At 38.9% G+C, this 72,089-nt stretch overlaps 1 long non-coding RNA gene across 1 annotated transcript; it reads left to right on the forward strand.

Annotated features, from left to right (window-relative positions):
- Positions 1-8,476: 8,476 nt before the first annotated feature.
- Positions 8,477-24,304, forward strand: LOC148160495 (uncharacterized). The gene is made up of 4 exons (XR_015765083.1): positions 8,477-8,544; positions 23,593-23,659; positions 23,932-23,999; positions 24,130-24,304. It is a non-coding gene; the product is annotated as an uncharacterized LOC148160495 (long non-coding RNA).
- The last annotated feature ends 47,785 nt before the right edge of the window (positions 24,305-72,089 follow it).

The raw sequence follows: 72,089 nt of genomic DNA on the forward strand, positions 1-72,089 counted from the left end.
GCTGAAACGACCTGTTTCTCTGCCACAGGTGGGGAGAGGACCAGAGATAAAAACTTCCAGTTGAAACTGTAGAACGGTGCCAAGTAGATGAATAAAATCCTGTTTCAAAATGTCAGACTGCTGCTTGGTTATGTCATTGGTGCTTTCATGGAGGATCAATCTTTTAGCCTGTGGACGTAATTTAATGAGTTGTGGGATTTTATCACAAAAGTCTTTTTCATTAGAAAGACAGGCCCGCTGATCGAAGTGAAGATGGACTCTTGTCATGTGACTGTGAGTCGAGACATTTTTTCAATGATCTTTGTCATATTTGATAACAAAGATAATAGCAGTGAGCTTGAAAGTAGGTTTCTGTTAATGACGCATTCAATGACACAAAGAGACTTTGGAATTCTAGTTCTCTTTTGTGTTGTTGTATCTGACATTTGTGTTTTGTTCCACAAGATGTTCAAAAACAGGAGTGGTCCGGGTCCTACAGGCTCTACCGGTTTTACGGTCTTTGGAGTGAAACAGCAAAACAATTCTAAAAATAGAGTGTGATTTCTTGTAAATCACATGGGTTGTCAAAGTTCAGACGACTCTAAAAGAATTTACTCTGATTCCCCAGACCACCCTCCACTTGTTCCTGAAGTCTGAGTTTGGGAGATAGACATTATCTTTACACCTGTCTTCTTCCATAATCCGTCTGGTCCCAGAGCACTACGACAGGACAGCACCTGTCCAGATCACGAAAAGAAAACTTACAATAAACAGAAATACAAAATGCAGCGTCCTGAAGTCAAAAGCCAGACCCATCTAATGCCTAAAGGAACGTTAGTATCAGGAACTATCTCCCACCAACTCAGTTAAACTGGCTTTTTTAAATATAAGATCGTTATAATCAAAAGGCTAAATGACTTCGTCACTGAGCACAATAATGATATTATATTGCTGACAGAAACATGGTTGGATGTCAATACTCAATCACCTGTTATTATTGAATCAGCACCTCCTGATTACAGTTTTTTAAGTGAGAATAGAAAACATAAAAAAGGAGGTGGTCTTTTAGTCGAGATTTAAAGGAAGTCAGAGCTTCAACTCTTTTGCAGTTTCCTGGAAGTTTGTTCCAGTTTTATGGTGCATAGAAGCTGAATGCTGCTTTGGTTCTGGTTCTGGGGATGCAGAGCAGAACCAGAACCAGAAGACCTGAGGGGTCTGGAAGGTTGGTACAACTACAGCAGATCTTTAATACATTGTGGTGCTAAACTGTTCAGTGATTTATAAACTAACAACAGTATTTTAAAGTCTATTCTCTGAGCTGCAGGGAGCCAGTGTAGGGACTTTATAGCTGGTTTGATGTGCTCCATCTTTCTGGTTTTAGTGAGAACGTGAGCAGCAGCATCTGGATCAGCTGCAGCTGGAGGACTGATTTGTTAGTCAGGCCTGTGAAGACCCTGTTGGAGTAATTAATTAATTGTGTTTGTTATGATGTGAAGCACTTTGAAATGCCTTGCTGCTGAAATGTGCTGTAGAAATCAAATTTGATTGATTGATTACATTTATTAAATGTATATTTAATAAATTAAATATACATTTAATTTATTTATTTATCTTTGACCCCTCCACCTTATCGCGGTGGAGGGGTTTGAGTGTCCCAGTGATCCTAGGAGCTCTGCTGTCTGGGGCTTTATGCCCCTGGTAGGGTTACCCAGGGCAGACAGGTTCTAGGTGAGGAACCAGACAACGTGCAGCCTGAAGACTCTTACGATGAAGACGACCATTGGACTCAGCGTTCCCTCACCCGGACGCAGGTCACCAGGGCCCCACTGCCTGGAGGTGTGGCACTTTGGAGAGCACCTGGTGGCCGGGCTTTAACCCATGGAGCCCAGCTGGGCTCAGCCCCAAGACTCCAGGATCCGTTATGGATGGTGGCTCATGGGATTCTCCCAGTCAGGGACGCCATGTCAGTGACGTCCATCTGTCCCTGACTTCATAAGGAGCCATCCTGGTCCTGCACAACTTTAAAACACAAAGTATCATTTTAAATGTCCTTTTCTTCTTTTAGTTTAACTTAACTGACAAATTGTGTATTTTATTTGAAGAAAATTGATTATCTGTAGGTTTTTAATGTAATGTTTTAAATGCTTGAATAAACTGCTTCCTCTTTTCTAAGAAAGAGAACTGTTACAATCAAGTAATTTTGTTTTTAGTTCAACGCTTAAAAAATGTTAGTTTTGGTTCTTGTCTAAGCAATGACCTCTCTAAAATTGTCCAAGTTTTTTTTTTTTTTTTGCGCTTTGAAAAGGATATTAAAATTTCCTAATTTCAACAAATTTTAACAGTGTTACACCAGTGGTTTCCCCACTGTGGCCTCTCAGTTTCAACTTCTCTTACTTCATTTAACCTTTTTCTAATAAAACTTTTACTTTTCAAATGTGCATGTTTTTTTTTTTTTTTTTTTTCATTATATTTATAGAATTTTTATGACATAGAAGAAAAACAAGTGATACCCTTAATACAGATTCACATTAAATAACTCAGTCCCCGAAACGCAAAGAAGAAAAAAATAAAAAAATAAAAAAAAAATAAAAATAAATAAATAAATAAAAAAAATAAAAAATAAAAAAAATAATAAATAAATAAAATAAAAAAAATATTAAAACTCAGCACTCTCTGCACAGTTCCCTTAATGTCCTTTGTAATGTTTCAGAAACTTGATCAATGGTGACCATGTTTCTTCAAATTCCGCTCCCTTTCCTCTGACAATATAAGTGAGTCGCTCCAGAGTTATACATGATGCCATATCCTTCACCCACATATGGTTTGATGGTATATCCATTTTTTTCCAGTGTAAAGATATTAGTGTCCTGGCCTGCAGGAGTCCAAAGTCAATCAATTTTAACTGTCTGGAATTAAAAACACAGTTCTCTGGATAAATACCTAAAACACACATTTTGGCCTCAGCAGGTACATTCACTCCAACGATCTTTGACAAAGTTTGCGTAACCAAGTTCCAATATTGTTGTAATTTTGGACACTCCCATACACAGTGAAAAAGAGTACCCTTTCCAACCAAACATTTACAGCAGATATCTGGGATGTTAGGTGCCCAGCGGTTCAGTTTGACAGGAGTTATATAAGTTCTCATCAACCACTTGTATTGAAGGAGTTTCATCCTTGTATTAATTGACTGCTTTTGGGCTTTTACGCATGCAGATTCCCAGTCCGCTACCTGTATCTTTTCTCAGATGTCAGATCTCCATGCATCCAATCTATCTGCAGTGGATTCCTTATCATGCACTAGTAAAGCTGCATAAAATAAGGAAATGTGACCTCTCCTCTCTAAATTTTCCAGTATAATGTTCTCTAGGTGTGACAGTGGTGGTTTAGATTCAATCTGTTTGTGATTTGACATAATAAAATGTTTAATTTGTAAGTACTTATAAAAGTGTTTCTTTGAAATGTTATATATTTGACATAACTGCTCGAATGTAAGAAGCCTGTCATCCTTATAAAGATCTGCCAGTTTCTGTACACCTTTATTTGACCAGATTTTGAAACCTCCATCAGCTCTTCCTGCCTTAAAATATCTGTTCCCCCAGATAGGTGAGAAAGAAGAAATGGGAGGGGTATCTCCAATATATTGATGGGTTTTATACCAAACATCAATTGTATTTTTTAAAAAGGGATTTTTTGTCATTTTTATCAATTGTTTTGGCCTTGCGGAATACAAATACAAATTTAATCTAAGGTTTGTTACTAATTGTTCAATTCTTATCCATGCTGGGGGCATTTCGGTTGAAAAGTAGAACATGGCTGAACGCAGCTGGGCGGACCAATAATACAATTTAAGATTAGGAAGTTGTAACCCCCCTCTCTCATATGGCAGGTATAACAAGCGAAGTCTTAATCTAGGTTTTTTATTATTCCAAATAAATCTACTAAAAATACTGTTTAATCCATTAAAAATTGGTTTGGAAGAGGCAAAGGTATTGACTGAAAAAGATACAAAAATGTTGGTAATATATTCATTTTGATCATGTTTATTCTGCCAATCATTGATATGGGCATTGTCATCCATTTATTTAGTGACTCGTTTACTTCACTGACCAGAGGATCATAGTTTGTTGATACAATTGTTTTAATGTCTGGGGTGATTTTAACACCAAGGTACACAAATCCTTCTCTTGCATTGATAAATGGGGTTTGTATGACCGGGTTTAATCTTTCATCCCTGTTCAAAAATAGAATAGAGGACTTTGAATCATTTATTTTGTAGCCAGAAAACTGACCAAACAACTCCACCTGTTGCATTAAGTTTGGGATGCTAGTGGACAAACTTGTCAAAAAAACTATCAGATCGTGAGCATACAATGCCAATCTATGCTCTTGGTCTTGTTAAGGAAGAATATCTAAAATAGTTAACTTTGGTAAAAGTTTGGCTCTCTCTCTCTTCCTTAGATCCCAGGTCCTCTCGGCGGGCCACGTGTAGCCACAAGGAAATCAACAATGCGTGTTGACGTCACAGAATTACAGAATTTAATCCAATAAGAAACAACTCATGAATCAACAACAAAACTGCAGAACAACAGAAACATACATTGATTACCTGAGACAAAAAGATAAAAGAAAAGGCAAAGACGCGTCTTTGGAGAGAGCTGGTGCAAAAAAGGCAAAATAGTGGCAGCAATCTGGCTTGTTACTCCCTGGGCACGAGCTTTTATAATGTAGGTGTGTCTTTCCTTTTTAATATATTCAATTAAGGCGTACCTCCGCTTGACCAACTGGAAGTTACCTTGGACACCCAGAAAAACTTAGAACTTCCCCTAATTTACTGCTGTGAACAAAGGCCATTTGCTCTTTTGTTTAACAAACGAAGAGGAGAGGCTCATCCTGAACTCCTGTGGTTTTAAAACCATCTAAATAAAAGATATACTGAGAAAAGGATTTCACAGATATGTGTGAAAGCCGGAGTCTCTCCCTACATAAATTCTCAGGAACAAACTTAAATTTTGTAATTAATTTAAGGAAAGTTTATGTTAACAAACTCAGTTTTGCTCTTCTGCACTCAGCATCCCAAAAGATTGAGTCCTGCCTTAAACCAAAAATAACACATAAAATCAACAGAACAAAATGAGGTACAATTCCTTTTTTCTAACCTAAAAAACATCCTAAGTATACAAGTTAACACAATCGTTTTCCAAAACCCCATTTAGCATAATCCTGAGTAATTTTCTAATACTAAACAAAACATTTTCATTTAATTCTAACATTCAAATCCATTTATCGTCTAAATTAATTCTATCTAATACTAAACATTTTCATTTAATTCTAACAGTCAGAAATAATACAGTTTTCAGTGAGAACATGCTATCTATAACTAAGAAAAATATCTTGTAAGGTAAATGTTAGTGGTTTAAAATGTTCACACAACCCAGATGTTCACAGAAGGGTTCTGGTCTCCCGTGAACTCTGCAAGTTCCTGTTTCCCAAGGTAATTTAAATGATAGTGGAAGTTACCTTCCTGCATATGTTAATCCATGGGCTCCTGTCCTATGTGTTACAACCACAGGGGTCCAGGGAGAAGCTCTGCAGATCACCCCATTTTCCTTGGTATTTTTGAATACTTACCCAGCCATAGTTTAATTTTAAATCACTAACAGAAACCTGTTCAAAGTTTAAAAATTTGTTCAAAAAGATTAATCTGTATTAAACACTAAAAATAATCATTTTTCTCAACAGTCTCCCAACTGAATGCCAAATAGATCAGTTCGCATTCTTATCATCATTGCCAAGGGTTCTATGGCTAAGACAAATAACATTGGGGATAACGGGCAACCCTGGCGAGTGGAACGTTCTAATGTGAAGGGTTTGGAGGCTAAGTTGTTTGTCCAAACACTAGCTTCGGGAATTGTATACAAAAGCTTAACCCATCTAAGGAAATTGCAGCCAAATCCATATCTCGGAAGAACGTTAAATAGATATGACCATTCAATTCTATCAAAGGCCTGACGAGCATCAAGTGATAATAAAGCCGTATCTTTAGCGTCAAATTTCTCATGAATTATATTTAGGACTCTTCTTATGTTGTGAAACCCTTGACGTTTTGGTACAAAGCCATTTTGATCGTTATGAATTAAATGTGGGATAAAGGGGTCTAGTCTTTTTGCTAAGGCTTTGCAAAGTATTTTAGTGTCCACCCCCATCAGACTGATTGGTCTAAATGAAGAGCACTCCTCGGGGGGCTTACCAGGCTTTAACATCAGTACGATCATTGCTTGTCTTAGAGTAGGTGGGAGAACTTCATTTCTAAATGCTTCTTCATACATATTGAAGAGTGGGACTATAAGTTTTTCTTTGAAAGTCTTGTAGAATTCAATGGGGAAGCCGTCTGGCCCAGGAGCTTTACCACTATTGATACTTTGCATGGCCTGTGAAATTTCTTCAATCGTTAAGTTTGTATCCAATTCCTTTTTTGTTTCTTCTGTGAGTGTCTGAAACTGAAGTTGATCTAAGAATATATCTTGTTCTTCCAAGGTGTGGCAGCACTCTGATTTATATAGTTTCACATAGAATTGCCTAAAGCTATCGTTAATCTCAGATGGATCTACTGTTACACTGCCAGAGGGGGTCTTTATACTATTAATTGCTCTTTCACTTTGTATTTTCTTAATTCTCCATGCCAATAGTTTCCCAGCTTTTTCTCCTTGGTCGTAATAAGATTGTTTTAACCACATTAAACTTTTTGCTGCTACCTCATAAGATAATTTATTATATTCAGTTCTCAAACGTAACAATTCACTCTGCTTTATTTGGTCATCATCGGCATTTAAGTCTAATTCCAAAAATTTGATTTGTTTATCCAAAATTTCCATTTGTTTCTTATGTTGTTTGTTTTAAAATTGTCCAAGTTAATGTTAATCAAACAATAAATTTAATGAAATCAAAAAGGATGTTTATTCAAGTTTGTGAATAAAACTGCAGTAGTAAGGTTTTACAGTAGCTATGTGTGCTATTGTCATTACAACTCAAAAGTATTGAGTTAGTCGAGTTGTTTAAACGTATAAATATTAACATTTTTAGGTTTTGAAAACGTAATTTGTTTGATTACATTTTACTTGTATAAATTTTGAGTAAAGTAAACTCATTTAGTTTTACAGTGCTCTGCAGCAGAGCGCTGCTTCACGTGTTTCTGTACACGTGACTGTGTGTCCTAGAACCGGCTCTGACTGGCCTCAGCTTGGGTGGCACAGCTAAACAATTCAGACTAATGCAAATGTTTTGTGTAAACAGGGATGTGGTCTAATTTTACTTCTTGTTTTCTGTTTCGACCTTCACCAGTCCTGGAACATTAAGTTCTAGATAAACAGTGTTTCTAAGCTCTAGTAAAATGAACAAACAATTATTTTATCCTTCTTTCCCTTTAGACGTTTAGCCCCATCTCTCTACATTCTTTGTCTTTGTCTCTATTGAATTTGAAATGAACACAAAGCAACCTTTAATACTGATATATTTTGTCACTCACATTTAAAGAGCACCTGTGGTAATTATTAAAGACTTCTACATGCTTTACAACTGGAAACACCTGCAAATGTGTCAGTGTATCAATATTTGTTCTCCCCACTGAAAAATATGGATATATTATATTTGTAACCTGCATATCTAAATACATAAACACATTTTGTAATCAGTCGTTTTTAACATTGAAATCAGTTGTACAAATGTTCAAAACTTTCTCTTTATTTGAAATGGAGAAATCGGTGTATCATGAATGTTAACCTTTTACAATCCAAAATCCTCATCATTTTCAAATACTTTATTTTTTGCCTGGACTCAAATGGATTAACTTATTAAGCATTTTTTTGTCCGAACACACAGACTGTGATGTTCAGTCCACTTGCTTAAGATGAGTACAAACAAGCTGATAAGAATAAAGTTATGTTTATTTGAAATCTAATATAAAACAGAATGTTTTTGTTTCATGCAGAAAGAACCAAGTGAAATCAACACTTGTCAACCAGTGGATTTTCTTATAGGTCTTACAATCTATTCAAACTAAAAGTGAAACAAAAATTTCTCCAAACATTTGCATTTATCATCACTGCTGCAGTCCTCCAGTTTTCATGAACACCCTACCTCAGGTGAAGCTTTTGTCACTGTTCTGTATTTTTCTGTCAAAGTTTGAAAAGAGAAACAAATTGCAAGCAGAAGCCAGGAACAGTTTTAATAAAGTATTTTATTTTTATATGAGTCATTTCTAGTTAAAAATGAAGCTTAGAAAGTTGTTTAAGTAATAACAACATACTCAGATTAACTCTCACTAAAATTACAGAACACAATGTAACTCAATCAGTATCTCAAAATTATCAAGTTAGTCGAATAAGATGTACAACTTACACATACTAAAATTTTTAAGCTTTGAAAGTTAAATTTTTTCAGAGGCAACAAGTTTTTACCATATTTTAAGTAGGTTTGTCCTAAAGTGAAAGTGAAAGCCTTCTCTGCTTAATCATTCTGCTGCGTCTTTCAGTCTCATTCTCAGCTGCAGAAGCACCGAAAGTAAAGGTAGGAGTCTTTTTTACTGTCTTTGTGGGCTGTGTTGACTTTCTGTGATTAAAAAGAGAAGAACTTTATGTAAGAAATGTAGCTGATCAAGGAAGCTTTGATTTATATCCCCTCCCCACAAACTGTCTTTGCACTGGTGGTTTCAGAACAATTCTCATCGTCTTCCCTAAACACAGACGTTGTTTGGCTGCAGAGACAACTTCTAACTTTGACTTTATCAGGCTGTCCTAGAGCTTTAGATATCAGGAGCTCTGCCTGCTTTCAGTTCGTTCTCGACTCCACATTTCTACCAGCGTGTTCTCACCGTGGCTCACAGGATCTGGGCTAGAGGTGATCGCCAGTGAGCAGAACAAAGTCACTGCCAGTAATGCCTGCAGCTGTAGTAAAAAAAGATAAAAAAAAATAAAAACTAAAAAAATATTGTTGAATTTTTTTTTTTACTATTTAATCTTCTTTACTATTAAAATTGTGGAGAAAAAAAAAGCTCTTTTGTGCCAAAACATCCAAAACCTAAATGTTATTGGTCAATTTACTTTTATTTACCGGCTTGGCGCTCTTCCTGTAAGCTAAATGTGACTAGTGCAACTAGCTAAACATGAAGAAGTGTATTTCTAAGAAGGGTTGAGTGGACCCCACTTGATCTTTCTACCGTGTGTGGTTCTGGCTATGAGCTTTTCATTTAGGCCTGAGTAGCGAAGGGCTGGCGAAGGCCTATTGTAATTATAGGATTTCTTATTATTATTTTCTGTCATTTTACATGGCCTTCTGGGGCCTTTAACATATTCAAAAACTCACCAAACTTGACCCAAAATGGTCCCCAAACCAAAATTTTTGGATTCCGGTGGAATCGCTAGTGGGCGTGGCCAAACTGCTCTATAGCACCACCTAACATGAGATAGGAGAAACTGTAAGTCGTAAAGAACTGAAACTCGGCATGTAGGTAGAACCCCCAACTCAAGAAAAAAAAGTCTCTTGGAGGTACCCCATACAATGGACAGGGAGGCTGTCATTTTGGGTCAAAGGTCAAAGTTTGGCCATTTATCACTTTTACTCACGTTGAACTTTAACAAACTCCTCCTAGGGATTTTGACCTATTGGCTTCACTCTTGGTCAGAATGCAGGTAAGACATGGGGCTTTAAAAGTTATCAAAAAAATTGACTTTTCGTATATGCTCAGGGGTTGTGGCAAAGCAGCGAACTTGGCATACTCGCCAAAGCAAACAAAGCGCTATAACTTTCACATAAAAAGCTCAATTGGCCCCAAATTTGGCATGAGTGATTGTTAGACGAGTGAAGCCCGCCCCCTCAGAACAGGAAGTGACTTTTTTTCTTGGAGAACTCCATCTCTGGCTCTCCTGACCTAATCAAGATAATCTTGTGTCAGATGACAGATAACAAGTTGGTCTCACTTGCTTTAAACAATAAAGAAAAGGCTTGGTTGTTGCAGCATGGCAGTACATCAACAACATAACATTTGGCCCTTAATTCCACATATTTCAGCCAAGCTGCCACACACAGACTGTGGATCAACCCTAATCGACCCCCCAAAGGGAACCCAGTCTAATATTTGGTGGGCGTGGCTTAATTACTCAACAACACTCCCTAGGCCAGTGTTTCTCAACCTTTTTTGGGCCAGTGCCCCCTATCCCTTATCCAGGTCCCTCACCGTCCCCCACTAAAGAATTTGCAGGCGACTTTGCACTGACTATTATTTTATTATGAATATTACTATCACTATTGTAGATGTTCTGATTTTTATGCTTGTTTCTGTATTTATTATCAAATATCATTTCCCAGAGAACAAAAAAGCAATGGGAATAGAAATTATTTTCACAGGTGTTTACAAAAAATGCAATTCAAGTTAAAATTTGTAGGCCTAACAGCAGCCAATCAGAGCAGCAGGGCCGAGCGCAAATCGTGACACCGCACCTACTAAAGGCACTTCCGGTGGCAGGTGTGACACCTGCCACAAGTGCCACTGGTTTCGGGTCTAGCTGCCAGTGCTGCCACTGCGTTCGGCTGACTTCGGCTGACCTCGGCACCTCGTACCGGCACTTCCTCTGACACCTGCCATTAGTGCCACTGTTTTTGGGTCTAGCCGTCAGTGTTGCCACTGACTTCGGCAAATGGACTACATATCCCATGATGCTTTATTACTAGCAGAAGAAGAACTTAAAGACAGACGAAGAAGACAGAATTTAATAAGAGTTTTTTCGCAGAAATACTTATGTTAGCTGAATTCCTACACGTTTTGTATATCATGTATGATTCGTTCATCCTATTTATTCACTAAAGTTCATCTGAATAATCCAACCGACTCCTTTCGTCTTTGAATTAATCAAATACACAGCAGGTATAAGGGATGCCATTGGTTTCGGCACCTTTGTAACAGCTGAGTCTGGCCTCCACTAGAGCTGCTGTTAGGTGTCCAGGATGTTTCAGAGCTGTCACAACTGGTGCCGATGTTTTGGGGGATGGCAATGACAGTTTTTGGAAAACGTGTTACTTATATTGCCTGTTTATAAATTTTTATTTCAATGGTAATTGTATTGGTTAATTATCCTTGAATATTTTTGACTTAATTTAATTGAAGGAAGATGGCCAAAGTAATTGAATCTACCACTAAGTATCACCATTACAGTGGAACCTGTTGAACCCCGTTGGGTTGCCAGATAGGGCTTTGGCCAAGATGGAAATACGTAGCAGTTGTGTAAAACGTATATTGTAGAAATTAATAAAGTTTGAAAAATAATTTTTAAGCGTAATGATTTTAATTTCTCATGGATGAATAATAAGTTATTTGATCCTGATGTAGTAAATTCACATGTTGACTAAACATGAATTTTACAGAAGACTTCAAATGATTTCAGAGAGGGATTTTATAATACACAAATATTTTACTTCTTGGCTATTGAAAACTTAAATCATATGTTATTGCTGTTTAAAGTATTTACATACAATGCCTAATAAATATTGACAAATCAATTACTATGCATATACTTTGTGACATAAACTTTAAAAAATGTTGAAACATATCTGCCAAATAAAATATGTAAGCAGCACAATTTTCTTTGAAAAAAGCATTTGCATCTTAAGTATAAACTAAAGTAATTTTTATTTCCAAAAATATGTAACAATCTTGTTCTTTATGCTGCTTAAGATTCACACACTGTCAAAGTTTTTGAGATGTACATACTTTGTGTTTTGACTTATCAATATTCAATATTAGTGTAAAAAATTTGAAGGTGGTTTAACTTGAAAGTGAAAGTCCTCCTGCTGCCTTGAAAATGCTATTGAAATGCATTTTGTAGCTCAGATTTTAGTCTTTTTCTCATCTTTGAATAAGAAACTTTGAAGACAATGAATAGAACCAGAAACAAACACAGAAAAGCAACCTTCATGTATGCCACACAAATCTGTAATGAACTTGACAAATAATGAAAAATAGCAGATTAAATTTATTAAATAATAACAAGCAATAACTCTTTAAAACTGGTTAACAGGCATTTTTGGAAAATTACGGCTTCCACTAGAGCTGCTGTTTCACTGTTTTGAAAAGTGTTTTCAAAACATTAAAAACACTTTTCAATGTTTTTTGAAAAATTGCATTATCTTAAATAAAACACTTAAAGTTATGACATCCTATGCACTGTCATGGAACCATGCTGAACATAATGTCACTCTGGAATTGTCAATATCTCATGTTGCCATTATCACTAATATTAACTAATAAGTCAATATTAGTGAACTTACCCGGTTTAATAATCAATAGCATTATATTAAGGTCATTGTATGAAAATAATTATAATACGGAATTGACAGGAGCTTGTCACCACTGACATACCATGGCAACCGAGTGTCAGTTGTAGTGGTAGGTACCTAGTGGTAGCTATTATCAGCTGTTGCAGAAGAGGTCCCATCTGACAGTGCAGGAGTTGTCTTTCTCTGTTTAAGTCTGAACACCGGCTGTATATTTAAATATGTATGAGAATTATGTTGGAATTAAGATATATTTTATTTCTATTTGTTTGAACTAAAGTTATTCATATGCTACATTCTATCTGAAACAGATAGAGAATGAGGTTAGCAGCCTGTGGCAACCATGGCCACCTTACTTGTGCCACCTTACCCATGGTAAGGTGGCACAAGTGGCACCTTACCCAGAAGCCCGTGGCACAAGTGACAGCTTATGGCAACTCTCAACATGTTTTCACTGAGGCAGTTTATTGGAAACTGAAATTTGAGACTGTATAAAAAATAGACCAGGGCATATTTGCTTTTCTAAGGGAACAGAATACTTAAGAGGAAATGCAATACTTTGTGCCAGATCCACCATTATTTTCATTAATTATAAATTCATTCATATTAAATCTGACACAGAAGCTGTCACCAAAGAATATTCTATTCCTATTCTATTGTTTTCCCCACTAAGCATATTTAAATATGCTGAAGTATGTATAATACAATTAAAAATACTTTAAAAATACAACTGTTTATAAATATGGCTGCATGTATAAGGTTTCCAGTAACAAAACAGCGTGTTATGAAAGATTAAATGTTCAAATACGTCATTGTGCCTGTTAAACACATAACGCTGAGTGGAGCGGTCGAACGCTATAAGATGGACGCCCTAAATCTCGTCAGCAAAAATAGGCGAGAGCGGTCCGTGAGGCGTGGGAGGTGCCAGTATGAGGTCGTGGAAACCCTTGGAAGGTGCCGAGGTCAGCCGAAGTCAGCCGAACGCAGTGGCAACACTGACAGCTAGACCCGAAAACAATGGCACTAATGGCAGGTGTCAGAGGAAGTGCCAGTACGAGGTGCCGAGGTCAGCCGAACGCAGTGGCAACACTGACAGCTAGACCCGAAAACAGTGGCACTAATGGCAGGTGTCAGATGAAGTGCCAGTACGAGGTGCTGAGGTCAGCCGAAGTCAGCCGAACGCAGTGGCAACTCTGGCAGCTAGTCCCGAAAGCAGTGGCACTTGTGGCAGGTGTCAGCGGAAGTGCTAGAACGAGGTGCCGAGGTCAGCCGAAGTCAGCCAAATGCAGTGGCAGCTCTGGCAGCTAGTCCCGAAAGCGTGGCACTTGTGGCAGGTGTCAGCGGAAGTGCCAGTACGAGGTGCCGAGGTCAGCCGAAGTCAGCCGAACGCAGTGGCAGCAGTGGCAGCTAGACCCGAAAACAATGGCACTAATGGCAGGTGTCAGATAAAGTGCCAGTACGAGGTGCCGAGGTCAGCCGAAGTCAGCCGAACGCAGTGGCAACACTGACAGCTAGACCCGAAAACAGTGGCACTAATGGCAGGTGTCAGATGAAGTGCCAGTACGAGGTGCCGAGGTCAGCCGAAGTCAGCCGAATGCAGTGGCAACTCTGGCAGCTAGACCCAAAAACAGTGGCACTTGTGGCAGGTGTCAGCGGAAGTGCCAGTACGAGGTGCCGAGGTCAGCCGAAGTCAGCCAAACGCAGTGGCAGCACTGGCAGCTAGTCCCGAAAGCAGTGGCACTTGTGGCAGGTTTCAGCGGAAGTGCCAGTACGAGGTGCCGAGGTCAGCCGAAGTCAGCCGAACGCAGTGGCAGCACTGGCAGCTAGTCCCGAAAGCAGTGGCACTTGTGGCAGGTGTGACACCTGCCACCGGAAGTACCATTAGTAGGTGCGGTGTCACGATTTGCGCCTGCTGTCTCTCAATCAGAGTGGAAAAAATATTCTAATTTTGTGCCATTTTCTAGTTGTTAAATTTTGCACAAAATGATCAGATAAAAGATGTTCAACATGCCAGTTTAAATTTTGATCCATTTGCCAAACGACTGAACTCTGCAGCATTAAAACATTGATAGAACTGTAACTACATTGATGATAGCTCTTCTTCTCTTCAGTGTTTCTGTCGGTTTCTGGGGGAGCAGCTCTGTGCTGCCTTCAGGAGAACGGGACATCAGAGTATCATCCATAAAATTTCACCCACATGGCATTTATTGTGCAAAACCAGAGCTTTCAGTGGAAAAACAAAAGTTCCAGGTCCTTTTAATGCCATACAAATATAAGACAGAAACATGGATTATATCTTTATACAGATCTGTCTACTGATTTATAGATTAATAGTTTTACTGGACAGAAATGACAAAGAACAAATCTGGTTCTTAATCAAATCCTAATGAGTCAAATTGAAAGTGTCATGGAGTCGTCAACCTCATCACATTAACACTGACATGAAAAATAATATTGAAAAAATAAATATATCAAATCTAATTAAAAACATAAATAAGTGATAAGTTCTTTACTGTTATGGTCTGTAAGATATATTTATTCTCAGTATTAGATGTGGTGTCAACATGGAAGCGGGCAACCTTCAAACGGAAATAAAACACTTTTTAATATAAGTTGCTGCTTTGACATGATCACAGAACTGCCAAAGTGAATCACAGCAACGTCATCAGCCGGTGTAACGCTGAACTGATGCGGTGAAGCTACCAGTAGCAGGAGAACGGAGCTGCGCCAGAAGCTACAAACACTGAAGAGAAGAAGAGCTGCCATCTATATGCTTGGTTTAATGTGGTTTAATGTGTAACATTAAACCAAGCATGGTTTAATGCACATTAAGCCATGTAATGTTTTATCAAGTTGCTCAAAGTCTAAACTGGTATTGTTGTGCATTTAAGGTGTAAAGTTTATCTTCGACCAAACACCCCCCAAAGGAATCCCAGTGCCCCTCTTTTGTAAAAAAGTTCCGTCAGCGCCCCCTGCCATCCTTTGAACGCCCCCTGGGGGGCGGTACTGCCCACGTTGAAAACCGCTACCCTAGACATATTTAATATGTCTTAAAAAATTAGCCCCAGGCTAATTTAGCCCCAGGCTAACGTTTCAGCAGGTACCTAGACAGAGGAAATGTAACTACGCTCCATTTAGTCTGTTGGCAGTCCCTGCATTTCTGCATGTCTCCCCCTAGTGGCTGGAGGTTTCCTCTGTGACATCTGCTTCCAATATTGACAACAGTCGTCAATTTCCTCCTATTTTAAAAGCACTAAGCAAGAAAAATGAACTGTCTTTATAAACAGATCTACATCAAGCCTCTAATCTGGCCATTCGCCATAAAACATAAAGTTGGAATAACTTCCCCACATAAGATCTCAGCTGCACCAAACTAATTGAGATCGATCCTTTTCCATCCACCAACAGGACTGCAGTCCAATATTTGGTGGGCATGGCCGAATTCCTCCACAGTGACCCCTAGAATATTTTTTAAAAATCAGCCTCAAGCCATGCTTTAACCTAGAATTATGAAACTTGGTACACATGTGTATCTTGTCAGGTCCAACAAAAAGTCTCTTGAAGCCATGGTCTAAACCCAATAGGAAGTCGGACATTTTGAATCAAAGCCGACATTTTATCTATTTTATATTGATGTTGTATTTGAGCGAACTCGTCCTACAGCTTTTGAGATCCAGGCTTCAAACTCAGTCAGCACAGTTTTGAGGCATTGAAGGTCAAAGGTTATCAAAGGAATTTTAGTGCATCAAAGCATGTGGGCTTGGCCAAGCCTCAAATCTGCCCATTCACCATGAAACATCAAGGTGGAATAACTTCTCCATAGAAGCTCCCAGCTGCATCAAACTTCATTGGTATCATAACAGACCAAAGATCATCACATTCAAATGGTCAATTGGTGACATCACTTTATCCAAGCCCCCTTCCAACAGGAATTTCACCGCCATAATTTCACCGCAGTTGCAAATTTTTTTTAAAATCTTCCACTCATAGAACTAAATCTTTTTGGTTAAGCCGTTTTAATTCTGGAATAGTCACATGTCCAACATTTTACTGCTAACTTTGTTTAAAAGTTAGCTAGTCTAGTCACAATGACTTAGAACACATGTGTCAAACTCAAGGCCCACGGGCCACATGTGGCCCGCCATGTCATTTTATGTGCCCCCCCCCCAGCGTTTTATAGACCCATGATTGACTTAAAATAGGTTTTGAGCACGAATTGACAACAAACTACATCTCCCACAATGCATTCTGATTATTGCCAACATTACGGCTTCTCGCCACTAGAGAGCAGCAGTCACCTCAAGCTGCTTATTGATTTTACCAGCGAATAAAACTGAGATGTTGACAAGCTAACATCATAATGTCCAAGAAAAAAAAATCGATCTACAAGTAAGACTAGGCCTGTCGCGATAAACGATAAATCAATTAATCGGACGATAAAATAACCTATCGAGATAATTTTAATTATCGTCTCTTCCTGCCTTTTTTTCTTTTTATTGATGACACTGAATGAAAAAAGGCTCAGCTCCGGTGCTCTCCACTGACCCTCCCTTCCTCATTTCCTTAGTCTAATTGTCCAGCGCACATTACACGAGTTGTCGGCCCATTTTCAAACCCTGAGAGATACATTAGCCGACAGAAATCCTAGGTATAACGGTTCGATCGTCGTGGTGTCTAGCCACATGGGCAAAAAATTACGGCTGCAAGTCCAGTTAACTAATTTTAAAATCAGGCATTAATCAATGCTTTACTAGAATCTACCTGTGATGCATGTGGCTATAGAGTCAGTGTAAAGACCTAGCTGAATGAAAATAATTATAACCTATTTATGTTACGTTAACGAAGAACAGCTGAAAACCTACCGGGTTCATCAACTGCGGTAGCAATTTGGCTCCAACTCCTCCCCTTTTCATTTCTATATTCTTTGCACGAAACGTTAAATAAATATTAATGTTGTTCCCACATATCATCTCCGATGTCCACTGGACTTCGGGTTGCACCGTTTCAGCTGTTTGGGATTCCCTCCGTAATTTCCCCTCAGAAAGCAGGAGGAGAATCCGCGCTTTCTGATTGGCTACCTGTCACATTCAGCGTTAAGCTCCCAGTCGGGGAAAACCCCTGATTTAGATCGGAACGGCCACCACGATCTACCGTAACCCATCATACACTGCAGGATGATCAGTTAGATCGGCAAACGATCTAAGCTTGTCATAAAGGGAAAATAGGGGCAAAAAATGGTGTGGTGTGAATTATTGCAATAGGAAGTTGATGTGCCCGTTTTCTCTATTTAAATCTAGTGATTACTGAAGGGCAATACAGACTTTATTTAGTTAATCAATTTCAGTGTTACGTGTTATTTTGAAAATAATATCAGGAAATCGCATGTAGTCATTTCCATTAAATCAGTGTCAAAAGGTCTTGAAACAATATTATCGTTTATTGCAATAATTTCTTTAGACAATTAATCGTCCAACAAAATTTGTTATCGTGACAGGCCTAAGTAAGACTGTGAATGAAGATTCAGTGAGTTGGTGTCATGGGTGGCAGGTCATTCTAGACTTTTTTTTGTTAACCGTTATTTTGACCGACAAGATTAAAAATATTGGTCATGTACTATTTTTATCCGTGAAATTATAATCATATTAACATCGGCTATTTAGCCGCATTTTTTGCGGTTTAGCTAATATTCACAGTGAATCCAGATCCCATCACAAATTAAGCAGATAAATGCATCTACATTTTTCACTGTAATGACAAAAATCACCCCAATAACTTTTAATAAATTGAATTAAGTGACTTGACTTAAATTAGCATCACTTCACCCGCTGAGGTCTGAACGCACTTCCTCCTGGTCCCCATCTGCAGAAAAATCTGCGCTAATTCATCAGTCAGTTGGATCTGTCTGATCCAAACAGACCAAATGAACTCTGAGTGTTTTACCCTGCGCGGGCCGGTGTGCGCTTTTACCAGGATTTTTTTGTTTTTGCTTGTTTTCGCTTCTCTAAAACGGACATATGTTACGTCTGCAGCTCCTCCAGAGCGCCGCTCTCCTGGGTAACGTGCACCCAGAAGGCTCCATTTGTTAAAACCGCTAGATGAGTTACTTCCAGCGGTTTCTAATTCTTCGCAGCGGCGGAGCCACGCCCGCAGTGGTTGAGCAGCGGACTGCACAAGTTACAGTCTAATTAACTTCTGCATCGTCATTTATTTCCTCAAGATAAACTGCCGGCTCCTCAAATGGATTAACACAGTGTTGTAATCTCTTTAGTTTTCTCTGGTCTGTAATGGAGACTAACCCTAACCCGTCATTTCAACCAAAGGTTTTGAATGAGCTTCCTAACCAGACGCTCCAAAGTGTTATTTAACAATATGAGGTGTATATATAAGGTATATTTTTAACATTGTATTTTCATACATTTATGCTAGGGCTGCCCAAGTCTAGTTTTCCAGAGCTACCATCTGCAACTTTAGATGTGTTTCTTCTCTAACACACCTGGATCATTGACTCATTATAAGCCTCTACAGAACTGAGTTGCTGCTAATGAGGGAAGTCAACCTTTTGTCTGGGGTGTGTTTTAGCAGGGATGCATCTACAAGTTGCAGTCTGGAGGACTGGACCTGGGCACTCCTGATTTGTACCGTCAATGTTGAGGGTGGCCAATATGCTGAAGTGGCCTTCAGTGAAATTGAGTTTGACACCCCTGATTTAGAATGAGACTGAAACAGCAGCGAAATGAGGCTTTTCGTTATTTAAAGTGAGCAACACCTGATCATACTCGACCACTTAACATGTAATTATATTATATTATATTATATTATATTATATTATATTATATTATATTATATTATATATTTAGGAGAACAGCAGTCCTGTTGATGATGTTGAAGAAAGGTGAAGAAGCTCTGGTGAGGTCTTCATTTAGTTTATTGAAATATGTATTAACTGTTTTTAATTTTTAAATAAGCTAAACTATTTTATTATGAGAGGAGCAGGTCAGGGAAGACATAGGAGAGCGAGTTGGCGTTTCAGGGTGTGAAGATATAAAAATTATATTAATTATAATAGAACAACAAAGGAGAACAGGTGGAGACTGATGTCAGGTTGATTTCTTTCAACGTTTCAGGATTTTATTCATTATTTCCACAGAATAAGGGTAATGGTTAGGAGACAATAAGTGCTTGAGGAGAGGTTAAAAATAAATTAGTGAAAATTTTTGCTATCAGAAACGGGTTACACAGTAAATAGAGTTGAGATGTTTAATAATGTACACATCTGAAAATTGTTAAGTTGTTTAAATTCTCATTCTGTATGATAAAAGCATACTTTTTTTTATCTTTATTTAGTTCACATTCTGACACTGTACATTACTGTAGTGTCTGTTGTAAATACATGAATCCATGTAGGAACATCAGGCTGCAGAGAGTCAGAGGGAGGCAGAGACAGAAACACATATCAGGAGATATTTTAGTTAAATGTTTGCGGCTGAAAATGACAGGAGAAAAAAAACATTTAGTCTTTTTGCCTCAGTGTTTTTATGGCTCATGTTTGATAAGTTACTAAATGTGCGGCTGGAAAGTGAGACTGAGTTAACAGTGAGGAGCTAAGGGTCTGTTAGATGTGAAAAGTATAAGTTTTATTTATTTTGTAGATCAAACTGTTACACTGATGTAGAGAGTTGTTCAAGAAGAACAAAACTTGTTTTTTTAGATTTTATTTTTGTTGGTCAAACTGATTTGAGTTTAAAACGGTGGTCCTATTTTATGATTTCGTTTTTACTTTGGTTTTAGAAAGAGGCAGAACCTGTTCAATTCTCAGTCAACTTTTATCAATGCATTTTGACCTATAATCAAATGCCTTTTCACCTATAAATATATCAGAATATTTGCCTCACAACTAACAAGCTAAATACTCTGTGCTACCAGAGTATTTAGCTTGTTAGTTGTGAGGCAAATGATAAAGTGAGTGTTCATCCTGGAATGACAGTCATTATGGTATGTGGATGCCTAACTTTAATCTGATTATTGGATTGTAAATAGTAACATGTTAGAATACTTGTTACTGAAACAAGGGGCCAGATTAGAGTAACACATTACTGACGTGTTGATGGCACAATAGCTTATGACATTTCTGCTCAAGCTATTTACTGATCTGTCAGGTTTCCGATATGCGTCCCCCCCAATGACAGACTCGTTCCTACGCCCTTGTTCAGTACATGCATCATCCTTTTTGCACTAAACGTGTTAGGATTGACTTCTGTTAACCTTTAAAGAGCCCAACAGCTTGAAATTGCAATTCAGTTTGACTGCGCTTGTGCGTCGTAAGAGAGTAATGCTGAAGACATCAGTGTGTGTCGCACATATATTTTTTGATCTCTCATCTCCACCCTAAAAATGGGTGCTAACTAGCATTGCCACCTTTCAGAAATGAAAATAAGGGACACCACCACAGTACGTCGTCCTACTCTCATGGGTTGGGATGGCCGCTGCAGTGATCGGCAATATTTTATGGCAATGTTTTTGTTTTTAAAAAGTAATCCATAGAGCAATTGTTCATACATAGAGTACTCCAAAATTGTACTTCAATCAGAGTAGCATACCTTAAACAAGTTTAATTAAGCAAGTGTAAAATGTATTTGGTAAACTGCTCAAGTACTGAGTAACTGATCATAACACCTGATTTAATAATCAAAGTGCATCCTCAGACAGGGCTCGAAAAGCACAAGTTATGTGAAAATTCTGGTATTGTAAAGCGTATTACCAAAATATTTACCAAATTTACCACCTGGGCCAGGGTAGTCAGTGTTTTTCCATTGGGACAGTTAAAGAGAATGAATTAAAACAAAACAGAGCATTTGATATAAGTGAGCCAAAGAGCCACTTTTGTCCCCAGAGATTCAGGTTGCAGATCCATGGCAGATGGAAAGTGTGATCCTATCTCAATACAGTAGCTAAAAGTGCAGCACTATAATTTTTAATTCATTATTAAAGTAAAATTGTGAAGGTTAAAAAAAATGCACCACTGAGCATTAACACAAGACATTTATTTAGCATAACTTCCACCCTTGTTAACCCCCATCTAGAACTGCCCCTGGGCAGCAGGTTTGTGTCTGACATTAATGACCACTGAACACTGAATTCATAGAAGATGTTAACATTTCTTAATGAAAACAAAGCCCTAACAAACCTTTTTAAAGTAGGAATTATTTATGTATTTATTGTTAATCTCTTAGTATGATTTGTTCTTTAAATGACCATTTGTATTATTTTGGCTGATACGACTATACATTAAATAAGCAAATAATTGATTATTTAATAATCAAACTGTGGCAACCTGGGGGTGGATTTTCTTATTATGAACCCAAATATAGTATACGAAGGGTTACATTGACCAACTCCTCCACCTGGAATAACTCGAGGAAAATGTAATGTAATAAGGACACAGGTAAGCACAATAGCACTACAATATTGCACTTTATCCCCTTAGTGCCATCAATGCTCCCGGCAGCAGGGAAAGTTCAAGTTGGTCTTTTAAAACAATAGGTAGGCAAAACAGCAGTGAGTGTCACTCCAGATGCAGTGCTGATTAGAGTCAGAAGGCTAAAAAGAATAGAGCAAATTATTAATACAACTGCTAACAAAAATATAACTTGCAGCAGCTGCTTACCTGTGACCTGATAAATGACTGCACTGCCAAATAGCCAGATCCCCAATTCCGCCTAGATGCAGTGGAGCTGTTAAGAAAACGCTAAGTGAAGTCTTTGTTTACATGGGGTAGACGTTACTTAGCCACGCTAGCCCTTACCTTCCTGTCATCAAACAAATGAACAGAGAGATCGGTCCAGATATTGGAGGTGCAGCAAAGGAGGCTAAGCAGATAAACCAATTAGCATTAATAACTATTATTAAAGCCAACAAACAATTAAACAGCTGAGCCACGCTTACCCAGAATGGTGCAAACAAAGGAAACAGATTCAGTTGACGTCACGACGCAAACAGCCTCATGACAGGTGAAGGCTTGCTTATATGCAGCAGCCGAAATTGGCCTTAAAGTGGCAGCGTACCATTTATGCTGCTACTCAAACCATAACAGTCTACTAAAACCACAATAAGAAACTTAATTAATCAATACAAACATTTTGTGTACCATATCCAGGGGCGCTGCCAGGAATCTTGGGCCCCCTGACAAAAAATTTATTTGGGCCCCCCTTCACAGCTGCTGTTACAATTGTTTGAGTCTATTTGACCCATAAAAAGCGTCACAATTTTAAAGGCTTGCATCTGCCTTGCTTTCTTTGGTCCAATACTGATAATTAGCACAATATTTACTGCTCAGGAATTTAACATCCAAAATTGCTTAAATTTTTTATATTAGTTTGATACTGAAATGTCTCTCCCCATGAGCAACAGTCAAAAGCAACATGCAAAATATACATGAAGCAATCCAGACTTCTCAAAAATGCTATGTAGTTGCATTTTATTCAAGCTGCAGTATGTAACTTTAATAAAAAATGTTTTCTCCATATTTGTTAAAGCTGTCACAATGTCGTAGCAGTTTGTTATGAGACAGCTAATATGTGAAACAATAAATCTCCTCCATCTCCTTTGTGAATTAATATTACTAGCTAAAGTAATGCACCGTTCTGACCCAAACAACCAATCAGAACCAGTAGGACGCTCTTAGCGCTGTCAATCAACCTCATTCACTCACTGCTAAATGTGCTAATGGTAGAGAAACAATTTATTACAAGAAACTGTTTATCTGCCGTCATTTGGTAGCTATGCAAACTAAACTGAGCATTCACAGTTTGAATCTGCACAGCTCTGTACTATGCTAGCTGCGGCATGGCACAAATTGAGGAGGAGGAAGAATGAGCAGCACCACATGAGATTGTGATTGACAGCACTAAAACTCTCCTGTCATTCACTGGTTGTTTCTAGCACTGGGAGAAAGCAGAGGAAATAGATTTTTCACACATTACCTCTCATACCATATTGTCACAACATAATGACAGTTTTAAAAAATATGTGAAAAAAATATTTATATAAAAGCCAAATATGGGACGATTCCATATATTAAGGGACAGGTGGCAACCCTAGTGCTAACATAAGAGTAAATTTAGCTTCTCTGAGCTATTGTTATATTTACAGCAGCTGAGTTGCTAAGGAGGTTGATCAATCAAATTGATCAGTCAGATTTTAGAGTTTATTCAGTGAAAAACAACAGCAATATAACTTATTTCATAATGTACTTCATTCACACTTGTTTAACCTGCAACCATCTCTATTAAGGTCTTTTTTAGATCAACACAGTCCTAACCTCCAGCATCAGCAGGAACAGCAACATTATACCCAACAGGTAACACAAACTTGTAGGTTATGTTTGTTTTTCATTGACCCAACTTAATGAAGATGATATATGATGATGAGAATCCATATTAGATTTTCAGATCATAAATTCAAGTATCATTAATGTAGTTTTCCTTTCCAAACATTTAAATTCAGTATTTTCTTTCCAAAGTTACATCTAACATGAAGTAGTGCATAGTGTAATTCAAAGAACCTGTGCTACTTCCAAAAACATTTGGATGGATGAATGGATAAATGTTATTGTGTATTTATTTGTGCCAGGAAGTCACAAGATGGGAACTATCCACAGTGTAAACCAAAGTGTGGAAGATAAGATGAAGAGGCATCAGGTAACAGGTGTAAACTAGCAGGGTTGGCCCACATGTGTGGGGAGATCAGTAACTTTTTTTTCATGGAAATCCAGTTGTTGACATCATTTTATATGTAAATTTTATTTTGGTTGTTTCACTGTGTATTTAGATAGAACACATGACTACAGGCAAAACGTTTGAGGCAGATGAAGTCTTGTTGGAACAAATTATGTTAAAGCTCAAGGAAAAGGGAATTAAGGAGAAGAAGCACCTCATTGTCTTCTGTCCCATCACATCTCGTGTTGGCTCAGATGTGGAAGCAGCCATGGAAAAAGTGAAAAGTATAAATATATCTTATTTTTATGTTGTTGTTTTTTACCAAAAATAATCATTAATTATTGTGTGTTTCTAACCTTTGTTATACATCTATGATAAGGTGAAGTATATGACTGGTTTTCATTTCTCTTTTGTAGGTAGGACGAACAATAAAGAACAACAGGCTGACGCAAGACAAGGATCAAGACAAGATGCAGGACAAAATGTAGGACCAGATCCAGGACTAGATGCTACATCAAACGCAGGACAAAATCCTGGACCAGGTGGAGGAGCAGATCCAGGACCAGATGCAGGACCAGATGCAGGACAAAATGTAGGACCAGATCCAGGAAAAAATACAGGACCAAGTGCAGGACAAAATGTAAGACCAGATGCAGGACAAAATCCAGGACCAGATGCAGGACAAAATCCTGGACCAGGTGCAGGACAAAATTCTAGACCAGGTGCAGGACAAAATCCTGGACCAGGTGCAGGACAAAATCCTGGACCAGATGCAGGACCAGATCCAGGACCAGATGCAGGACAAAATGTAGGACCAGATGCAGGACAAAATCCAGGACCAGATGCAGGACAAAATCCTGGACCAGGTGCAGGACAAAATTCTAGACCAGGTGCAGGACAAAATCCTGGACCAGGTGCAGGACAAAATCCTGTACCAGATGCAGGACCAGATCCAGGACCAGGTGCAGGACAAAATTCTGGACCAGATGCAGGACAAAATCCTGGACCAGATGCAGGACCAGATCCAGGACCAGATGCAGGACAAAATGTAGGACCAGATCCAGGACCAGATGCAGGACCAGATCAAGGACCAGATGCAGGACAAAATGTAGGACCAGATCCAGGAAAAAATACAGGACCAAGTGCAGGACAAAATGTAAGACCAGATGTAGGACAAAATCCAGGACCAGATGCAGGACAAAATGTAGGACCAGATCCAGGACCAGATGCAGGACAAAATGTAGGACCAGATCCAGGACCAGATGCAGGACCAGATCAAGGACCAGATGCAGGACAAAATGTAGGACCAGATCCAGGAAAAAATACAGGACCAAGTGCAGGACAAAATGTAAGACCAGATGTAGGACAAAATCCAGGACCAGATGCAGGACAAAATGTAGGACCAGATGCAGGACAAAATCCAGGACCAGGTGCAGGACAAAATTCTAGACCAGGTGCAGGACAAAATCCTGGACCAGGTGCAGGACAAAATTCTAGACCAGGTGCAGGACAAAATCCTGGACCAGGTGCAGGACAAAATCCTGGACCAGATGCAGGACCAGATCCAGGACCAGATGCAGGACAAAATGTAGGACCAGATCCAGGACCAGATGCAGGACCAGATCAAGGACCAGATGCAGGACAAAATGTAGGACCAGATCCAGGACCAGATGCAGGACAAAATCCTGGACCAGATGCAGGACAAAATCCTGGACCAGATGCAGGACCAGATCCAGGACCAGATGCAGGACAAAATGTAGGACTAGATGCAGGACAAAATCCTGTACCAGATGCAGGACCAGATCCAGGACCAGGTGCAGGACAAAATTCTGGACCAGATGCAGGACAAAATCCTGGACCAGATGCAGGACCAGATCCAGGACCAGATGCAGGACAAAATGTAGGACCAGGTGCAGGACAAAATCCTGGACCAGATGCAGGACCAGATCCAGGACCAGATGCAGGACAAAATGTAGGACTAGATGCAGGACAAAATCCTGTACCAGATGCAGGACCAGATCCAGGACCAGGTGCAGGACAAAATTCTGGACCAGATGCAGGACAAAATCCTGGACCAGATGCAGGACCAGATGCAGGACCAGATCAAGGACCAGATGCAGGACAAAATGTAGGACCAGATCCAGGACCAGATGCAGGACAAAATCCTGGACCAGATGCAGGACCAGATCCAGGACCAGATGCAGGACAAAATGTAGGACCAGGTGCAGGACAAAATCCTGGACCAGATGCAGGACCAGATCCAGGACCAGATGCAGGACAAAATGTAGGACTAGATGCAGGACAAAATCCTGTACCAGATGCAGGACCAGATCCAGGACCAGGTGCAGGACAAAATTCTGGACCAGATGCAGGACAAAATCCTGGACCAGATGCAGGACCAGATCCAGGACCAGATGCAGGACAAAATGTAGGACCAGATCCAGGACCAGATGCAGGACAAAATGTAGGATTAGATGCAGGACAAAATCCAGGTCCAGGTGCAGGATCAGATGCGGGACAAAATCCAGGACCAGATGCAGGACAAAATCCAGGTCCAGGTGCAGGATCAGATGCAGGACAAAATCCAGGACCAGGTGGGTGATTGTCACGAACATGTCACAACTTATAGCAAAAATAAAAAAGCATTGTATACACACAAAAACACACCTTAATAAAATAGAATCTAGTCTTATTGTTCAATGTAAAATTATAACCTCTATGCATATTTTTAAAGAATTTTTAGACATTTTAGTCTGACATTGAGTAAATAAATTCATTACCGTAACACAATTTTGATGAAGAAATATGAAACCACAAAAACATTTTTCCACTTTTTTTGGACACCATGGACTTCAGTGTCCACAAAGGAGAAGGTACCAACAAAGAATAGTTATTAATAACAAAATTTATTATTTTAATGTAAACAATTATTTCATTACCATAACATGAATAAAATTTTAAAAATCAATTTTGGTTCTAATTTTTTGTTAAATCATTAAATTGAAAAAACAACACAACCATAATATAAAGAGTCTGACCATTTCATTGAGGAATTAAAAAGTTCATGTAATTCTTTTATTTAATCTAAATAAATTATCATAAAATGAGCATAGCGGTAATGAAAAAACGTATGTCGGTAATGAATAAGAATGTTTCGGTAATGAACACTTTATAACTACACTAACATTTAACTACACATAAATAATAAAATGGCATGTAATCCTTAACCCTAACAAAACATACATCTGTAAATTATTTGACCAACATTGAGCCATGGAAACAAACCCACAACTGACTTTTTTTCATCTCTGCTTATTGCTTGGAATGTAAGGTTGGGCAATTGGACGGATTCATCAATCCTCGACAATAGTAGGGCTGTAGTGATACAATAATCTCACGATACAATACACGATATTCTGCTCACAATATGATATATATTGTGATAATCAGCAAACGATACAATTCAATACATTTTTGTGATTTTCTGAAAGATTTTAGAGTGAGAGTAATTTTGGTGAAATTTTGTGACTATTATAGAGTTGAAATGTCAAAAGAGAGAGAAATGTCAAAAGCGCCTCCATTCCCCGGCTTTTCCGATTATGTGAGAGGGAATGAGCTTCCAAACGTACAAATCGAAACAAAACATTAGATTCCTGTGTTTTTGGAAATGTAAAATTTTCAATAAATAACGATGGGCTGTATTTTGTTGCTGAGGAACGAAGTAAAGTTGCGCAAGTAACCGTGAAAGAGAAGCGGAACGGAGAAGCGGAAAGGAGTAGCGGCGCGAACGGAGCAGCTTCAAAAGCAGTGAGATCTTGAAATTAATGCAAATTTCGACTGGAAGCATTAACTTCATAATTAGTTTTTAGCTTAGTGGTTTCTGTTCTGTATATAAAGGATTGCCTGAAGAATGAACATGGGTTGATAACATCCGAAGCGGGCGCGCAGCGGCGCTGTGTTTTGAGCAGGAAGACGAAGAGGAAAAATCCCCAGCCGGAATCCGCGGCGCAGTGAGGATTTCCATGATAACAATCATTCTTGTTAGCAACAGACAAAGAGTACCAGAGACTGAGAGTACTATTAGATCCTGGCAGTCTGAGAGGCAGCTACTCAGAGATACAAGCAGGGGAATAACGGGGCTGCGTAGCTGCAGGGAGTCGATCACTACGGGGTGAGGCGGAGCGGCTACTTTAGCAGTTAGAAGAAAGCAGCTTACAGCCACGGCTAACTCCAGGAGCCAAGGTAGAAAAGCCTTTTTTCCCATAGTCTAAAACACATATGTCAGAGTCAAGGCCCGCGGGCCACATCCGGCCCGCGAGAAGGTTTTTTACGGCCCCTGGGATGATCTTGATTTATTATTAGAACCGGCCCGCAGACCGCAGCAAGCCGGCACCCCGTCTGAAAAAAAATATCTTCCTCATTTGAACTGTAAGTAGTTCTTTAAATGTTCTGTGAGATGATGTACTTACCCATGTATCCATAACAACCGGAACTTTCAATATCCACCAAGTTATTGCCGAAATATACCGTCTATTAAACGAGTGCCCCCCGGATTAATTACATTCTCTGCAGCTGCAGCTGCGAAGTTACCGTATTAACCCGATACTTGCTGGAAAGTGCAACGTCTCCTCTTTCAGAAACCGTTGGAATTTTTCCACTTAGCGCTACGTGTGGCGGAATTATGGTACTGCAAATTTAGATGTGTCGCCGGCGACACATCTAAATGCCTTGACTCTGACATATGTGTATTAATAGATTTTTGCACTTTATTTTATTGTATTTCAATCCAATTATATTTTAAAAATATTTCAGTTGTGCCTGTTGAAAATTAAAGATTACTGACAGAGCCATAAGAAAATATTGCTTTATTTATCTGATCATATTGGAATATATTTGTTAGGTTTTCAGTAGGTTCAATTAGGTTCACTAGACTATATGAGTCATTTAAAAAAATTTCAATGAACATTCGATCAGTCCGGCCCTCGGCTTGTAGCTAAATTTTTTATTTGGCCCTCCATCCATTTGACTTTGACACCCCTGGTCTAAAAGACTGCTTTTGTGGCTGCATTTTTACTCCAAAATGCAACCAAAGTGTCCAAAAGAAAAAACATAAGTGCAATCATTTGCATATTGAGAGTCTACAGAGGCTGATAATCTCCCCACTATGCTCCTGGATTACCGTTTAACTTTTGAGTTTTATGTCAAATCCACATGAATTAAATGACATAAACTAATTCTCTCACTGCATCGTTGATTCATTTTGTCCAGCTGTACACTGTTAGACTCTCCAATCAGAGTCAGGTATTGCGTAGTTGGTACTTTTAATCAGTTTTCAGTTAACTAAATTCAAGCCTATAGAACACAATAATGTGACTAAAATCACTCTGTCCTAAAATCTTTCAGAAAATCGCAAAAATGCACTGAATCGTATCGAATTGCATCGTCCAACAAATATTGTGATATATATCGTATCGTGACCAGAATATTGTATATCGTATTGTATCGTGAAATTATTGTATCACTACAACCCTATTCATGTTATCAAGGTTTTTATTCCTGTGCAAACAGTTCAAGCCATTTCAGGTTTAATACATCTTATTTTCCTGGATGCAGCTGAATCAATAAACTGTCATTACCTGCAATGAATCAGAAAGAGTCTTAGCCTGACAGACATGAAAACAGCCCTTTGAAAAGTACAAAAGCTCAATAACATTTTGATGGTAGTTTTTCATATACCGTATTTTTCGGACTCTAAGCCACTGCTTTTTTGCCACACTTTGAATTATTCATTTAGAACAAGCACATGCTAACAACAGGCACAACAGAGAAATGTTTTCAAACTCATACCCCCTCATCATTGAAACCACACGAAGAAGTTCATATGATGCAGCTTTTAAGTTGAGGACTATCGATCTGATGGTACAGAGGGATACTGTGTACGTGTAACAATCTTTTAATACATAGTGCCGCTACATGTAATCCATGGTTTGAGGTTGCAGACAGAGGGCTGCGTCCTTAATAAGTCCAACAAATTTTTGTGGAAAACCAAGAGAGTCAGAGACACCAGCGGCTTATAGCCCCATGCGGCTTATACAGTTGTGGTCAAAAGTTTACATACACTTGTAAAAAAACATAATGTTATGGCTGTCTTGAGTTTTCAATAAGTTCTACAACTCTTATTTTTCTGTGATAGAGTGATCGGAACACATACATGTTTGTCACAAAAAACAGTCATAAAATTTGGTTCTTTCATAAATTTATTATGGGTCTGCTGAAAATGTCACCAAATCTGCTGGGTCAAAAATATAGATACAGCAACAAAATTTGTCAATTTTGGTGATGTAGCGAGTTGTGTCAATCAAATTAGCTTCATGTCATGGCCTCTTCACTTCTTCTAAGTGATTCTGATTGACTACAGCTGTTGACTTCTCATGAGCCCATTTAAATAGGGCTCATTTGACCCAGTGATTAGACTCAGCTACAAAAGCTACAATGGGAAAGTCAAAGGAACTCAGTGTGGATCTGAAAAAGCGAATTATTGACTTGAACAAGTCAGGGAAGTCACTTGGAGCCATTTCAAAGCAGCTACAGGTCCCAAGAGCAACTGTGCAGACAATTATACGCAAGTATAAAGTGCATGGAACAGTTGTGTCACTGCCACGATCAGGAAGAAAACGCAAGCTATCACATGCTGCCGAGAGGAGATTGGTCAGGATGGTCAAGAGTCAACCAAGAATCACCAAGAAGCAGGTCTGCAAGGATTTGGAAGCTGATGGAACACAGGTGTCAGTCTCCACAGTCAAGCGTGTTTTACATCGCCATGGACTGAGAGGCTGCCGTGCAAGAAAGAAGCCCTTGCTCCAGAAAAGGCACCTTAAGACTCGGCTGAAGTTTGCTGCTGATCACATGGACAAAGATAAAACCTTCTGGAGGAAAGTTCTCTGGTCAGACGAAACAAAAATTGAGCTGTTTGGCCACAACACCCAGCAATATGTTTGGAGGAGAAAAGGTGAGGCCTTTAATCCCAGGAACACCATGCCTACTGTCAAGCATGGTGGTGGTAGTATTATGCTCTGGGGATGTTTTGCTGCCAGTGGAACTGGTTCTTTGCAGAAAGTAAATGGGATAATGAAGAAGGAGGATTACCTCCAAATTCTGCAGGAAAACTTAAAACCATCAGCCCGAAGGTTGGGTCTTGGGCGCAGTTGGGTGTTCCAACAAGACAATGACCCAAAACACACATCAAAAGTGGTAAAGGAATGGCTAAACCAGGCTAGAATTAAGGTTTTAGAATGGCCTTCCCAAAGTCCTGACTTAAACCCCATTGAGAACATGTGGACAGTGCTAAAGAAACAGGTTCATGCAAGAAAACCATCACATTTAGCTGAACTGCACCAATTCTGTCAAGAAGAGTGGTCAAACATTCGACCTGAAGCTTGCCAGGAGCTTGTGGATGGCTACCAAAAGCGCCTAGTTGCCGTGAAAATGGCCAAGGGACATGTAACCAAATACTAATGTTGCTGTATCTATATTTTTGACCCAGCAGATTTGGTGACATTTTCAGCAGACCCATAATAAATTTATGAAAGAACCAAATTTTATGACTGTTTTTTGTGACAAACATGTATGTGTTCCGATCACTCTATCACAGAAAAATAAGAGTTGTAGAACTTATTGAAAACTCAAGACAGCCATAACATTATGTTTTTTTACAAGTGTATGTAAACTTTTGACCACAACTGTATATGTACGTTCACAGTTTAAGAAAAAAAAAAACTGTGGTTGTGGCTTATAGTATGGTCCGCAAAATAGTCCGGAAAATATGGTATGTTATTTTAAAATAAAAATAATCATGGACATGCTCTAAAACAGGGGTGTCCAAACTTTTTGAAAAAGGGGGCCATATTTGGTGTGTTAAAAATGTAGGGGGGCCGACCTTGGCGGACGTTCTTTACATAGAACAGCAATATATTTAAACACATTTCAGCAAGCCATTCTGTGTTTTACATTTGCTTTATTTTAATTTCAGCGATCTTAAGTATGTCTTTTGGTTCATTTGAAACATGCATATCATATGCAATTTAATATTCACTTAACTTCACTTTTTTAACACTAACTTTTTTCTAATGATATTTACAGAATTCTTAAATAAAATAACAGAAAAATGAGCAAGTAATAGTCATATCAACAACTGCAGGGCTCACTTGACAGATGCATATTAGTAAATGTTGATCAGATTTTTAAAAGTTTATTATTCTGGAGTGAAAACTGAAAACTTTTCTGAATTTATGACTTATTTTGATCTTAAAAAACAAAAACAAAATTTATTCAGAGACTTATTGTAAATGACAAATGACTTGTCTGCATTAACGTTATTCTGAGATCTGGACTGTAGCACACAGGGCAGGTCTGGCTCAAAGGCAGCGGTATTGATGCGCAAAATGTCTGTTAAGTGTCAGTCCGTTATTTAAGTTCACAACCGAGAAAGTCTTCACACAAATACATCCCGTAAAATATGGAACCCAGGCACGTGCAGAGGGGGGCCTGGGGGTGCTTGAGCATCTGCCCTTTTTGCTCCTTGCCCCCAAAGTGCCCTTTTGGTAAATTTATTTTGGGTATTATTATTTCCTAAGCCCTCTACTGACACATAAAAACATGTACTAAAATTCTTTGATTTTATTTTTCTTTTTTTGTACAACATAATAAGCCGGTCACCTTGTTACCTTTGACCTTTTGCCCGTGTCGCATGACGTAGTTGCCTCTCACAGTGAGATAAGGCGGCTAACTGGAGCTCAACGTAGCGAACGTTCTAGATACTTGTCAGATGATGGAAAACGTTGAAATATCGTTTCTGCTTCAGCACGGAGTCGCGGTTTTTAGCAGAGAGGTAATGAAATACAACAGACACTGACAGGCCTCTGCGTCTGGCTTTCCTCTGAAGAACTACTGAGGGGAGGAGACAGGTGAGGAAAATCTGTTCTCATCTATTGATTCAGTATTTTTATCATACAGATATTAGGCTGTTGTTGTTGTGCTTTTAGCTAGCTGCTAGCTAACGACTTTGCTAGTAAAACAAGATAACTGAAAAGCTTCTTCCCTGTATACTTAATGATATCAGTCATTCTTCAGTATTGTTTATGCAATACCGGCACATCGCCCGTCCAAAACTGACCATCTCCATAATGGATAAATGTCCGATCTTCTAATTTCCTTTGCTGCATAATGTACATTGCATTTATTCTGCGTTAGGTAAATGTATTGTTAAGGAAGAAATTCCTAAAATAGGTTACTTTAGAAAACAGTTTGGCTCTCTCTCTTCCTTAGATCCCAGGTCCTCTCGGCAGGCCACGTGTAGGCACAAGGAAACAACAATGCGTGTTGACGTCACAGAATTACAGAGTTTAATCCAATATAAGACAATGCATAAACTTAAAAGTAAGACAATGCACAAACTTACACCAGAAACTGCAGAACGACGGAGACATACATTCATTTACCTCACATAAAGAAGGAAAGAAAGAAAACAAAGACGTGCAAAGACATCTTTGGAGAATTGCAAGAGCAAATCTGATTTGTTACTTCTGTGTAGAAAGTTTTATCCTCTTGTATTTAATTTATTCAAATAAGGCGTATCTTTGCTCCTCCAACCAGGAGCCATCTCTGACCCTCTATCTGAAGCCTAAACCCCTGCCGTGTTTACAGCCTTTCACAGATGAGTGTGAAAAGCTACAACTTCCACTGTATTGTTTTCCCACAGACAAAAGGCAGTTCAAACGATCCTAGCAAACCATCTGCTGGAACTACAGTTAAATTAAGGTCAATAGGCCAGAATAAGTCACTGATTTAAAACCACAATTTAGGCCATTTGAATCAAGACATGTTAAGTTTTAAAACTAGCTTATTTTAAATTTATTTTCTCAACAGTTCCCTCTTTTAATCTCTTAATAGAGATTACACTCTAAAATATAAATTCAAAATATGCTATGCGACAATATAAGCCTAACACCATATTATAGCTGATAAATTACGCCCCTCTTTTTGCATGCAACCTTCTACATAACATTTGTTGTTAAAATGTTGGTATATTCATAGCACATAAACTCACAGCAAAATCATATAAAGGATTCAAATCCTAAAATAAATGTTCAAAATTATCTAGCCCTTAGTCATATCTTACCAAAAGATGATGCATAAATTTATCAATACTTAACAGAAACTTTACCACAAATCTTACTGTAATACTTAAAATGATATTTTCAATCATATTCCTGATGTCAATAGGATGTTACACATATATTTGTCCAAAATTATCCATGCAATAAATGAGCAAGTTTGATACAATATACTGCATATAAAAACTTACAAGCTATTAATAAACTTCCAGTTGAATAGTTTTTGTACAATTTTTTCTTTTTTTTTTTTTTTTTTTTACATATCTTCATTTTGTGTCCGTGTTTCTTGATGCTCCTTGAAGTAAGATGAGTTTGTTGGCACGTCGTAGATGAAAGATGAAAACTTGTTAATAGGAAAAACAAAGATGATCTTCTCGTCTCCAGCAGCTCATTTTCCTTATAGTTTTGAACTCAGGGTCGTCAGCTGAGTAACCGATGCTCACCTATTTAGGGATTATTATGCCCAGAATTTGGTGAGTTTCACAAAGAGGCCGTTCCCTCTTTTCCAATTTGATGACATCAAAAGCAGAGAAGAATGAAAGAAATCCTGATGAACATCTAGGTGTGAGGTCGTCCTCCGGCCAGGGAAGATCCTCAGTCACACCAGGTTGTGGTTCTTTGTTATCCAATGAGGTCATCAGCTGGTCACCATACTGGAACAGAGTCTGTCACCTATCTAGAGCTCCTTAATGTATTTTAAAATAAAATAAGTAATTCCTTCCAATTTGAATTAATATTTTATTTGCACTGATTTATTAATTGATACTCTAATTATTCTTTATTGTTTCAAGTCATATATTGTTCTTGTTATCAAATCTTATTTTAATAGTTGTTTTATTATCAGGAAGGAAGAGATTTTGTGGTAGCTTTTAGTTTTATTTATTTCTCTTTAAAACTTTATTTCAAATTATCATTTATTTCCTTATGTTAAGTCTCTTCCAGTAATTTTCCTTCTGTATTATCACTGAGTAAACTTCGCATTTTAAGAAGCTTCTCTTTTAGAGCTGTATTTTGTCAATATTTTGACCCTCTTTTCTGTAAGGCATTCATGACAAATAAATGTTTTCCCATTGTGTTGAAGCCAAACCTTAACCATATTTTAGAAGCAGTTCCATAATTGTTAATTTGTAAATCTCCAATTTAGACCAATTTAATTTCAATCATAGTTTTAAATCCCAAAATTTCAACCATTTTTACTTTTGATCCATTTATTCTTTTGAAAACCTATTTATAAAATATTTAATTGGATAATGAATTACCCTTTTTATATTGTTTATCAATTATCAATGTATTTTCAGTTTTGGGGAGAGAAATTCGATATAGCTAAGTTTATTGAATGATTTAGTTTAGACCTTCCTGGATGTCTTAGTTAAACAACTTGTTTTCAATCATATGAATAGAGATTCAACAATCCAACAATCACCTTCCTTGTTTTAAGAAACACTGTTTATATAAATTATTTGACAAGTAATATTAAGTTTAGTGTATTCAATTTATAAATTTTAGTTATTCCATATCCAAATAGTTAGCTCATACTTAATTAATTTTGATTTAACTTCAATAACCTCTTTTATGCTAATAAGTAAAGAGAAATCTAAACTAAAAATTTGCTTATTAGATCAATTCCATTCATTTCCCCCTGTTTCTATAACAGAACAAATGTTCTGTTATAGAATACAATAAAAATCCCATACAACTCATTGAGATGAAATCTGCTATCACCACTAACTTTAGCATCATATAACACAGTTGGATGCAATTTAAACATGGTGTCCCAGATGCTGTTACAATCTGCACACCTCAATCAAAGAATTTAATGTTTGATTAAATTTATGAAATCAACACAGAACTTGGTGCTATTAGCTCAGTAAGCTCTATAGACATACTTCAATCCACTGTAGCACCTTCATTTCAAATTCCATTTAAATTTAAATTTAGTTGTCACTGAATGGTAGCCACCATAAAATAGGCCAAATAAAATTTAGATCATCTTGTTTAGTAGATGAAGCGTAACACACAATGCAATTCAGCTATGGTTAAGAAAAACTTTTGTAATTGTAATAGTTCCCTTCCCATTCTTTTCAGGCAGGAAGGGAAAACACATTAGCATTTTGTGAGACAAACAGAGTGAATCATGGAGGAAGTTAATGCATTTCCGAGAAATGCAGAGAGTCGTAACCGTTGGGTCACACGAACCCTCAAACTGCATTGTAAAACCTCTGACACCAGGAGATGGGGAGTCCTCAACACTTAGCATTTCACTGCAGGGGTTCAGGATGTGAAGGCAACAGGGCCCATCAGTGCTATAACTAAAGTAAGGAGAGAACAATGGCATCACACACTACAAAAATTTACTAAACTTATTCACCACTACCAAGTTTTGTTGGCATCCATTTCGTCTCCAACCTGCAGACTGAAGGGAACCCCAGGAGTGGGCTTTGGCGCTCAGGTCACATGATCAGAGGTGAGAATCCAGGATCAAACATGAGAACACAACAGGACCACTGCTGAGCGACTTGCCATGGCCCAATTCTTTATCTGCTGAATCAGAAGGAGTCCAGAGTAACAGTCATTCCTGCAGTTCAGAAACATCTGGATACAGTCCCTGTTTGATGAACTTTGGTCAGCCTTTCGTAGTCGACAGAGCAGGACGTAGAAACACAGCAGATCAGTCATCCTCTGAAACCCCCGTCTGGGTTTGGACAAAAGGCTTTGATCTTTGTGGTCCCGACTCCCTGCTGATTCCCGGCCGTAGAAGACTCTCACAGATAACGCCTGAGTCCCTTTTGTTTTCAGCCAGGTGTGAAAAGCAACACTCAAAGCAGACATCTGTTGCCAGGTCCTGTGAGCAGCACTTTGCCCTCACGTGACAACAGTTCATCTTCACTGACCTTCGTAATCGTTCAACAGTTTTTGGCTTTCATAGAGCAGTCCAGCAGAAAATGGGCACAGTTCAGCATCGTCATGTCCTTGTTCAGCAGCAACAACAGCGGCCTGATGCGGTAATCAAGAAGATCCTTTCTAATCACATCGTCCCATGATCTCTGAGCTTGAAAGACCCTGCCCCAAAGATCGCCATCAAGTCAGAAGGAAGGAGAACTGCCAAAGAAAAAATAATACAAAGTAATTAAAAATCAAAACTTATATATGCCACATTTTGTTTGGTCACTTTCATCATTATAAATAAAATTAAATTTTATCTTGTGATGCATCCTCCTTTGTGGCTCTAGATTTGTTGTTGATGTTATAGCACAAACGGCCAACTGCCTCAAATCCTGAACTGCAAAAAGAATACACATAGAAATGCATTAAAACATTCCTCCATCAGATGTGCCAGTATTAAGAAAATAATGGCACTTACTGTTCAAAATCAATAGACATCAATACCTCGATGACATTCACTCTGCTTGTGCCAAATATCAACTACAGATTTTAAAATCACAACCTCACAAACTCATTAAAGAATTAGAACAAACTCTAGAATGTCCTAGTACTGTCACTTATAAAAGTTGTGATTGAATTGCACTTTGTCAAATAATTATGAATTTCATATTGTTCTACTAAATACTAAACATCCTTATCATTGTCCCACGCTTCAAGACAAAGTCCTATTTTAAAATTTCAGAAGTTATTCACATTTTATTTGAATTTCATAGCAGTTTTAACCAAAATTTTCTTCAAAATTAACAATTTACACCCAACTGTATATAATCAAAATCAGCAGTGATGCAGAAATCCATCAACAATTTTAAATGTAATAAACATTTCATAGATGTTGCTTAAAGCTGTTCAATTTTAGATGATCAAATCTAATTTAGTAGAAGCTTCTATATCACATACACCATATTTTAGTCAAGCAGGAAGGCAATATCACTCTACATTAAAGAAATCCATAATTCACTATTGTCGAATAAAAAAGTCAAAATTATTGATTAACTAATTTACAATTAACCGTATTCAAAAATTTACCAGGAATTAGGGTCTACTTTTCCTTCTCCCCCTGTTGATATAATAAAATTATCATTTTGAAAACAATTTTGAATCTATGTTACTGTTATAATTTGCTGAAAAACCAAAATATTGTAAGCTGTTCCACCATTTCTCCAAATCATCCATCTAGTGTTCAAACTAGACTGAGATGATGTAAATTTCAAAGTTCTATCCGTAATCTCTTATCTTTATAATATCCCCCTGTGTTTTTCTTGTTTCCAAAAAGAAAAACAATTTAGAGGTGGAAAACTAAAATCGAAGAACATTCCCCCATTATGCTAAAATTTCAACATGTCCAATCAGTTACCCATGTGACATATAAACCAAGTTAATTTAGTTAGAAGTTAGGTTAGTTTGTTAGTGTTGTTAGTCAAAGTGGACGAGACAGTTTCCTAATAACTACATTTATCTTCTTTAAGTCAAGGCTGAATTCTTATTTTGTATTAATTCTACTGCACAAGCAGATGATTCAGCTTTAACCAGATTGTGATACCAAAATATGCAATCTTCACCTTTAACATTATCCGTAAAGCAGTAGTACAAGTAAATTTATGAAACAAAACCTTTACTGTCCCTAAATAGTTTAAAATAAGAAAAATATCACACAGCTACTCCCTAAAGTGACGTCATATTTACATAGCGCTTCCTAAAACCCATCAAAGGCCATCTGCATACACATTCACTCTCATTCATACTCAAGCAGACTCATCAACACCCCATTGTAAGAAAGATGCAGGATGTTACCCCAGATCAAACCGACCAAACAAATTGAGGTGTGATCTGCCCCCAACACTGCCGTGAGAGCAGGAAGAAGACCCCATTCTCAGTATTTGAAGGGAGCTGTACATTAGTTGACCTGTAATGTAACCAATATATTTTCAAATTCTTCAGAAACTCTGGGAAAACACATGAAATAGTATAATTCACTTACAGCAACTGAAAAGATCCCCATGTTCACCTGTAATTTGTTCGTCACACTCCAATATGTAAAATAAAGATATTTGTGAACCATAAAGTTAGAACTGCCCAATTTGTACTGAATCCATCTTCCAAACACATATTTACCCAAATTTCAAACCACAAATCGTCCTGTTGAAAGTCTTAAACACAATTATTATAACACCATGGTTGAAAGAAACATAATCATCCAGTAGTTCAAATGTTGTTCAGTTTTGAGTGAACCCATTTCAAAAACTCCATTTTATACACATAACCTTATTTCATGATAGGCCACTGTTATTAAATGGCTACCTAGTAACTAGACCCCCTGTAGGAAAGTCCCAAAAACATTCATGTGGTCAGGAATATGAAAAATGGACTGCACACGAAGCTCGTCCTACAAGAAACAAAGTAATTCATTAGTGTTCCAACATATCCTACATTAACAGTGTAGAAAACACTGTCAAGGAGAAAAACATCACATGTTCTCGATTTTTTCTCTTGTTCCAATCAGTAAGGGTGTTCCATCCTGTGTCAGAAAACCTAGAAATTGAAGTGATTGTCAATGTTACAATATTATAAAAAAGCAATGAAATCATTCCAGTGCTCCAGCCTGGAACTGATGCCACACATTCCTCCCGCTGAGAAAGTAGAAACATCTGTAAATCTGTCATTTTGTACTTTTCATTTCAACATAAAACACAGTTCTAAAAGAAATTCACATCAAATTCCAAAAATCCTGAAAGAGTGAGCTGGAAATGTCAGTGCTAACAGAACTGAAGCACTCCCAAAATGCAAATGGAGTGGTCAATCAGGCCCCCTGCTCTGTGGAACAAAACCTGTAACCAAAATGGAGAAGAAATCTCTGTCCCACAGAAGCATGAGTTAACAGAAAGACAGCAACATAACATCCAGCAAAATAGACAAACACATAAGACACAAATCTCTCCTGCACAATCTCAACACAACTCAGACAGAGACAGACAGCAGCGCGCGGTGAAACATATAACGGCGGAAGACAGACACAAAATCAGTAATAGATCAACCGCAGCCAAGCACGCACACAAACACAGATACACAGACGACGTCGTAGTTCAGCCAAGAAAAGACAGGAAAGAAAATGTCAGGAGCCGGCTCAAAAGAACGTATGATGCATCTTATAATCTTCCAACTTCACTTTAACAAATCTCTTATTTTCATTTCAACTTATCAGTCCTTCAAGGTGATTCAACCTGTAATTTATTATTTATTCTCAGTCCTTTTACTCCCAGAGTAGGGTGATTCAACCCGCTTCAGTCCTTTTACTCCTAGAGTAGGGTGATTCAACCCAAACCTATCCAATTAATCCCAAACCAGTCCAATTATAAGTCCACTGGAGATGAGTCGTAATCTCCGGGCTGATTCAAGCCCACACTATCTGAATACACAAAGACCCAAATTCTTTTAAAGAGGTACGGGACGACTCTCAGGGCAAAGAATTCAAAAGAAACCCAGCTTTAGCAGAGGTAGCGCAAAGTCCTGCTGCTTGGAACAGCCACGAACCCCCGTTTGTGTGTATTTTCTCTTCAAACTACAGACTCTTTTAGGAGGGATTTTATATACCGCTGCAGTTTCCAAACTCTGTGACGCCGCACACACCAAAAGCAATCAGCCACGGTCCGACCACACGGCGCTTCAGACAACCAAGAAACAATTAAACATTGTCTTACCACACCGAAGCGTCGGGCCGAAACGGATCAATCAGGGCCAAACAGCCGCCCACCGAGATTCCAGAACCGGCACGAGCCCCCAAATGTTAAGGAAGAATTTCCTAAAATAGGTTAACTTTGGAAAAAAGTCTGGCTCTCTCTTCCTTTAGATCCCAGGTCCTCTCGGCAGGCCACGTGTAGGCACAAGGAAACAACAATGCGTGTTGACGTCACAGAATTACAGAGTTTAATCCAATATAAGACAATGCATAAACTTAAAAGTAAGACAATGCACAAACTTACACCAGAAACTGCAGAGCAACGGAGACATACATTCATTTACCTCACATAAAGAAGGAAAGAAAGAAAACAAAGACGTGCAAAGACATCTTTGGAGAATTGCAAGAGCAAATCTGATTTGTTACTTCTGTGTAGAAAGTTTTATCCTCTTGTATTTAATTTATTCAAATAAGGCGTATCTTTGCTCCTCCAACCAGGAGCTATCTCTGACCCTCTATCTGAAGCCTAAACCCCTGCCGTGTTTACAGCCCTTCACAGATGAGTGTGAAAAGCTACAACTTCCACTGTATTGTTTTCCCACAGACAAAAGGCAGTTCAAACGATCCTAGCAAACCATCTGCTGGAACTACAGTTAAATTAAGGTCAATAGGCCAGAATAAGTCACTGATTTAAAACCACAATTTAGGCCATTTGAATCAAGACATGTTAAGTTTTAAAACTAGCTTATTTTAAATTTATTTTCTCAACAGTATCTTGAAGGAGAATAGCACTTAAATAAAAGTCCAACAAGGATATTCATTTAGAATTAAAAATAACACCCTGAATTACCATGATAGATATAATGTATGTAATAAAAGTGTCATTAATGAACTTAATCTAGACTTTAAGTAAGTTTAGGGTCTGGTTCGTAGAGTATTAAGTTAAATGTGTTTCCCAATTATTCAATGAAAAAAAAAACTAACCTCAGTTAAGTAAAATAAAATTGTAATCAAAACTTTTGGAATTGTAATGATTCCTTTAAAAAATGTTTTGTTTAAGACTGTTTTTAAATTAAATAACTCATTTTTACCAAACTCAATAGCAATTAAAACAAATGAGTAAAACAAATGAGTTTTAATTGCTATTTTGCATTTGCATTTGCACACATCAGAAATCTTTTGTTGTGATTTTGGGTCCTGCCCCCGACGTCATGTGAGAATCACAAGCCAAACTTTGAGTCACAAACAAAAACTTAGAATAGCAAGAAAAGATTTATGACATGCACAAATAAGTTTGTTTTGCAAAAAAATTTACTTCATGAGTCAAAAATGTGTAATTTAATTTTTTTTAAAGTTTTTTTAAGCAAAACTTAGTAGGCTTTTCCCACAGTGACATGCATTAACAATTCAATTTTTGCTTCTTTTTTTTTTCTGCAGTTCCGCGTTAAAGTTTGATGCAGCTCTGCTTTCCTGAATGGACCATCTTCATCTCCACTGCAGCAAACAGGCAGCTCTTTTTATAGATTACAGTCACTAAAAGGTTGCATTGTGCCCTTTTTTATATTTTTAACAGTGTAATTCTGTAAAGACAAAATATGTCTGGTGGTCTAGCTCTGATTTACATATCTTGCTACATTGCAGGTTTGAATATTGCAATACTTTCCTATAACAAAATAGACCTGCTGAAAGAAATTACTAATAAAATATCTTACATAGGCATAGTGTTATGCTCTATGTAGAGATGTTTGTTAACTTTGATTGTATATCTCAGAATTTTGTAATTTATCATTGTTTATTAAACTGAAAGCTGAGTGGTTTTGTTAATATTCTGTCGTAGAATGCGGTTAGATGTGCCCTTTTTTGTTGTTGAGCACCTGCCCCTTTAGTGGTCTCTGCACGACCCTGATGGAACCGTCACATATTTCACTGTTAAATGTAGCGTCCCGTATTGAACCGAAACGGGACGCGATTTATTCTACAAATGTGTACGTGTAATAAAAAAGAGCTGGTCCCTGAGTACTTTATATAGTAGGCTGCCCCAGTCATTGTTTCACTCATGGTGTTGCGATATTGCATCCAACTGCCGCAGCCCCCCTCTGCCCCCCAGCTTTAAATATATAGGGACTGGTCCCTAGCTAACCCAGCTATGTGAAGCTGACACCCCACCCACATCAAAAAAATCCAGCAAATAGTCTGAATGGTTAGTGCTCCATTTGTGCAGATTTGTGTCGTTAAAATTTTTGTTTGTGCAGTTTTGTTTTCTGAGATATTAAAAATTATTTTTTTTAGGTCATCCAGAGTTCACCATATTGCTCCAAAACAAATCAAAGGGGGCTAGTTTGTTAGTGCTCCGTTTGTGCAGGTTTGTAATTCAGCTCATTTCAGATCTAATCACTTGTATTTTGCAGCATGTATTTGCTAACTTTAGACTGTTAGTACTTTTCGCCTCTGTCGCGAGAGGACCGGTCTTGTGAGAAATTCTGTTCCCCCGTGAAAATCTGTTCCCCCTGTGTCGGGAGCGCGCATTGCACCCAGAGAAGTGGATCCGGCGGATCTGACCATTTTCACGGCGCTTCTGATCGATTTCTCGGTAAAAACTACTCATGTAATCATGTCAATGTTGTAACTTTCAGTTTAATCGGCAGCTATCAAAATAAAAATACATACATAAATAAACGAGGTCCTGTGTGGAGGTCTTTTTACGCTGTTTTGTGTTATTTTAAACGCAAAGAGAATCGATCTTTTTTTTCAGCTTTTGTCTCGTAAGCCTGACAAATAAAAGTCAGTCAACAAACACAGGTTTCCAACACGAAGTGTGCATTTATAATTTTTCATTTCTGATAAAGGAGGGAGGAAGCTGGCCGATAGCAGGGCACAAAAATAAAGACTTCCTGAAAAGATAAGAGTGTATTTATATAACATTGAAAATGCAAATAGCAATTAAAACTCATTTGTGAAAATGATATAATCACAGGAAAAAACTAATATATCACAATTACATTACAATAATGCGCGTGCATTGATCAGGTTCGCATGAGCTTATTGTTACATTTTTGGATGCTGCACAGCTATTATTTGGAGCATTTCAATAACCAATACATCAATATAATCCTAAAATCCAGGTCTTTCACTGTACTGTCTTTCCCACTTCACCACGAAGTAGAGGACCGGCAGCAAGGTTCAACACCTTTCTTCCATTAACACACTGAAGACAGTTCTCTTTGTCCACAGGTTTACTAATGCAGAAAGTGTGAAACTGAAATAAAATACAACAAAAATACGATTACAACATGCACCATTTTGTTACAGTAAAATATAGTGAAAAAACTAAACATAAGTAGATAAACAGTATACATACAGACGATAACACGAAAGATGAAGGACGGAGGCAGATGGACGTGGATAACAATCAGACATCAAGCTCCATGTAAACATCTACCGATTTTTACTTCCTGTGACGTCACTTGCTATTTACAAAATCTCCTGTTGGGGGTGCTAAAACTACACTTACAACAACACTAACACCACTCTAACAGCACACTCCCCGCCTGGCATAGATAAATGCCACTATCAACACTGAATAAGAAACACTTCTAAAACAGTTTAGTCCTATGTTGGTGGTAACAGAAGAATGAGCTCCGTCACTGGCCTCAGAAATACTTTAGTTCCATCCTGCCTTGACACCTTGACCTCTGCTTTGCGGACCTTGTTGTCTTGACTGGGGAGAACTTGAGTAATTATTCCCAAGGGCCATTCATTCCTCTTGAGTTGCTGGTCTCGTAGAAGCACAATGCTCCCAGTCTCCAGATTCGTCTGATTGTCGTGCCACTTCCTTCTTGGCTGCAATGTCGACAGATACTGTCTTCTCCATTTGCTCCAGAAAGTTTGGGCCAGATGCTGGACTTGGCGCCATTGCTGCTTACAGAGGTCCTTAACATTAGGGTCTTCAGGTGGAACTGATGGAACACCCATCTTTTGAGTTAGGAGGGTAGCTGGGGTGAGTATAACTGGGTCACTTGGATCAGTAGACACTGGTAGGAGAGGCCTTGAATTTATAATTGCTACCACTTCTGCCATCAGTGTAGTAAGCACCTCATGTGTCAAACTTGATGTCCCAACTTGCAGAAACATTGAATCCAGGATTCTTCTGGCTATGCCAATTAACCTTTCCCATGAGCCACCCATATGAGATGCATGTGGGGGGTTAAAGACCCATGAGCAGCCTCTGTCTGCCAAATACTTCTCAACAGATTTGGAGTCAATATTAGATGGGATCTTTAGGTCTGCTGATGCACTCACAAAATTTGTGCCTCTGTCCGATTGGATCTGTTTCACAGGACCTCGAATGGCCAAAAATCTCCTGAGGGCATTGATAAAGCAGGAGGTGTCTAAAGACTCGATAACCTCAATGTGAACTGCTCTAACAGCCATGCAAGTGAATATCACAGCCCATCTTTTACTATGGGCGAGACCACCCCTTGTACGCCTTGCAACAACATTCCATGGGCCAAACACATCCAATCCAATGTAAGTAAATGGAGGGTCCATGGAGAGACGATCTGCTGGCAGGTCGGCCATCTTTTGTTGTTGAGGGACACCACGGAGCTTTCGACATGTGACACAATGATAAATGACATTGCCAACCAGTCTCTTCAAACCAATAATCCAGATACCTGCTGCACGAATTGCACCTTCGGTGAAGTGACGGCCTTGGTGCAGGGTTTGTTCATGGTAATATCGGACCAACAGTGTGGCAATATGGGTCTTACCAGGAATGATCTTAGGGTGCTTTTCTTCCAGAGAAATTTCTCCATGTCTCATCCGACCACCTACTCTTAGGATGTTGTGTTCATCAATAAAGGGATCCAGGGCCTTAAGAGGACTTCCTCGTGAGATCACTTGACCTTTTTTTGAGACAGGCCAATTCTTCAGCATATGCCTCTTCCTGGACAGTCCGAATAATGACATCCTCTGATAGATTGAGCTGGTCGGGTGTGCCTGCTTTCTGACATAAGTGCCACCTTTTACACTGTCTGTTTTCTGTGACCGTATGAAAGCTGCTTGCAACATGAAGAAGAGTAGCAATGGCACGTCTCAAAGCTTGCCAGGTAGAGAACTTAGAAAAGCGACGGGAACCAAGCAATGTAAGAGAAGCCTGTGTTTTCAGAGTGGAGATTTGGGGACGGACTTCAACATCCATGTTTGGCTCCACAAGCTCAAAGGAATCTTGTTCTAAAGATTCTTGTCTAGACTCAGTAAGAAAACTAGGCCCTCTAAGCCAAGAGGTATTTGAGAGAAAGGCAGCTGGTACAGATCTTGTTGCACAGTCTGCCGGATTTTCTTCTGTTGACACATACTTCCACTGCTTGGGATGGGAGGATCTTCTTATGCGCACAACACGGTTGCTAACATATACATAAAAACGCCTTGTTTCGTTATTTATGTATCCGAGCACTACCTTACTATCAGTGTAGAAGGTTGTTGCATCCACGTGCATGTCAAGTTCAGATGATATGAAGTCTGCCAGCTCTACAGCCAGTACAGCTGCACAAAGCTCCAGTCTGGGAACTGTGTGTTCAGGTCTGGGTGTCAGTTTTGCCTTCCCCATGACAAAGCCAGTTTGTATATTTCCTGCCTCATTCACCACCTTGAGATAGGCAACTGCTGCAATTGCCTTGGTTGATGCGTCCGAAAAAACACACAGTTCTCTTGTCTTTGCTGTTGAAAGAGAAACTTCGGTATAGGGTCTTGGAATCTTCAAGCTACTTAGATCTTTCAGTGAATCTCGCCAAATCATCCATTGTTCCTCCATCATGTCAGGAAGGCGAGAATCCCAGTCTACTCTTTGCTGTGTCAGCTCTCTCAGAATGTACTTCCCTTGGATAGTCACAGGAGCCACGAATCCTAAAGGGTCGTACACACTGTTTACCACAGACAAGACGCCTCGACGTGTAAAGGGTTTCTCTTCTTGATCGATTTTGAATACAAATGCGTCAGACTCCAAGTTCCAGTTCAGTCCCAAGCTCCGTTGTTCAGGAAGAACGTCTGAGCTTAGGTCCAAATCCTTCAAGTCGTTTGCACGGTCTTCAGCAGGAAAAGCTTCCATAACTTCTTTGTTGTTAGAAGCAATTTTGTGGAGCCTCAAGTTAGAGTTTGCTAGAACATCCTGTGTGTTCTTCAGCAAACTGACTGCACCTTTTACAGTAGAAAAGGACTTAAGTGCATCGTCTACATAGAAGTCACGGTTGACAAAGTCTTTCACTCCAGGGTCATGATGTGGTTCCCTTTCCATCGCAGCTTGCCTAAGGCAGTAAATAGCGACTGCTGGACTGGGGCTGTTTCCAAACACATGTACTGTCATGCGGTACTCGATGACTTCCTGTGTAGGGTCGTTGTCCCTGAACCAAAAGAACCGTAAGAAGTTACGATCCTCTTCCCTCACAAGGAAGGAATGAAACATTTGTTTGATGTCTGCAGTTATGGCAATGGCTTCTTTGCGAAATCTCATCAGAACACCAAGGAGTAGATTGTTGAGGTCTGGTCCCTTCAAGAGAACATCATTTAAAGACACCCCCTGATGCTGTGCACTTGAATCAAACACAACACGAATGTTGCCAGGCTTCTTTGGGTGATACACCCCAAAAATAGGAAGGTACCACCGTTCCTGGTTTGGTTTGAGAAGTGGAGCAACTTCAGCATGTCCATTTTCAAATATTTTTTCCATAAAGGAAAAGAAGTGTTGGCTCATCTCTGGTTTCCTCTCTAGGTTGTGTTTGAGAGAGTGAAATCGCCTAATAGCCTGCTGTCTATTATCAGGGAGGTGCTGTCTTGGCTGTCTGAATGGTAGAGGAGCTACCCAGCTATTACTAGCATCCTTTTTTACTCCTTGTTTCATTATTGCCATGAAGGCAAGATCTTCAAAGGATGAAGCTTGTTGATTATCTTCACTGGTAAGTTGGAACACTGTGCGACCTAGCTCAAAATCTTCTACCTCATTGACATCTTTTGATCTTTTGGGACTGAATCTCTCTTTAACATGTAGAACACTTGGACAGGGCTCAAAAATGGTTGTACGAGCCTGTTCGAGAATGTTGGTGAAATATGTGTTCACGCTGAGTGGCTTATGAACACGCCCAAGGCAGACTTTGCCCACAATCACCCATCCTAAAGCAAGTTTCTGAGCATAGGGAGCTTCTGGTGGGCCATTGATGCATTTGTGAACCTTATGAAGCCTGATGATGTCACGTCCAAGTAGGAGCATAATAGGGACATCTGGTTCGAGTTCTGGGATGAGGTGAGCGATTGGTTTGAGATGTTCATGATAAAGAGCAGCACTCGGTGTTGGAATTTCTGCTCTGTTGTCTGGTATCTCGTTACACTCCAGCAGACTTGGTAGTAGCTGTACTGTTTTACCATCCATTGACTCTATACAGAAGTCTGAAGCTACTCTTCCCATATTTTCAGACATTCCAGAGCAAGTCTTTAGTGAGTACGAAGCAGCCGGGCCTTGAACACCAAACGTGTCGAAGAAACTCGAGTGTGCCAGAGATCTGTTACTCTGCTCATCTATGATAACATAAGCCTTTATGGCTTTGTCACTTTCTCCTTTAGGATAGACTCTGGCCAGGCATATCTTGGAGCAGTTCTTGACTGCACGGTCTCCTCCACAGACTGAAGTGCACTGGCTAGTAACTTCTGAAGTTTGAATGGGTTCTGGCTCCCCGCCGTGCTTTATTGGTGGTTTGGTGTCTTTAACCCATGGTGCCTGACCCGGGTGTAGTGCTGAAGAGTGTCTGTCACTGCTGCATTCAGTGCACTTAACAATAGTTTGGCAGTCTCTGGCAGTGTGTGCTGAGGAGTTGCAACACTTAAAACAGATGCCATTTTCTTTGAGAAAAGTTTTCCTTTCTTCTAAAGGTTTTTCCCGAAACGCACGACACTTCTGTAATGTGTGGGGCTTGTTATGTATTGGACATCTCTTATCTGGATCCTCCATGTTCTTTTTGTATCTGTTGTCTGAGCACACAGCACCTGATACTTCTGTTTTGTGAACTGAGATTTCCCTTGTTCTGTTTTTCCATGGAGATCTTTGTATGTTAACTTTAACTTCATCTTGACAAACAAAGTTGAAGCTAGGATCATTCCTTATTTGTGCTTGATTGTAGATGAATGAGACAAAGACTGAGAATGGGGGGAACGGTACACAATGTAATTGTTTATAAGAAGATCCATGAGAGAGCCATTTTTCTTGTATACTATAAGGTAATTTTTGTGCTACTGCATGTACACCTCTGGGAGTATCAAGATAAGAAAGACCAGGCAGATCTCCCTCAGCCTTAGCTGCATCTAATTCCATCAGTAAATCACTGAGGTCCTGAAGTTTGGTGTGATCCTTGTTTCCAATTTTTGGAAAACGATCAAGTCTCTCAAACAATGCTTTCTCAATAGCTTCAGATGCACCATAAGAAGCATCTAATCTGTTCCAGATCATGTTCAACCCTTTAGCTGGCTGGTTTATATGGATAGATCTTATGCGTTTTGCATGCTCAGTTGACTCACTTCCCAGCCATTTGACAAGCAGGTCCATTTCTTCATCACATGTTAGGTTTAAGTCTCTTATGGCATTCTGGAATGAACGTCGCCAGGCCCTGTAGTTCTCTGGTCTGTCGTTAAACTGTAAAAGACCTGTTGTAACAAGTTCTCGTCGTGCTAGAAATCTGACGAAGTCTGTCATCTGCGAACCAGTTGAGTGAGCAGGCTGCTGGAAGTTGCCACGTTGGGATGTGGGACGAGCTTCCATTGCATTGTTCGTGTCACATGGTTGCTGATTTGCAGTGGGACTGTGTGCAGGCATTACAGAGTCTTGATCATTTTCTTTTATTGTTCTGTACTGGTGCTCCATCTGTTGCGATGAGGTGGCGTTGACATCCATTGTGATAAATGGGTTAAGGCTTTTTTGCTGTGTTTTAAAAACATTAGCATTAGCAACAGCAGTGCAATCATCTCTTGGTGGAGTGAGATGTGGCATGTACAACGTATTGTGTGAAGGTTGTTCTAGAGGTAGCCGTTGTGACTGTAAACACGGCGCATCGTGTGATTCCACATGTATGTCTGCTGAAAGTTTAGCCTGGTTCTCCACATATTCTTTTGTGCGCTCGGAAGAGTCAACTACTGATGAGATGAAAGGAAGCCTACAGCTGTGTTTTCCTTCACTTGCTCCCACCACTGCTTCTAAAGCTTCTGCCTTTGCTATGGCTGCAGCAGTCTCCTTTTCTATAGTCAACATTTCCATTGAAGCTTCTAGACGAGCCTTTTCCATTTTTAACTTCATTTCTTTTTCTGCAAATGCTAAACGTGCCTTTGCCGCTTCAGCGTTAGCCCTGGCTTTTGCAGCTGCAGCGCTAGTTGCTGTTCCACTGGAACGAGTGGATGACATTGATGCATAAGATCTTGTCTTTAATGACGCTGACTTTGTCTCCATATTGCAGGTCGGTAGAAGCTGTATTGTGTGATGACAGTTGCTGTAGTGACACTCACTGGATTACCTCGTGTATAACGTGCCGTCTTTTCACTGTACTGTCTTTCCCACTTCACCACGAAGTAGAGGACCGGCAGCAAGGTTCAACACCTTTCTTCCATTAACACACTGAAGACAGATCTCTTTGTCCACAGGTTTACTAATGCAGAAAGTGTGAAACTGAAATAAAATACAACAAAAATACGATTACAACATGCACCATTTTGTTACAGTAAAATATAGTGAAAAAACTAAACATAAGTAGATAACAAACAGTATACATACAGACGATAACACGAAAGATGAAGGACGGAGGCAGATGGACGTGGATAACAATCAGACATCAAGCTCCATGTAAACATCTACCAATTTTTACTTCCTGTGACGTCACTTGCTATTTACAAAATCTCCTGTTGGGGGTGCTAAAACTACACTTACAACAACACTAACACCACTCTAACAGCACATTCACAATTTATATGTTATTAATCCATAACAACAAAATAAAATGCTAAAAACTGCAAAGAAAAATCACAAAAACATCATTAGGTTCATAATTTTTTTCAATATATTGCAAATATAACAATTTCCTAACATTATTTTGGAAACTTTTCAATACAGAAAATTTACACAGATGCCTTCTGAACCACATAACTTGTATTTTGAGTTTTTGCAAAAGTTAGTTTTTCACATACAGCCAAGTTTATAACATGTATCCAAAGCCAACATAGAAATGTTGTGTGTCTGTCTAATTGATTTTGTGTATTTTTTCGTACATTTTACACCTTTAGGCAGTGGTTAAGTACAATTTTTGTGTATCTGTACTTTACTTAAGTAGATTTAATAATGGATACTTTCTACTTTTACTCCACTACATTTTACAGTAAGTATCTGTACTTTCTACTTCACTACATTTCTACAAAACCGTCGCGTTACTCGTTACATCCAAGTCGCGTTGCTCTTTCTTCCGTTAAAATGTGAAGTTCAGGGTTTTAAGGTGGCGCCGTAAAATCCAAGCAATAACGTGACTTACTGTCTGTTGTCACCCATCGCCTCCACCTTTACTCGCACGCGGAGCTCCAGGCATGCGCAGTGGTTTCCTCTGAGCGGGAGAAGATGTCTGATCGTCAGTAATATAATAGCGCTGCATAAACCATAAAATATGGCGACATGTAAAATCAGCAGCGCTTCGCTTTCAGTGACGGTGGGGACTTCGTCCAACTTTTAGCGTCACTTGGAAGGAAAGCTTAAAGAAAGGTAAGATCTGTGGACGTGATGCTAGCAAAGCTAGCTGTACTGACTGAGACACACATGTTGCGTCTGGATGAAAAAAAGTTGTCACTCATGCGCTGAATTTATTGTGTGGAGGTGTTGACTGAGGTGTCCCATATATGGGACACCTGTGACCAAACTGCATTGATATGACATTCAGGAACGATCCGATTCTTCTGGACGGATCTTTACTGATTAAATTTATTTCAGCTCTAAGTATTTAATATCTAGGTGTTTTATGGGAATTTGGATCTTTCAGATCAATTTAAGAAGCAATTTTGAAGGTAAAACTTAATTTTTTTGTGTCACGTAGCGCGGGGTGCTGGTCTTGACTTGGTCTTGGGTTTGTGGTCTTGACTACAACTCTGCTACATGGCTCCTTGGTTGCATGTCCTCCCCTGCCCACCTTCTTTCCATCCCCTTTCTGATGGATTTCTTTAAAAATAAAAGCCACTAGTGGAAAAAAAAGTGAAGTTCGTGCTATGTTAGGACAGGAGACAAGATGTTTCCATCCCTGAAATTATGATGCATAGAATCACATATCTGTTACAGAGTAAACATAATAAAAACATGCTTTATCTGTGGCATTGTTCATTAAAATGGCACATTTCTAATGTATTAAAATTAAATGCGATCGGTTCACTTCATGATATTGTATTAGAGATTAGGTAATGCATTCAGCAAGTACTTTTACTTTTAATAAAGTATTTTTAAATGCCAGTACTTTTTTACTTTTACTTAAGTACAAATGTTAATGTGGTAGTTTTACTTTTACTTGAGTACATTTTTGTGTGTGTATTTGTACTTTTACTTAAGTACATTTTTTTGAGTACTTTCTCCACCACTGCCTTTAGGATGTTTGTACTGTTACTGTTTCTCAATAAAGATCTAAAGAAAAAAACGTGTACCACACACATGGCTCCATTTTGTACACCAGGTGGCACTACGTAGCACAATGTGAATGGTACAGCACACTGTACCCGGAAATAAAGCCTGATGGGATATGTAGTCCTGTGAAAATATCTCACGATATCTTACTCTGTCGACGTGAGAATGGGAGATCCAAACCAGGAAGTGATGGCGCAGATCTAAAAACCATATAGAGGGATGCCATACATATGCCAGGCATGTGTGGCTCCTCTGTTTATTATAAATCTATGAAGTCGTAAGTGCAGCATGCAGCGCTTCTGGGACATGTGGATTGTCGGAAAAGTAAGTATAATTCTTACGGTTTTATATGCAAAAAAAATTATTGCTCTACCTTACGTGGTTCAAATTCTACCGGCATTTGAAAAATATGTATGCATCTCGGATCGCCGGCGATCCGGTCGTCCTAAGGAAATGTCTAGTATGCTATCACACATAATTTTTGAGTATTTGGAAACAGTTGCTCTTTTAACTCCCAAAGTTATGGGGGGAGGAGAGGAGAGAATGGATATTTTAACCGCCTGATAAAATCTGTTCCCCCTCTATAAAATGGAAACAAATTAATTTACCTGCAAAGTCTTTTACTGTGTTAATTCCCCTTATGATCAAAAAGAAATCCTGTGATTTTCATAAAATTTGCTCATTATTTTCCAAAGTTAATAAGGGGTGTTGAGAACGAGAATCTCAATCGATGAATCATAATTTGTATTGACACACGGAGCATAAAATCAGCCAAGAAAAGCGTTCAGACTTTACTTATTTTATTAACTTTCAGCGCTGAAAGGAGACACTTTACCATTACATCCGAGAAGAGTTTCTAAAAAAGTCTGTGCAGCGTCTGAGGAGAAGGAGGAGGGCAGCTGATTATATGGACTGAAGACACTGCCTGAAATCACACCATATCTCTGTGGCCTGATAAGTTTCTGTTTCTCGTGAGAAATGGACCTTGGTGTCTAACAGAATCAAACATGTAACTCTTTACTATGGGCCCTTTGTCTAACAGCGTGTGACTCTTTCTCGGCCTTGGTAAAGCATCTCAACAGGGGGAACAAAATATTTTAACTGCCTGATAAAATTTGTTCCCCCTCTATAAAATGGAAACAAATTAATTTACCTGCAAAGTCTTTTACTGTGTTAATTCCCCTTATGATCAATAAGAAATCCTGCAAGTTTGAAAACATTTGCTCTTTTTTGACAAAGTTAATATGGGGGAACAAAATATTTTAGCTCTTTCAGCAACCTGAAATAATATGTTCCCCCTACATAAAATGGACATGTACAGCGAATTATTTTCTTTGTTACCTGAAATGTGAATCATTAAATGAAGATGTTTATTTCAGTTTGCAGAAAAAACTCCTAGCAAAAGAGGTTGTGGATTGTCCTGTTTCCACTGATTACTAGAGATGTGCCGATCAGGTTTTTTCCTCCCAATACCGATACCGATCACCCATGAGGGCCGATCACCGATACCGATCACCGATACCGATCACATAATTATTATTTATTTAATCATAAACACTACCGGTTACATTATGTGGAAAAGGGAACCATGAATTCACCTTAATTTAGACAAAAACTTTGTTTTTAATAACTTTTTCCAAGAAGAAAACTAAACCAAACAGGCATTGTGCAAATTGTACTACTATCGGTAATATTACCTTTAACAGACTGATAACATATGAAGGCTCTGAAGAGGCTAAATAATGCAAAGAGCCAAAATGAAACCTCTCAACATTGCCAAAAAATTCAAGTATAAAACTTAACATTCAAAGCCAAATACAGGTTCCATTACAATAAACAATCCAGAGTTACTGAATGAAAACTTCCTGTTAGCATGGCGGCTAGCTGATTACTGTTAGCTCTGATTGGCTGTTTCTGACTGAGCGGAGTAATTATGCAGATCAGGAAGGAGATCGATTATTTTTTTAGAGATTATATGTCTCATGTTAGGACAGCGAAAGTTTTAATACGTATGTAAAATGTATTTTTTTAGGTTAGATGCTGCAGCTTTAAGCAGGTTCGGTGTGAGAGTCACTACCAGGTGGAGCAGAAGCGAAGCTCCGTCTGTGAAATATTACTACCTGTAGCGTAGCAGCGGTTCAACAGCGAGAGCAGAACCAGCGTCTTACATCGCAGCTCGAAGACTTAAATAATTTCGCGGGTTATTTGTTTAGCTTTCTGACCGTCATGCTAATCCGGGTGAGTGTTTGTAGCTGTGCGCTGCTTTACCTGCTATCTGATCCTCCATATGTCTTTTTTACTGCAGTGAACCTCGATGTAGCCAAACTCCGTCAAGTATGGCATTGTTTTTATGTCGTATTAGCTTAGTTGTGTTGATGCATTTTGACTGCTTCAATTTTCCGCCGCAACACGCAAACTTCCCCATTCACTCAGTGCGTTATAGTTCCACATCGCTTAGGATTTGTTGTTGCGCGTTTGCGCAGTGAAAGAAAGAGGAGACCAGCTGCACAGGCAGGCTGGAAATGAGAAGTAGGTGATCGGTATCGGTAAAAGAGACAATGATCGCCGATCACCGATCATGCACTTTTTCACGAAAATCGGCCCGATTATGATCGGTGACCGATCGATCGGCACACCTCTACTGATTACTGATATAAATTTGTTATAAAAGTATTACTGATTTCACTTTAAAAATTAGGTAACTTTATGTTATTAAAGGTAAAGTTTAAACAGTAATGATTTCTTGGTTAATGTCAAGTTGTCATAACAAAGACATTTTAAATAATGTCAACTTTGTATTAAAAGTGTCATAATTTACCGAATGACGCTTTATGACAACGGTCATAAATATTCATGAAGGCTTATTCATGTTCATGACAGGTGTTATGACATGTTTATGACAGTGTCATGTCAGTCTTATTCAACCCCCTTCAAATACAGTGGGTAACACTTTATTTCTTATTGATCATAAGCAGAATTAACACAATAAAAGACTTTGTGGGTAAATTAATTTGTTTCTATTTTATAGAGGGGGAGCAGATTTTATCAGGCGGTTAAAATATCCATTCTCCTCTCCTCCCCCCATAACTTTGGGAATTAAAAGAGCAACTTTTAATTCCCAAATTAAAAAAATTTGGGAATTTGGGAACTCAAAAATTATGTGTGATAGCATACTAGACATTTCCTTAATCCAGTAATCTGTCATTTTATATTAGAACGGGATTGACCAAAAAGTTTACACTCTTATCTTTTCAGGAAGTCTTTATTTTTGTGCCCTGCTATCGGCCAGCTTCCTCCCTCCTTTATCAGAAATGAAAAATTTTAAATGCACACTTCGTGTTGGAAACCTGTGTTTGTTGACTGACTTTTATTTGTGAGGCTTACGAGACAAAAGCTGAAAAAAAAAGATCGATTCTCTTTGCGTTTAAAATAACACAAAACAGCGTAAAAAGACCTCCACACAGGACCTCGTTTATTTATGTATGTATTTTTATTTTGATAGCTGCCGATTAAACTGAAAGTTACACATTGACATGATTATATGAGTAGTTTTTACCGAGAAATCGATCAGAAGCGCCGTGAAAATGGTCAGATTCACCGGATCCACTTCTCTGGCTGCAATGCGCGCTCCCGACACAGGGGGAACAGATTTTCACGGGGGAACAGAATTTCTCACAAGACCGGCGCTTGCCGAAACAAGATCAATTGAAAACACATGCTATACATTTATCAATATAGGCATATTGCATATCCACGTATCGGGAAAAAGCTCTTCTAAATGACAGAAACAATATTTTCTACCTCAAGAACACCCAGCTTGAACACTAAGCAGCTTAATAAAAAGAAACGCAATTAGATGCTAACGAGGCATATCCGGTAAAAAACACAGTGAAATCGCAAGAAAGTCCGATCTAAACAAATTATATATCAGAGTAAAGCCGAAACTCTGCCGTTTCCAACAATACCAGAGTCACCACGCTATGTGAAAAACTCACTGAACCAGCAGCTAAAGAAGAAAAAAAGAAATGGCTAATTTTACGAAGCTAAAATCATAAAGTCAGTCCTACCTTTGCTGTTTCGTGGTCATAATCCTTATTAACCCTATGTCGTCGTCCTATGTGTGGCGTACAAGCATGTGGCGTGTTAAGGAAGAATTTCTAAAATAGGTTAACTTTGGAAAAAAGTTGGCTCTCTCTCTTCCTCTGGATCCCAGGTCCTCTCGGCGGGCCACGTGTAGCCACAAGGAAACAACAATGCGTGTTGACGTCACAGAATTACAGAGTTTAATCCAATATAAGACAATGCATAAACTTAGAAGTAAGACAATGCACAAACTTACACCAGAAACTGCAGAACAACGGAGACATACATTCATTTACCTGACAGACTTGGAAAAGAAGGAAAGAAAGAAAAGCAAAGACGTGCAAAGACATCTTTGGAGAGTTGCAAGGGCAAATCTGATTTGTTACTTCTGTGTAGAAAGTTTTATCCTCTTGTATTTAATTTATTCAAATAAGGCGTATCTTTGCTCATCCAACCAGGAGCCATCTCTGACCCTCTCTCAAACCAGAAACCCCTGCCGTGTTTACGGCCTTTCACAGATGAGTGTGAAAAGCTACAACTTCCACTGTATTGTTTTCCCACACAGACAAAAGGCAGTTCAAACGATCCTAGCAAACCATCTGCTGTAACTACAGGTAACATAAAGGTCAAAGAGCCAGAATACATTACTAATTTCAAAACCACAATTAGGCCATTTGAATCAAGACATGTTAAGTTTTAAAACTAGCTTATTTTAAATTTATTTTCTCAACAGGCGCATTAATAAGGCTTCGTAATAACGGACGGCATACCGAGTTTTCATTTCGACTCTGTTGGACAGCACGGACTTCAAACTTTATAAAAGTGGTGTTTTTATATTGGTTTTGTGGTTATGTACTTCAAAATAAAGCCAGAAATAAGATCGATCATTTCCGCCTTATTTTGTGGGGTCTAAATGTACCACATTTCGAAACAACCAATAAAAATGTGTTGACGGTCTGTTGGAGTTCGTGGTGTGTGCAGGGTTAGTAGTAGTTTTGCTAGCTGGCTTCAAAGCGAGTGCAGAGAAGAGAGACTGCACACCGGGATGGCCTTTTAGACCTCGTCTGCAAAGGGTTAAAGTACACATTTCCACTTGGTCCGATAATCCATTTGACCTGCGTCCATCTCACATTGTTTTTGGCTCAGTCCAGAGCCTTTTCCGTTTCCTAACTTCCATATACAAAATCTAGAGGCGAACCCCGTCAATGTACCCCATATGCGTTTCACCCGCTGTCATTGGTGAATGGCTTTAGGTTCCGTATTAATGTCAACGCCCTCGGATTCTATTGGCTCTGACGGTTCGAAAGACATGTCAATCATCAAAATTGGCCAATGGGTTCCCGAGAAACTGCTCAGCGTAATTTTGAATGTCTGAATGGAGAATTGCATGATTTTACGCGCAGAGCGCATTGTTATTGTAATGTAATTGTGAGATATATTAGTTTTTTCCTGTGATTATATCATTTTGACAAATGAGTTTTAATTGCTATTTGCATTTTCAATGTCATATAATTCTATTTAAAATGTTATTGTGAGTTAATCTGTTCCATTTTCAGATTATTACAATTTGTCTATTTTTTTCTCTTTTTATGAATGAATGCAATGTGGATTTTTCAAAGGAACCCCCAAAAACAATTATTAGATGCAATTACTTTTCTATGATAAATAATAATTATATGATAAGAATAAATGATTGAAACAGAACCTACAGGGAAAAAAATTGAGTAAGTTCAAATGGCACAAATTGTGCCAAAGTGGCTAATTCGGAAGGTTCGCCTAGATTTTTATCAAGTAGTACCTCTCTAAAACTCATATGATTAACTTTTTTTTTAATGAAACTGGGCACAGTAAAAAGTCAGATTGTGTACTATTGTTTACTACATGTTTTGGATTTCACCTGCATGCTTTGAAAGGAATCTTCATATATTGTACTGTTTTTTTTAGGCGAAAATAGATTTTTTTTTCTTAATTTCTGCTGTGTATCATTATTAATTTACTTTCCTCAGTAACAGATGGTGGTTTTTGGAGCTGTAACATATTCTCTGGGGTCTTGCCTTTGTTTTGATACCAAAACAATTAAAATAAACTCTGTAGTTCTTGAGATACATTCAATTAATTTTGAGCATGTTATTTTCAGCCATATTTCTCAAAAACAGGCCATGCATCGGAGAGGTTAATGTGTCAGAAAAAGGGGTCTTCTGTTAAAAATAATTAATTAATTAGGAAAACTTTGCTAGTTGCTAGCTTCAATTTGGGATTTCTGCAATGACCCTTTATAAATTAGCCCTTTATAAATAAAGTATCAGTATCTGATTTTTAACCCCTTAACTGATGGGACCAGTTAAGGGGTTAAACCTGTTTTTCCTAAAGGATCTTTGATGATGAGTGTAAATCTAATTTTAGGAGTTTCTGATTTTCTGTTCAGTCTGAAGTTTAAACCTGATTTACTTCCTGTGTTTTTACCACAGAACCAGTTTTTACATCCAGAGAATCAGATTCTCTGAGCTTTTCAGAGCCGCTGCTGGTCCAACTGGGCCTGATGGGACGTTTCAGAAACTCCAGGATTTAACCCCTTAACTTCGTCATCAGAAATTTCAAACAAGTCGTCTTCATTTGTGTCATAGGTTATTTTCACCAGCTGATAGCTGATCACAGCAGTGTTAAATGTCTTAAGTATCAGACTTTGAAGGCATGGAAGAATGCACCCTGTAAACAGGCAAAAAAGAATCAGCAGCTCAATCTAACACACAGGTCATCAGGCTCTTTCCCTTGAGAGCGAACTCTGGAGGGAACAATCAGTTCTCAGGAACACAGATATTCAACACAGCAATCAAAAAGTTTTAGCACCTCACGTCATTACTGATTAACATTAGACTGAATGTTGATTAATTATTGATTAACATTAGACTGAATACAAATAAAATAACAGAAATACAAAAATCTTTAACATTCCCCCCTTTTTATCATTTTACCCTTTGTGTAAACTTTATTCAGAGCTAAGCATAGAAAAGAAAAGAAAGAAAAGAACAGAACCAATAAATGCAAGATTCTTTTTTTTTGTTTTTTTTTCTATTCTAAACACAAAATCACACAATGAATAAATGAATTTAATGAAATAAATGAAAACAAATAAAGGAAACAGCAAAACTCAAATGCAGTTTAATCATCACTAACACCACTTGTTTTCACATTTTCGGTGTAGGAATCATTCAGCAAATTAATTAATCTGTTTATTGATTACAGAACTTCATCATCAGAAAACAAGTCGTCTTCATTTGGTTCATAGGTTAGTTTCACCAGCTGATAGCTGACCACAGCAGTGTTAAATGTCTTAAGTATCAGACTTTGAAGGCATGGAATAATGCAACTTGTAAACAGGCAAAAAAGAATCAGCAGTCAGAATTGGTGTTACAAGCTTCAACAGCAAATTCCACCATGGTCCGGAAGTAAGCCAAGAAAGACAATTAAAAGAAAATGATCCATGCATTCCACTTTCCACGTAATGTTTAAGTTCCTCCAGCTCATGTAGAGCGTTGGAAATAGTTTCACCAGTTCCTGTTTCGTCAGGATTGAAAGTGCAGCGCGCTGAGCCAATGATTTTGCAGACACCACCCTGAGAGGCTGTGAGCAGGTCCAGTACAACATGATTTTGCAAAACCATGTTTCTCAGTCAGTCAGCTCTCACAGTGCCGTTGGCCAGCTGGTGTGTGCTGTTGATCAGTTGCAGTAATCCATATCTGTTGATCTCGATGTGGTCTCAAATGTCTCCTACTCCAGTCCCTGGAAATAGGCCTTGCATGAGTTTTTCTCCTGTCGTTCCAAATCCTGAATTCCCAAGGAACTCCGGTGTCCGTTGTGAGGTCTCGCAATCTTTTGACCTCTGGCATAACTGCACGCTTGGAGTGGGCAGTTGGAACGTGACGTCCTTTCCTGATGAATGCAATCGGGCTGATTAGGGGGACCAAAGCACATAGTCCTCCCCAATATCGTGGCATGACCATGTAAGCTCCATTTCCACACAGGAAGCACCAATCTGCCATCACCCACTATGTGACTGCCATAGTGCCAGTCTCCTGGCACTATGGCGTTGCACAGTGTTGTCTCCTGTCATCCTCTCGTCCGATGTGTGATGTTGAAACTCCTCTCCTGAAGCAAGTTGTCACAGTCTGGGTTGTCCTTCTAGACTCTGTAACCTGGGGTCGCCCTCTGACCCCTGCAGGCAATGCAGTCGATGAAATCCGGTGTTGCTTCGCAGCAGGTGTAAACTTTGTTACACAGATTCCAAGGTAGCATCCCAAGAGAAACGTGTCCGTTGTTGTAAACATAGCTCCTTAGAGATCCTGGTTTAGCTCCTGCTAAAGAAATTATCTCTGGTATTTTCCATGCGGCTTGTGGAAACGGTGGAAACGGAAGTACGTCAGCAGTAGGTGAACAGTTCATAGATCCAAAAAGCCTTTTCGCGGCATCTCCTGTCCGAAGTAGAATAGAATAATCCTTTTTGCACCATTTGCATCCTTTTGGTGCTGGGAAGTTGCTGTGGGTGGGTGCTCAGGCCATAGACACTAGAAATGTGCCGATCAGGTTTTTTCCTGCCGATGCCGATACCGATCACCCAATGAGGGCCGATCACCGATACCGATCACATAATTATAATTAATTTATTTTTTATCATAAACACTACCGGTTACATTATGTGGAAAAGGGAACCATGAATTCACCTTAATTTAGACAAAAACTTGTTTTTAATAACTTTTTCCAAGAAGAAAACTAAACAAAACAGGCATTGTGCAAATTGTACTGCTATTGATAATATAACAGACTGATAACATATGAAGGCTCTGAAGAGGCTAAATAATACAAAGAGCCAAAATTAAACCTCTCAACATTGCCAAAAAATTCAAGTATAAAACTTAACATTCAAAGCCAAATACAGGATCCATTACAATAAACAATCCAGAGTTACTGAATGAAAACTTCCTGTTAGCATGGCGGCTAGCTGATTACTGCTAGTTCTGAGTGGCTGTTTCTGACTGAGCGGAGTAATTATGCAGATCAGGAAGGAGATCGATTATTTTTTTAGAGATTATCTGTCTCATGTTAGGACAGCGAAAGTTGTAAAATGTATTGTTTGTTGTTGCGCAACACCCCTCCCCTTCTCTCTCTCTACTTCCCCTTCTGAGAGGAGGGAGATGTTGCTTCCAGCTCTCCGTCTAACGGGTCCGAGAGGCCTCTAACTCCTGAGTATTACTCCAGATGAGAACATAGAGGACATTCTGTTTAAGCTGGGCGCGGGAAAGACTAGCCTGGTTTCTAACAACCTATGCCTCCAGATGTCCCACCCTTTTTCACTCTGTGAACTAGCCAGATTGAGCAGCCCAGAATCAGCTAGCTTCACAGAGCACACCGGTTAACGGTCGCTCTTTCTCTTTATTACAACGTGCACTTGTTACTGAACCAGGTAGGTTTTAGTGACTCGGGCGAGTCCCAAGGGTGTTGTTTTAATTTTGGCTAAAAGCAACCTATAAAACATTTTCCACTTTCTCCTCCCAGAATCAAACTTCATAGCTATTTTACAACCATCAAAGAACTTTAAGGTGACTCATTAACTGAATGTCCACAACATCTTTTAGATTTTCTTAATGCTAATTATTTTATTAGTAAGGCAATTTTGCAAGGGTCAGTACAGCTTAAATCAGTAACAGAAATAATCAAATAAGTAAAATCAATAATCTAGCCTATCTTTCCCTAATGCTGACACTGTGAACTAAAATAAGAAAACTTTGAGAGACGGACGGAGTTTGGCATCTTGAACCCCAGAACTGGCCTGATGATGAAAAAGGTGTTGCAGCAGCAGAAGGCTCCCAGTACAGGAAGAGTACTGAGTCAGAGCGGCAGATCTCGGGCCTCAGGGTGACTTCCTCATGCGCGTAGCGGTCCTCAGCTTCTTGTCCTGCGGCTCTGTAGCTCCTTTCTCCTCTTATGTCTGACCTTTTCTTAGGAAAGTTTAAGTTTAGCAATAAGGCCTTGGTCACCTCCGCTCTCCTATCAGTTCCTCTTTCCCCCTGACCTTTCACCTACCATCTACCTCCAACACAACATCAGTGACCTTTAATTACAGTTACACATTTTACACCATTTCAAGTTCAATGTCAAAATCACATTTATAACCTTTTAGTTTCTCTGATTTAGCATTCATTTATAATTTTATAACCATTACTTATTAGTTACTCTTATAATCATGATGTGAGTTATTACAGACATTTCTGAAAAGAAACCAAGAATAATCCATTATTCTAATTATTTGATACCAAAGTTAGTTACTTGTTTCACCTGTAAGCACTTCCATAAGTTTAAGAGTAAGTGTAAATATTCTTATAATCAACCCAACATCAACCACTGGTTAAACTAATATTAATTATTGTTTTAATCATAAGTTATCATTATTAATTTAAGTATTTTACTCTGGGTTTCATCCAATTACTCAAAATGTTTAGATTTTATTCCTTAAACCTTTAATGCCTTGAAATGAGGAATCTGAACTATTTTTATTCACTGCAGGCTGGAAACTTCCTTTTTCTTCAGGAAACCTGCTCTTCCTGTTTTATAACTCTTTCTGTCAGACTATGATTTTTTTATGATTAAATAGAAAGAAGTAGAATTAAAGCAAAGTTTGTAATACACCATAACAACACACACAACCAGATTAATTTTATTACCGTCTGACTCTACTGTTGGGTCTTGATGTCACCTGTGTAATCAGTTTTAAAGATAACTTTATTTATTGTTATTATTAAACTAAAATCTCCAGCATGGGGAAGTGGGCTGAGCTCGACTTTTCTCGACAGTATTTTTTTAAGTTAGATGCTGCAGCTTTAAGCAGAGGTTCGGTGTGAGCCTGTAGCGTAGCAGCGGTTCAACAGTGAGAGCAGAACCAGCGTCTTACATCGCAGCTCGAAGACTTAAATAATTTTCCAGGTTATTTGTTTAGCTTTCTGACCGTCATGCTAATCCGGGTGAGTGTTTGTAGCTGTGCGCTGCTTTACCTGCTATCTGATCCTCCGTATGTCTTTTTTACTGCAGTGAACCTCGATGTAGCCAAACTCCGTCAAGTATGGCATTGTTTTTATGTCGTATTAGCTTAGTTGTGTTGATGCATTTTGACTGCTTCAATTTTCCGCCGCAACACGCAAACTTCCCCATTCACTCAGTGCGTTATAGTTCCACATCGCTTAGGATTTGTTGTTGCGCGTTTGCGCAGTGAAAGAAAGAGGAGACCAGCTGCACAGGCAGGCTGGAAATGAGAAGCAGGTGATCGGTATCAGCAACAAGAGCCAATATCGCCGATCATGCACTTTTTCACGAAAATCGGCCCGATTATGATCGGTGACCGATCGATCGGCACACCTCTAATAGACACACATCTGTTTGTCATCAGTGATGTTCCCTGGTCGAAGGCCTGAGTTGTGTGTGGCGTATGACAGCTGCGCACACACATAGCAGTTCAGAGCGCTCCCTTCATAAGCAGTTCTGTTCATCAGTTGCCACCACAGGTTTGTGCTGTAGTAATGTGGGTGGAAAGTGAGGTCACTTCCTTCTCCAAACAGTGGACATGCAGTAGTCACAGCGCAGTAGAGGCTCCACCTGGCATATGGAGTCCCCATTGTTGCTCAGCATACAATGATGTCAGAGCCCCCAAACTAAGGGAGCGAGGATCTGTCAAGTTTCTTCACTGGCATTGAGACGAACCACCCTATTGGTTTGGAACCCCTTTGTAGCCAGGCTTCCCCCTACTTGGATTAGTGGTCCGACACTCTCTGCAGCTTGCAGTGACTCAGACGTATCCAGCTGGGTCTTTCAGCAATCTTTACAGCTGTTGGTGTGGTCATCAGCACCTGGTACGGTCCTTCCCACTCTGGACTCACCCAGTTCTTTTGTTTGATGACTTTGATGTAGACCCAGTCTCCTGGCTCGATGGGAGTGGCCTCCTGCGAAGGAAGAGAATCAGAAGGCAGTAAATTTGCTCTGGACACTTCCCTCAATTTCAGAGTTCTGATCAATAAAAATCTGCTGATGTCTGTTCTTCATCTGCTTTCTGTAAGTCTGAAGCAAACAGAGGCAATCTTTAAGATCTCCCATGAATTATTTCAAAAGGTGTTAAACCATCTAATGTGGGGGTGATTCTCATGTAGAGTTTCACCAAGTCTAAAAAATCTGGCCAGGGTCGGCCAGTGTCTTCCATGCATTTTCTTAATCTGCTTTTCACAGTACCATCTGTTCTTTCCACCAGCCCTGCTCTCTAAGAATGATAAGCACAGTGGTTTTTCATTGTCCTTCCCAAGTGAGTAGCCATGCTTTTCATATGGCCTTAGCTACTGTCAGAGCATCTGCAGGTTTTGCTGGAACGTTTTCAACTCATTTAGCAAAAGCATCAATCATTACCAAACAATATTTATGTGGTCCACTTTGTGAAAGTCCATAGAGGACGTTAATGACCTCAAAAGTTCATTAAAGTCCTTAACAAATTATTTTCTTTCTTTATTTTTTAAGTAAGATTTAAGCTCGAATTTAGTAGTTATACCATTTTCCCCTTGTTGACACATGGCATCGTCCATGTGTCACAATCGCTGCTGCTTTAAATAAAGACTTTGAGAGAACTTGTTTATTATTTATCTCAAATTTTCTCATCATTTGTTTTCGCACCTTTTGTTATCCACATCCATTGTTCTGCCTGCTCCGCATTGTCTTGCATCTCTTTTAGCACTGTTTTGTCTATCATTCGTTGCTCTTCAACCGGTGCTGAGAAATTGTCCTTCTCATGCTTCCCTACTGCAGCTTCTTTAGCTATTTTATTGGCTAATCTGTTACCATTTGAAACCTAATTGGTGCCTGTTGGGTGCTTCACTTACAAACTTCTAGGTTAACTCGCAGTTTTACTGCTTTTAGGAGATCTTTTAGCAACAATGGGTTTTGTTACAGGTTTACATGCGGGTGTTTTTTTTGTCAAATTCATCAATGTGGAGCATTTCTACTGTATTTCTGTTAAATAAAAATTACCATCTTTTATTTAAACAAAATCTCAAATCCTCTAATTCAAGATTTTTCTTTTTGGATTTAATGACCATCAATCAAATCCAGATTAAAAGGTTTTATAAAAAATTGCTTTTATTCACAGTAATTTTGAGTAACTATATCTACCAGGTTTGCTTAAAGTCTCAGAATTTCACTTAACCTTGCATTTCAGACAAGATAACAATGCAAGTTCAATCTGGAGAGACTCAGATGGAGAAAGAAAAGCGATTAAAGAGTTTAATGACAAAAATAAACATGAAAATAAACACAAAGTTCTTTGGCGTTCAGGCCCCGGCTGGGGACGTTGAGCTGGACTTCGATAAGCTCGATGAACATTCCTGATGCAGCATAGGAATGTAGACCCCCCAGGGCCTGTGCTGGTGGCGGCGGTCGGAGGAAGATGAGGCCTGAGAGCCGGGAGCTGAAGGTGGAGATGGGGCGGCGGTGGGTGGATCGCAGCTGGTGAGCAGAGGAGGCCGCGGGTTAAGGTCCTTTTTGAACTGGAGCCCAGACAATGATTGGCTGGAGCGAGGCTTGGACCGGCGCTGATAGGTCCGGGTTGCGGAAAGGGAGGCGCTGATTGAAGAGCCAGGTGCGCCTAGAGAGTCTTCCAGACTGAACTCAATTCTTCAGTACAGTTTATCTGTTCTCATAATAATTTTCATTCATTCCAATATGAAAAGTGACACAAACACAAAACCAATTTCAATCAATTTATAGATTCTTTATATAATTGGACTCCAAATTAAATCTTTGAGTTAAATGCAAAATAAATACTTCATGATCTTTGAACACTGCAATATCAGTTATTTTCAACGAGATGTTTAATTTAGTTCCAAATTAGTATTTCTTTTAAAGGAAAAAATAAAACATTTGTAAATCATTATTAGCTTAGAATCTCTAATACATTTTTTAGTTGGTGTAATTTAGTTGCATAGCTCTTTCAGTTTTTTGCTGAACTTTTAGTGATTACAGTTTTTTCCTTCACGGATTCCCAACCTATGGCTCGTGGGCCCTAAGAGGATCACTGGTCCTTCTGTTAAGGACTGAGTTAATGGGTACAAAGTGAAAGGTTTTATCTAACATTGTTCCTAAAAGCCTTCAAAATGCTCTTTCTAGATACATAATTCCTATATGCAAAGAGGATTAGTGAGCACATTCTCTATCACAGCAGTGTGTGTATAACTTATCTCACATTTCTCCTTTCTGTCTCGCTTCAAAATTCACTTACGCTTCTGTCATTATCGTCAATCCACCGTTGGCAGACAGTCGGACATAGGTGCTGGTCCAGCGAAGAAGTTTGCCTCCTGGGTCTTTGTTTCCAAGTCCTGTTGACTCTGGCCATGCATGGTATTCAGCGCAGGCGCGGGTCTGGAGATGCCAGGGAGGGAGGGATGGTTTCAAGTGTTAAGGAAGAATAATATTTAAAATAGTTAACTTTGGAAAAAGTTTGGCTCTCTCTTCCTCTGGAGATCAAAGGCCATTTGCTCCTTTGTTCAACAAAAGGAGCGGAGAGCTTGTCCTGGCCTTCTGGGTTCTAAGGTCATCTGAGTAAAGAAAAACATAAGATAAGATTTCACAGATAGCTGTAGAATCCGGAGTCTCTCCCGTTATCTCTCCTTACATAAATTCTCAGGAACAAACTTAAATCCAGTCATTTGGTTCAAGGAAAGGTTATCTTCACAAACTCAGTTTTGCTCTTCTGCACTCAGCACCCCAAAAGATTGAGTCCTGCCTTAAACCAAAAATAACACATAAAATCAACAGAACAAAATGAGGTACAATTCCTTTTTCTAACCTATAAAACATAATATCCAATCCTAAGTATACAAGCCAACACAATCATTTTCCAAAACCCCATTTAGCATAAACCCTGAGCAATTTTCTAATACTAAACAAAACATTTTTATTCAAACAATTTCCATTTGATTCTGATATTGTCACAGATAATACAATTTTCAAATACATTCATCATTTACTAAATTAGTAATTCTAAAATTAGATAATACAATTTTCATTAAAAAACATGTTATTAGTACTTAGAAAAATGTCTTAGAAATTAAATGTTAGTGGTTTTAACATTCTATGTTGTATTCAGTTTTACACCATCCCAGATGTTAGTTCTGGAAGTCTTTTGATCTTCAGTGAACCAAGCAAACTTCTCTCCCCCAGGCTCAAGTGATGCTGTCCTCCTGGAGATGCTAATTTTATGGCCTCCCGTCCTCTCTGATAACACAACAGGAGCCTCAGTGAGAGATCCCCTTTGATCTGTATTTTCCTTGTACTTTGAATACTTACCCATCAATAGTTTAGTTTTAAATCATTAACACAAACCTGTTCAAAATTAAGAAATATGTTCAAAATGAGAGTGTTCAATATACCTTTTACACATGCCATAAGATTAACTGTATTAAACACTAAAAATAATCATTTTTCCTCAACACAAGTCACTTTAATGTCTTATAGACGGAGAAAGTGCGCCCTTACCTGCTCAGAAAGGTTTATGTAATGTTACAGATACTGTCCGTCAATGGAATATATAGTAGTCAGTCCCAGTAACTGTTTCACTCACAGTTTAGCCAATGTGCTTCCTGGGTAAAATTCAAACGAAAAAACGCAGCGCCACCCCCTCCCCCCACTCAACTGTTTCCAGCAGCACAGGTGATGCATGTTAGGGGCCCGGTCATTGGCCCCATACCCTGACCTGACGCTGACTTGTTCGGCTAGTGATTCAGCGCGTCGTTCTTCGTCTGTCAGTGAGTGGGTATGTAGAGATCTGGGTCACGGCACCAAAATGATAGGTATTTTTCCCAAACCTACATAAAAGAACCACAGACAATATGAATTTTATGGCCGAACTTTTGCAAAAGTAAAGAGTCTTCTTGTTTCTGTATTTTCAGAACTTCAGAGGAAAATATGTTCTAATGGTGCATTTGTCTAACTTTGAGCTTCTTATTTGTTTCAACAGATGACCAAGGTATCATCCTGGTTTTGATGCACCACACCAGAAATCCTGACTACTCAACTGCTGGGATTCGTTGGTCTGAAAAAAATTATAATGTTGACTTGGATGTTCATGTCCTGTTCCATGAAACTGTGCCGGGATTGTTGAAATGTTCACAAAATGTCATGGCAGTGAATGAAATCATAGCTTTCTTAGAAAATGAGAAACAAAACTTGCAAAAATAACAGGGCAAGAGAGAGAGAGAAAACTGTGAACCAGAACAGCAAAACCAGAGAGAAGAGGGTGAACCAGACATAAAACAAAAAAAAGTACCAGGAGAGGGTGAATCAGACCCCAAAGGAAAAGGGACAGGAGCTAAAAACGTAGACACAAAAGAGAAAAGGATGACAGAGGGTGAACTTCTGTCTATTGATTGATTGACTGTGCAGTTCCACATTCACATTCTGAATATATGTAAAATGAAAGGTAAATAAAATGTATTAAGTCATTTTTGGTTTTATTCAAATAATTTCTTGTCACACATGAACTGTAACTCGAGACAGCTGCGTTGAAGTCTATATCCTCTAACTGCGGTATTTACTAAAGCAAAATTTGCCACTGAGCTCACCAGTCTGAAATAGTTAAAAATAAAAGGAGAAATATATAAAAAAAACTTCCGTTCCCTTACATGAGTTTGACAAGAAATGTATAGCTCTTCTTTTTCCTTTTCCTTAAGCATGCATTGTTGTCAAGAAATGTATATTTTATAGAAACATTATTGCATTTTCTTGCCTTGTCTTTTTATTTTTACTTTACTTTATGCATTTCTGCCTCATAGTGTAAATAAGGAGCGCGATGTCTTAAAATTATCCACGACTAGTTGAACATGTTGGCCTGAATATGTTGCAATTTTCCTATTACCTAAAAAATAGCTTTTTTGATACGCCAAACTCATAATTACTTCAAAATGTACGTCTTTTGTTATATTTTTCACCCATGGAGGGTGAAAAATATACCAACCCAGCGGTGTCACCAACCGCTGGGTTGGTGACACCAGGGGTGAAAGTAAGGGGGTACGGCAGGGTACTGCGTACCCCCAAAAGATTTAGCGGGGGTACGCAGTACCCTCAAGAGAAGAGAGCGGCTGTCTGCTGTAAAAAAATCAACGGGTTCACTGTGCAGCAGTGAGTTCATCCACTAATCAGCCGTGACTGATTAGTTTTTCAAGAACAATCTAAAACACGACTTAATCAGTTACTAAATAACTTTTTTCCCATTTAATATTGTTTCTGAACTGTTCATGCTTTACGAGAGCAGCGGTGCAATACATCGATCACGGAAGGTTTTGAGTCGATCTCGGCATTAGGAGACAAACTGAACGCAGCCAGGACGTCCTCCTCTGACTGGCTTAAAACATTTGTAACTTTATTAAAGAACAACAAAAAAATCAACAAAACGTGTTCAAATTAATGACCCGACAACAATAGTCACAATAAGTGATTATTGTTTCTACAAGGTGTTGCGCAATTCTGTCCATTTCGGTTCCATTATTAAAATAACGAGCAGAGCAGGAGTTTAAAATTAACTAATCAACCACCACTGTGTTCAGGGAGGCTTATTAATAATCTCAAAATATATATCAAGCCTGAAAACCTAATATCGTAACGGACTGAATGTTTTTAACGTAATCTCTGGTCAGCTTGGAGAGCGCAGGAGGTTGCCATGGCAACGGCTGCACTTAAACGACAGTGTGAGACGGAGAATAAAAAGGTGTGAGTGGTTTAGAGTTGATCAATTTTCGGGTTGTTTTACCTTTGCTGTGGCTCATCACAGCCGCTGTAATTTCTGAACATTCAATAAACTACAAACTTGAACTAATTACCTTGTTCTTTGTGAGTATACATCATTTACAACAAACATCAAACACGGTAAATATTTCATTAAGTGTTTAACAAACAAATGGCTTCTACCACGATAATTATGTCAAATTAAATTAATTGTAAAAAAAATAAAAATAGTTTGGAGCTGTCAGGCTCAGAGTCTGAGAGGCTTTTCCTTTATCAAACTATTTTATTTATTTATTCATTTTTTGCCTCTTATTTAGTGGAAATATTGATGTTGATGAGATTTTCTCCAAAATAATTACCTTTTTCAACCTTTATAGCTCCACTGTTGAAAATGAGAAGCTAACATTCACAAATGACGGTGAAATAAAATCCAGCCCAACATCTGGTTTGAGGTGATTCTTCTGGAACCTGTTGGAGGAAAAATATCCCAACTTCAGAAGATGAGCTTTAACCTAACAGAGCTCTGTGGTTCCTCCTGTCAGTGTGAGAGTCAGAGTGAGGAGGCGCCATGTTAGGAAGAGAAGTGGAAGCTGCAGGATCTTCAGAACAAACAGGTCATAATGCTAGGCTACTGATTATCCCTCTGTCTGGACACAGGATCAATATAACCAGTTTAAAAGATAAAATAAATGGTTATATGCCAGACATGGAAAACTGGGATGTACTCCATGCCATGATGTTCAGGATTTAGGTCTCATGGCATCTCAAGGTGTCAACATTGCAGCCACTGGACTGAGGGAGGAAATACAGCTTTACTTTGTAGCAGTTCAAGAGCTACCAGCTTTTATTGCTTCACAAAAAATTAATCAGCAACTCCAAAGCACAAGAAGAAGCAACATGTATATATGTGTATATATATATATATATATATATATATATATATATATATATATATATATATATATATATATATATATATATATATATATATATATATATATAAATTCCCTTCTCACCCTCCGTGGGTGGTCTCTTTCATCCTCTGAGCTCGGGTCCTCTACCAGAGGCCTGGGAGCTTGAGGGTTCTGCGCAGTATCTTGGCTGTGCCTAGAACTGCACATTTCTGGACTGAGATGTCTGATGTTGTTCCTGGGATCTGTTTGAGCCACTGCTCCAGTTTGGGGGTGACTGCCCCGAGGGCCCCGATGACCACAGGCCCGCCACGTGGTTATGTCGTTCATAAGCACATAACAGCAGGGTGCAAGATGCTGGCAGGGAAAACGTACATGGAACGACATAACCAAGTGGCGGGCATAGTGTACAGGAACATCTGTGCAGAATATGGACTGGAAGCCCCCAGATCAAAGTGGGGAACACCTGCAAAGGTGGTGGAGAATGACCGAGCTAAGATCCTGTGGGACTTCCAGATCCAGACAGACAAGATGGTAATGGCGAACCAACCGGACATTGTGGTGGTGGATAAAGAACAGAGGAAAGCCGTTGTGGTGGATGTAGCAATACCAAGTGACCACAACATCAGGAAGAAGGAGCATGAGAAACTGGAGAAATACCAGGGCCTCAGAGAGGAACTGGAGAAGGCCTGGAAGGTGAAGACCACAGTGGTGCCTGTGGTCATCGGGGCCCTCGGGGCAGTCACCCCCAAACTGGAGCAGTGGCTCAAACAGATCCCAGGAACAACATCAGACATCTCAGTCCAGAAATGT

Source organism: Poecilia mexicana, unplaced genomic scaffold, assembly GCF_051168715.1.
Source record: "Poecilia mexicana isolate PSO_F unplaced genomic scaffold, ASM5116871v1 scaffold_2, whole genome shotgun sequence".
Lineage (NCBI taxonomy): Eukaryota > Metazoa > Chordata > Actinopteri > Cyprinodontiformes > Poeciliidae > Poecilia > Poecilia mexicana.